The sequence below is a fragment of the Antechinus flavipes genome, chromosome 1 (genome assembly GCF_016432865.1).
Source record: "Antechinus flavipes isolate AdamAnt ecotype Samford, QLD, Australia chromosome 1, AdamAnt_v2, whole genome shotgun sequence".
NCBI classification, from domain to species: domain Eukaryota; kingdom Metazoa; phylum Chordata; class Mammalia; order Dasyuromorphia; family Dasyuridae; genus Antechinus; species Antechinus flavipes.
Window position 1 is genome coordinate 539,456,910 of NC_067398.1, and position 72,089 is coordinate 539,528,998.

Genomic DNA, 72,089 nt, shown 5'->3' on the forward strand with positions numbered 1-72,089 from the left:
GTTTAGTAGAGTGAAAATGGAGTTAATTCTCTGCATGCACATGATAGGCTTAAAATATCTCACTTAAAAGTGCCATATTTTATGTCAATAGTTTTTGACATGACGATATTGGTGGCCTAGAATTATCTAGTGTTTTTACTATAACTTAGGGACACTATATATTTCTATAACACAAATAAGCCTGGAGTTCAGAACACATTCAAAGGCTTTGGAATAAACAACAAAGATCAGTATAAATATTACAATACTTTTGGGTAAATTCTTCAATAATCACTGAATTAGTAATAATGTCTTCATTGCACTCCTATGAATTCTGGGAATATTCTATTCCTCAGCCAATATGTTGTTGTTTATTAGTGTGTTATAAATTTTGTTTTTAATACTATAAACTATCATGCTTTTAATAAACATTCAATTAGCTTACATTTGAAGCCACTAGTAGTATTTTTGTTAGTTAATAGATATATAGTACTCTTTTTTAGGAATCAAATTTATGCCTGAGAAGAAGCTGGTAAAGTGCATTGCTAGTATTTCATGTTACTCTGGGAAACATTTGTTCCAAAAGATATGAATATTATTTGGTCCTATCACTTTCCAGTTTTGTAGAGAAACTATCATTTCAGTAATCTTTCTTTAAGTAACTGTTTTATAATTTTTTTTATATTCATGGTGCAAAGTTTCTGTTTTTTTATTCAACTTCAGTTTTGATTTATCTTGTAACTATATAAATGCCATGACTATTTCTAACCTCTTATCATATCATCCTTGGGTATTCTCTCTCTCTCTCTCTCTCTCTCTCTCTCTCTTATTTCTGTGTTTTGCATTCCTCTGAAGTAAAGAGTTCGAGTGATGTTAAGTGTTTTATTTCATTCTTTGTGTTGTCATAACTTGTTTGATGTCATCATTGTTGACATTATCATCATTGTCATCATCTTCATCATCATCATCATTGTCACTTCTGGACCACAAACTCCTGAAAAGATGGGGCCATTTCTTATAGCACTTGTAATTCCCAATTCTATGCACACAGTAGGATCTTCATTAATTATTGCTGATGAACACTGATGCTAAGAATCTTTGAAAGATAATTTATTTGCCTAAAACTGGTAGACTGGAATAATAATGTGTCACTTATGATTGGAAGATACTGAAAAGCAAAAATCTTTGCCTTCCTTCCCCCTTTTTGTTAGGGATAATGAAGAAAGATGTTGTGAGCCATTATGTTTATTTTCTGTGGCAGTACAGGCAAATCAACAAAGGAATGTAAGTTTTGGGCTGGAGGGCAGGAATTGTGATGGAGGTGCAGCAAACAGAATAGCATTTTCTGGGAAAACTATATACTACATTTCTAGGAGCATCTGTCCACCAGGGAGAGGGTCAAAAATAGGGGCATTGAAATCATTCAAGCAAGCCCAAAGAGAATGAGAGAAGGGGGAGGCGGGAGTTGAAAGCATGGAGAGGGTCAGAGATGAATGTGTCTGGGGGCAGTAAGGCAGTGAGACAGATGGGTTCAATCCATGACTGATGTAAAGTGTCAACAGGAGAGCCTACTGATGTGAGCGGATGTTACAATGTTACACTGACATGCATCCTAGCTTGCTCCCAGAGGTCCTGAAGAAGCTCTTTGAGGATCCTGCCATGCTGCAGAGTTGCCTAAGATGCCATGATGTCTTCAAAGCTGGATACACCCATCCTCAGCATTATTTCTCTTCCCCGATATGTTACCTCCCCAACCCCATGTTGAACTGGGGAAAGAAAGGATTTAATGCTGAATCCTTACCTCCTTTTCTAGAAAGATCTCTTAGTTCATCTCTTCCCACCTTCCACTGGAAATCATCCCCCCTTTCACTCCAGCAGTATATTATAAATTATTGCCTAGATCAGCTGTACCTGTCCCAGACATCTTCTGTGTCAAAGAGTCTCTCTCCTCCTGATTCTTGAAAAAGGAAAACAAAGCAGCTTTTGTACACAGTTTCTTTCACCATCTCTCATCACACTCAACCCATTTCCAAGTCCTTGCTTTTCATAGTTTGGAGAGATGAAGAGTATAGGAAAAGGGGAGATGGTTGTTATAGAAAGGACTGCTTTTGTCCATTTGTTTCTTTGGGAGGATGGGAATAATACTCTTAAGAGAGAATGCTTTGTTAAAACTCTTTTTCCCTTTCTGTGTTAAAATTGTTTAATAAAAAGACCTATGCTTCTTCTGAGTGTATAGTGTGTAGCCACCTCCCCCTCTCTAGCAGCAGCCAATCTGGGCTGAGTCCACCTGGAGGCTTCACATGGGTTCATTGATCACAGGTTTTGAAAGAGGCTCTCAGACCTGAGCAGAGTCAATAGACTTCAGCTGGTGCTGGCAAGTAGAACTCAGGCTGACCTAACATTGTGGGATGAAAACAGTAGTAAAACTGTGGGACTTGGCTCAGGCTTTTATTAGGAGAAGGGTGCCATTGGAAAAAGGACAATGAATCCAGTGTTCTTGGGAGCCTCTTTAGAACTTGCTCTGAAACAAACCACTGTGCAAATTTCTGCAAGGAGCTAAGAAATGGGGAGTGATGGTGTTTAGAGATAGCTGGAGGCTGCTGGGGCTTTCAAGCAAGCAACTCCTTGGGAAGAATAATTAGCCTGTCATCTTCAATCCCCTGAAGAAGGGCAATGGGGGAAATCTGGGAAAGGAGGAAGCAAGCAATAAGAGAGTGAGAAATAATAGTTACTGGGCCTGGGATGAAGCCTTCCAATTATGATTCTGGCTTCTGTTAAAATGATGCCTATGCTTCAGTAATGTATAGTCCAGAATGGCAGGCAGGAGCCTCCCAGGAGACTGAAGGTGATGTTAACCACTCAACTTGGACTCAGGCCACTTATGATTGATGTGACAGAGGGCTTTAGGCAAGGTTTCTGACTTTAATAGTTAATAAACTTGTTCCTTGCTTAAAGGATTGTACCATATTTTAAACCTTCTAAGTCTGAAATTTAATTTTGTACTCTTGATATTCGCTTTATGAAGTAGAGGTTTTGATAGGTTAGTATTTTTGCATTTTAATTTGACTTTTATAGTGCATGCATTTATTTTGTTAGTAATCAGCTTTAAGATAAACATTCTTCACCTGGTTTGTGTGTGAACATTAAAAAATGATAACTGTATTTAAATACAGTTGGTTTCCTTTGTAATCCTGTTTTATTTTTTGCCTTTAAAATATTATTTAGAAAAGGAGTCTACACACTCCACCAGACTTCCAAAGAGTCCACGATACAAAAATGATTAAGAAGTCATGCTCTATACCTTGTCCAGCAATGGACAATTCTTAGAGCCACTGGTCAAAGAAAATGATCAACATACTTGGAAAATGAGGGTGAGAGAAGAAAATCAATGGAAAGGACATGACCATTCCTTGTTCTATGAAAAGGATAAAGACTTAGGGGAAATAAAACCTTCATAATTATTTTTGTTGTAATTTATGCTTTATTGGCAACTCCAGTTTCTGTAATGAATAATGCTAGACAAAAGTGGGAATATAAGTTCAAGTTAAGTGAAGAACAGAATATTCTTAGAATCTTAATGTAGCAAATTCTGCCCATGGGACAACCCAGTTGAAATGCTGTCAAAGGATATAGGCCCAATACACTCTTTTGACCACCCTAACACTTTGTTTTTTGCATGAACCCACACATACACAAATACATATATGCATGTATACACACAGCTACCCCTACTTCCCATATATTCCAAAATGCTAATGAAAGAGCATCTCTTTCCCATACCTATTTGGTTAGCATTGTGTCCGAGAGAGGATCAGATTATTACTCAGAACAGGGTTTACTCCCAATTTTGTCACCTAGCAAAGTCACAAGTTTACTTTCTGGACTTCCGTAAAATGGAGTTGGATGATATGACTTCAAGGGTTCCTTGCAACTTTAAATAGATGATTTTTCAAATGATGCCATTTATTTGGGAGATTGATAAAAGGATGTTAACACGCTACCTGATATAAATTTTCTTTCCAATTTTCAAAAATTGTAATGTTTGAAATTGCCAAATATGCATTACTTATCTTTACATACATTCTTGTGAATTGAAAGATGTCATATTTAAAAAGTAGAGAATGCAATGAAAACTTCAATTCCAATTCTTGCTCTCCCCAACAAGAATGAAACTATTGCTAGCAAATGAATGATGATATATTGGGTAGAAAATGTTCACTACTCTTTTGTGGCAGAGGAGAGGGAAAATTAGATCTAGTCTGATATTCACTCTTGATTTGGAAACAGCAAATTTCAAAATATTCAGTGAAAAAAAAAAGATAGCATCTAATAAACTAAAATTCTACAAAGGAAAATCAACCTGGGAGGAAAGTAGTAATATCCAATAATGAAATTTTGAAGTCATAAAGAGAATTTGAGAAGGAGAGAAATGAGGATACCTCTAAAGACATTAATTTGAATGTATGGAGAAATTATTAATCAATTTAGATTTTTAAAAGATACATATAAGGCATTGAATTAAAGGGGAAAAAACAGAATGAATATAGAAACATAATTATTATAGATCATTAAGGACTAGTGCCTCTAGAATGAAATGTACATTTCTCTGTCATTTAAAAATCTCCATGATTGAATTGGTTTTTCCAAGCATTTAGGAATGTGTGTGTGTGTGTGTGTGTGTGTGTGTGTGTGTGAGAGAGAGAGAGAGAGAGAGAGAGAGAGAGAGAGAGAGAGAGAGAAAGAGAGAGAGAGAGGTGGGAGTGAGAATGAGGTGGAGGACCATGTATTTTTCTATGTTCTCTAGACTACATAAGGTAGGTTTTAAGGTAAATTAACTAATGATGAGGAAAGAGCTCTAGTACCCATTGCCCTTTTTCCAACAGCCTGGTTGGAGTGCAAGAAGAGCAGAAATGATGAGTAGGATGGGAATTAAATCCATCAAAGCCTCTTAACTCTGTTGGAGCTCTAACATACAGCTATGGAAAGATATAGTCAAACAGATTCAGTGGCCACCATTTAATTTTCCAAATTTTCTGGAATACAGAATGGAAAACTTTAATGATATCATCTTTTAGGATTTTAAATAGCTCAGATGGAATTCTATCACCTCCACTGGCCTTATTGTTGGGAATGCTTCCTAGGGCCCACTTAACTTCATTATCCACGATATTTGACTTTAGATCAATAATATCATTACAATTATTGCTGATGCTAAGATGATACATGTATAATAATTCTTCTGTGTATTCTTGCCACTTGTAGTTGTTTCCTTTTAAGATTAGCTTTACTAAATTTGCTTGTATGAAACTTTACTTAAAGTGAGCCATTTTATCTTTTATGATTCTCTTATATATAAAAAATTATTACAGTTCTTTTTATGAGGTTGCCTGAAAATTGAAGAACGACTGATTAAGCATACAATATATGAATTTGTCAAAATATTATTTTGTTATAAGAAATTATGACATAAATGGGTTGTTTTCCCCATTTAATAGGACTTTATTTTTTACAATTATATCTAGCTACTTCTTTTTTCTCTTCTACTCTGTTAAGTTGCCACCATCTTTTTTTTTTAACCTTTTGTCATGTCCATTTTTTTGGTATGAAACATTACTTTGATATCTCTAGTTTTTTTTAAATCCAACCTCAGACACCTACTAGCAAGTAATTTAACCTCTGTTGTCTCAATATACTGTAGGAAAAAAAAAGGAAAACCATTTCAGTATCTTAGCCAAGAAAACCCCATGGACAGTATGAGACATAGGGTCATAAGAGTCAGACATGATTGAACAACAAAATCCACCAGGCTTCTGAATGCCATGACTTTCTCTTCTCTTAGCAACATTGTTATGATGAATATGAAATGAAATAACATATACAAAGTCATTTGTGAATCTTAAGTGCTAAAATTACTAGATATTATTATAATAATGATGATGACAAATATTTTTAATTATATGTCTTCACCCCATACTAGACAATGAGTAAAACATAATGAGATCATGGTTTCTTAGTTTTTCTCCTCCTATGCAGACTAATTCAGATATGCTATTCAATATACAATATTCTATTTCTAGCCTCTGGGTCTTTTACACTGGCTGTCCTATGACTGGAATGTTCTTCCTCCTCACCTCTGCTTTTCAGAACACTTAATTTCTTTTAAAGCTTGACACATTACTTTCCTTAAGACATTTTTTTCTGTTTCCTTTAATTGCTAAGGGGAATATTTTGTCCATTTAGAGAGTAGTAAGTGCTTATATAAATATTTTTCCTTCCTTCCTTCCTTCCTTCTTTTTTTCCTTCCTTCCTTCTTTCCTTCCTTCCTTTTTTTCCTTCCTTCCTTTTTTTCCTTCCTTCCTTTTTTTTCCTTCCTTCCTTCCTTCCTTCCTTCCTTCCTTCCTTCCTTCCTTCCTTCCTTCCTTCCTTCCTTCCTTCCTTCCTTCCTTCTATATTAAAATTAAGGAAAGTTTATCCATTTTATTTAGGCACTTTCACTTTTTTAATCTGAAGAACATCCTATATACTCACAGGATACTAAAACAGCATAAATTGGCTTTTATAATTGATTACCTATGTTATTTTTATCGAGAAGTTTTAAGTAGTCCATCAGTCGACCAGTTACTTAATATCAAACACTTGCTAAATGCTATACACATGCTGAGGACTTCATGGTATAAAGATCACCCTGTAGAATAAAGAGAATATAAGAATTTGAGTGAGGGCACAGTGATCTGATTCTACCATTATGTGTGTCATTGGGAAAGTAATTTAACTCTCTCTTGCTCCATAGGCCTATAAGGCCCCTTACACTTTTAAATCTAGAATCCTAGGTATATTAACTTGGCTTTCAAAATCAGCTTGAAGACTCTAGAAAGAAAACTTTTGTGAGAGGAAAATGTCAATAAAATTTTACTATAACATTAAAAATTATTTTATGGTATGATTTATAAATATATATATATACACACATATATTAATGTATAATACATATATAATGTATAATACATAATGTCAATATATAACATATAGAGAGATTTAGCAAGAAGAAAGAGACAGAGATAGAAAGAGAGACAGAGTCATAATCGGAGTTGGGATTGATAGCATAGATGTAGTATGACAGCTAGGCTTCAGGGTAAGAAGCCTTAAAATCAAATATTCCTCTATTTTTACCTGTGACAACCTCTAGTCATCTCAGGCAACTTTTTGGGATATATTTACTAAATTATAGATAACTTGTAATATGCATTGGTAAAGAGAATTTCTGCAATGGGTTTTCCACACTGATAAATTCCTAGGATGATAAGATCATAGATTTAAAAACTAGAAGAAACATTAAATATCAAGCAATAAAATTTTCTCATTGTACAGATGAGGAAATAGAGCAAAAGTGTCTAAGTGGCCTATTCAAAGTCACATAGCTAGCCAAGTGTGAGAGATGGAATTTGAACCACATTATTCCTAGTTTCAAGTCCTGCTCCCTCTCCTCTATACCACACTACATGAGAGAACCTGTGTACAAATCCTGCTCTAGGTACTTATTTCCTATATGATTGTGAGTAATTAATTTAGCCTTCCTATCCTTCTTCAATCTCTCTCTTTCTTTTCTTTGTCTCTCTTCTATATTATATAAATATATGTAAAATATTATATATTAATATGTCTGAATAGTACCATATCAGATCATAAAAGAAAAATTAAGACTGATTTAAAATGAGGGGTTAGAACCAGACTTTTCTGTGGTCTCTGTTTTCCAAATATATAAATTTGACAATAGTTTCCATACAGTCAAAGCATACAATTCCAGCACACAATCAAAATGTCCTTCATGTATTTTCTATTTTTCAGTACTAGAGAGGCTGGAGAATTGATTACAAAGAAACAAGACTGATGATAGAACTATTTTTATTGCTATAGAGTTATAGCTTTGTGCACATATGTACAATAAATACACATGTATAGTATGCTTCAGCAAAATGATCACCAGCATTTGGAATTGTTTATAAATTGTTCAAGGTTGCATTTTGACTTGATTGTTTCATCATTTTCAGGGCTCCTATTGTTGTCTCATTCTTATTGGCCCCTAGAGATAGCACTGAATAGACTACCCACCCAACATTATTGCTGAACTCTATTGTTCTCACTATTAATCAATTCAAAATTGCAGTAATTATTTTCAGATGTCCTTTATATTAATCAATGTGATCCATCACTGCTGACCATTTTACAAAGACCACCATTGTTGGACTGCCCTATATCAATGGTATGTTGACTGAAGCAATATCAGAGACACTAACTAGCTATTGGACTTTTGACAAACATTTATATTTTGATAAACTTCCATCAAATTATCATCATAAACAATAATGAGCTACTGGCTTTCTTTTTCTATGGCCAATATGCCATATTAATGTGAAAATCAAATAATAAATTTGAATAAAAGTAATGTGAAGTGAAGCATTTTTTTCTGATGGTTACACTTCTTCATGATTGCAAATATAAATAATTTAATTTTAAGCAAAAAATAAATTCAGCTTTTAAAAGTGAGAAAGCAAATTTCATGAGCAGCATTATATGACTTCTTGCTTCCTTGACTCAAATAGTTTTAATTTTCTTTGGATAGAGCGAAAGAACCTCAACATTGAATTCTTTGTCACATTAAAAGGTCTTGGCTCCTTTTGCATTTACTTTCTTCTGGGACAACACACAGTTCCTCCATTATCTGCCAGCAAGAGAAGTATAGAGAAACACATACAGCCTTTTCCTCCTGTCTTTCTCTATGTGGTTTCTTGATATCTCAAGATTGTTTGTTGCTTAGTGAAAGAAATTTCCTTCCATAGTCAAAAGTCCAGAAACTTAGTGCACTCTGGATAATATCAATGTAATGCTATTCAGCCAAGTTCTGTGGTAGGGCCAAACATTAGATATAGTCTTAAAAGTTTAAATATATGTATATAATATTATATGATTGCAAATATAAATATGTAATATGTAATTTGATACTCAAAACAATTCAGTTTTTTAGATACAGGAGATATATCCCCTTTTTTGAAGTCAAGGAAAATGAATTTCACAGTTAGTAGAATAAAAAGTTGGTACTGCAATTAATTTACTTTGACAACAAATTCACTATTTCCCCAAATGTCTTATGCCTTTTCTCATTCAAAGGAAAGGATTTTATAAAGCTATAAACTGTCCTGAAGTCATCATAAGATGATAATTAGTTTCACTACTATAGAGCTTCTAGCTTTAAACAAAAGTGATTCATTTATATGACGTTGTGTGCATCCACAAATGCATCTATCATCATATGTAGAGTACCATTTCAAATTCTAGAAGCAAAACTACAGAAGGGATGTTGATATGTTGGAGTGCATCCTAACAAGGATAATCATTATGGTGAGGGACCTAAACACCATATGAAAAAAAAATTGGATATATCAGGAGATGTACTTGTATTAAACATATATGTATATAATTCTGGCTTTAAAAATAAAATAAGTATTTCCATAAAATAGTAGAATAAAAAAGAAACTGCAATATTTGAAATGTTAATAGAGGGGCTATGTGGCATAGAGGTCTGTTGTTGGAATCCAGAAGATCTAGGTTCAAGCATCACCTGCTCTGTGATCTTCGGTAAATCACTTAACATATTAGTTTTTTAGCCAACTTTCTAAAAATTATAACTAAATTGCAGAGAAGTTATCATTGATTGGAAGTTTTCCACATCATTTAAAGCATAATTGTCTTTACAAACAAACAGAGCTATGTAAAAGAAGGATTAGAGTTGTTCAGTTTGACTTGGAGGAAAGATCTTGGATCAATCGGTAGAAGTGATTTAAAAAAGCATATTTTGCCTCAACATAATAAGGAAGGGGAACCCTAAACATTAGAATTGTCTGAAAGTGGAATGGACTGTTTTGGAAAGTATTTCATTTCCTTTTCTTTCTTTCTTTTTTCCTTTGTCATGAGGGGTCTTCCATTAGGGAAGTTATGCTTTGATTGAGAACTGGGTGAGATAGTCAAATAGATGTCTGTCAACACTGGAATTATATTACTTCATTATTGTAAAAATAAGACTCTACTCTATGAGTCTCCCTTTCATTTGAGTTACCATTTCATGTGAAAGCTTAAGATGAAAATTCAATATCTCTCCCATTTGGTTTATTTCAAAAATGCTAAAATAAAAATTCTGTTGATAAAAGGAGAAAACAAATCTTGGCTTCTACTTAATTTTTATTTTCATACTTCTAAATGGTCATGGAAATGAGATCACCAAAAAGTACATTTATGTTTTTATTTTAAATCACCACTGGAAAATGTTTGTTTTTTCTCTTGATAAGAGAACTTGACAAGTTAGAAACTTATCTGGAGATGGTAAAAATAAAGATTAAAAACAAACAGACACACTTAAATGACAGAAAGATGATACTTCACTATAATCCAATAATTTTTGATGGATATAAAAAATTATCAATTGCATTCTCATAAAAAAAATAAAGAAAAAAACCCACAGAAAACCAGTTGTTATGCTGGGCTCTAATTGAGAAGCCAGATGGAGTCTGATAGTCATAGTGGCATTCCTGGGACACACAAAACCACATGAGGCGATCTGCAATAGGTTCATATTTCTATTTGCATATAGACAGAATTGCACTTCACAGAGAAAAACAGATTTCCCAAACCAAACATATTCTACTCAATGTATTTTTCCACTGGAATACCACAGACAGCAGCTTCACATATAACAGACATTTCCTGGGTTTTTATGGATACTGTTAAGTGTTTTTAAGCTAGGCAAAGGGGTGGGCAGAATGACATGGAAAAGAGAGATTTCATTCTTTTCCCTTATATTTCTGCAAAATTTTCATAAACATAGCTCTTTTAGGGAGATGTCAAGATATTTTCCATGACTAACTTAATATATACTTTTCTTTGTCTCTATTTAGGGATTAGGGAACAAAGAAAGGCCATTGGAAGCACAAAACATTTCTTTACTATTATTTTATTTATCTATTTACTTCTTCAGCACAGTCTGCTAAATTGGATACCTGTTATGAAGTTGAGGTAAGAGATAACAGTGAATATTGCTTGTGAAACATTTAAAGATTCCACTTGAAGTAAATTTTGAAGAAAATTGGTGAATTCTGCAGAAATGTGACAGCAAGTATGTACAAATCATCCTAGAATAATTTTTTTGGCAGAAAACAAAAAAAAAGTCATACATTATGCTAGATAATAGAATATCTAAATATGTCCAAAGAGGGCTGCTGACTAATTTTTTTTCAATCTCCTCATTGATTACTCTCTAATTATCCAGTTGTATTCTTTCCTAGTTCTCCAAATAGGTAAACTAGGCTTGTAACACTAAGAATAGGAAGTGACATTTGAGATCATGTGTACCATTTTGGAGCAGCTGAGTAGTGGATAGAATGCCAGGGCTAGAGTTGGGAAAACACGAGTTCAAATTTAGCCTTAATCACTAGATCTGTGACTCAGGACAAATCATTTAGCCCTGTTCACTTCAGTTTCTTCATTGGTAAAATGAGTTGGAGAAGGAAATCGTAAACCATTCCAGTATCTTTGCCAAGAAAATCCCAAATGAGGTCATGAAGAGTGGGACACAACAGAAAAATCACTAAAAAAACAAGAACAAAGTCCATTTCATGGATGAGAAAAGGAATCCAAATGTGGAGTGATTCTTCCACATTAACTTTTAAGTAACAGAACCTGTTAAAGTAAGATTTTCTATGCATAGCACAGTGACAAATGTGGGATCAATAGAAAATCTTGGTTCAACAAATTCCAGCTTTGATATATATATATATTGCCTGAGTAACTTTAATAAGTTAAAAAATCAATTCATCAAAAATATTAACTGGGTGTGAACATAGGAATTGTATTAGGAAAGTTAATATAATTATAGAAACCTCTAGACCTATGTATGACAGAAGGAATTCCAAAAGAAGGGATTTCAATTTTGGTACCACTTTGAGGATTCAGGCCTTTGCATCCATAACCAAAAGACAGAAATCAGAAGAGTAAGCTCAAATAGTGTGTTTAATTCTCCATCAACACATTCCTGCACCTTCACATTAAGATATAAAATCAGAAGATCTAAACTCATAACACATAATTGATCTACCTGGGAACTGAAAGAAGACAAACTAGATAGATCAAGAAAGACAGCTTCAGGGAGTTTGACCTCTTTGAAGTGGAGAGAAGGGAAGTTTCAGAACATTTCAGCAGCCCAGAGTATCAGATGCCAGAAGAAATCCAAAAATACTTAACAGGGACTTTGTGATGACTATTTAAGAGAGAAATCAATAACTTATATGCAGGAGTCTTGAGTTTACTCTTCACCCACATGAACTTACTAAATTTGAGCTCACTCTTCTCAGAAAAATTATGTATGTAAGAGAATAATGTACCCATAATTTTGGGAGATATTTCTGCAAATATCTCTTTCTAAAAGCTAATTGAATTGAATGGTTAGTTGATAATCAATGATGGAATAGAGTAGAATTAGAATATTGTGGATGGGGCATCTCTTTGTCAATAACTTTTTCATTCTGAAAATACCTCTTGTCATAGCCTGTGTTACAACCTTAGGAGGGATCCTCTTCATGCTTATTTTAAGTTTCCTTCACTTTTTGAATTTCTCTTTTTGTTATAATCTTGTCATCTTGTGGATATTTTCCTCCTTTCCTCTTCTACTTTCTAATTCCTCTTTATGTTTTTTCTTCTCCCATTAGAATATAATTTCCTTAAGAATAGGACTGTTTTTTGCCTATATTTATATTTTTGCAGCACTACAAGTCTAGAACCTAATAAATATAAATGCTTATTTCTGTCTCTTTTAGTGTCTCTTTATCTCTCTGTGTTTTTATCTGTCTCTCTCTGTCTGTCTCTGTCTCTATCTCTATCTGACTCACTTTCCGTTACCTATCTTTAATAACAGCTCCAGAACCATTGGGGCTTCTTATCTCCTTATTTACCATAAGATCATCTCTAATATCCTAAAGAGAGAGGTGATTGATTTCTAAGGTTCCAGTTTATCTATGATAATGGGATTTATCAGAGAGAACTAAAAAGGGAATGCTGCATCTCTAGCTGTGATTCTTATATACAAAAATGATGCTCTTTAAATTAGCCATATATATATACTTGTCTTCTCTAGTAATGTGAAAACTCTTTTTACTAAACAAAAGAATTGTTTAATTATTTGTATTTATAATGCCAGAATTCATTGTAGCATCTGGTACATGATAGATCCTTAATAAATTTTTATTGATTGATTTATTAATTCAGAGATATAGAAAGAAAATAACCAGGATAGCTCGAGTATCCTGAGATTTCACTCAGATTTCACTGATATTTCATTATGAAAAGAGAAGTCTATAACCAAAAATTACCCTCTGTTTCCTATTCTCTGCACTGTCAGCAGTGCAGCTGGATTTTATTGGCTCATATTTAATGTCAAACATCTCCCTACTCTTAGTTTTTTTCCTAGATTTTTTTTTTCACAAGGGCTTTTGGGTCAAAAGGTTCAGGTCATATTCTACAAGGTGACATATTTTTCTTGTCAAGAGAAACCAAGAAACTAAAACTACAAACTGATAATCTACTTATGGGATGAACAACTCAGCTTTCTCCCATTTGTAATCACATGTAGTATAAAATACCAAGCAAAAATAAGCCCTTAGGAAGAAATAATTAAATAAGCATTTATTAAGCACCTACTAGACTTTATGCCTAGGCATTATGAGAATATAGACTGAAACACTCGCAGTTCATGAGGACCTTAGGTATTTTGTGTTAGTAATAATAAAAAAGTTCAATATTCCACACTCTTACCCAAAGATTACCATTGCCACTTAAATTCCAACCAAAACAACTAAATGGGGCAGAGAAGAATGGGTCCAAAATCTAGCTCTGCTAATTGTTTAAGTAAGTTAAATACAAATTATTTTCTTCCTCTGCATCTTAATGCATTCATCTATAAAGTGAAAGGTTAGATTTTTTTTTGGGGGGGGGGATAAGTGATCTGGGAATATGCAAAAGTAAATTATTCAAATGCATAAATAATAAACGTGTTCCATAAATTTAAAAAATTGTGGTTTCCTTATGGATTCTGATTTTTCAGATGTATATTGATTTTTTGAGTAACAAAATATATTACTAAATTTATACTGGTAATTTATTATTATTCTGTGTTCTCAATTGAGGGCAATATAGTTTTATTTATCTAAATTGTTGAAAACAACACTCATTACAGTCTACTTTGTCACTGTATCCTAAGGATCACTGGTGGACCTTTTCATTTGACTGAATCTAAATTTATCATGTGTATTGTTTTTTCCCTGTTAGAATGAGAACTCCTTGACAGCAGGGAGTGTCTTGTTTTGTTGTATTCTTCCTTAGCACTTAGCATAATACTTGGACATAATAAGCATTTAACTATTTCTTACTCAATCCTTTGTAATAATGTGAATTATTACATGATAAAATAGTGTTTTTTTCCCATTTAACTATTAAGAAGGGTAACATATTCAAAAATGATGAGAAACAGTGGGTTGAATTATCTCTGTGAACTTCCTTTGACCTTACATGGCAATCTGGTGCTCAGCTCAGTTAGTATGGTGCTCTTTGCTATTAAGGATCACTCTGAAGAGATTGCTGATTTAATTCTCCCCTGGCATTAGATACTCCCATAAAATTTCTTGGCTACTGTTCTATCATTAGAGCTATAGGGTTCATCAGCAAAAGATTTCTTGAAACTAATAGAAAATGAGTTCTTGTCTTTTCTTTCCAAGGGATGAAATTCAACAATGATCATTAATGATAAAAGATATCCAGAGTTTAAAAATAAAAGAGAAAAGAAAGCAAACATACAAAAAACTAAGAGATTTAAGATGGGCAAATTGACTTAAGGGAATTTGATTTTACATTCTATTTTATTAATAGTTATCTGACCTTATAAAAATGACTCATATTTTTAGAATTTTGTATTCTTATTTGTAAGCTAAAGGGGTAGGATTGCATGGACAAAAACTGAAAATCTAGAAAAAGTAATGGTGATAGCAAAACAAAATGAAATACAATATGACTTCTCATGACTAGGTCATAGGTAATGTAAAATTTCATTTTCTTTTATGATAGGGTTACTATGTATTTAGACTTACTATATGCTGGGAACTGTGCTTAAAGTTGGGGATTAAGAAAGCTCTGGGGGAGGGGGGGAGGAACTCCTCTTTGAATCTGGCAATTCTGCCAACCAGCACTTATATTAAGTGCTTACTATATGTTAGGCATTGTGATTTCCTGTTGTTTTTCTGGAAAAGGACCATAAAAGTAGGAAGGTGACATCATGACATGAAAGTGAATTGTATTTTTTTCTTTTGTTTTGTTTTATTACACATTGCTTTATTAATCATGTTGGGAGAGAAAAATCAGAGCAAAAGGGAAAAAAAAACACATGGGAGAGATAAAAAAAATACATAGAAAAAAAGAAGTAAACATAGCATATGTTGATTTACAATCAATTTTTATAGTTCTTTTTCTGTGTGCAGATAGCATTTTCTGTCCAATGTCTATTGGGGTTGCTTTGGATCACTAAACCAATGAGAAGAACCAAGTCTTTCATACTTGTTCATTGCACATTCTTGGTGGTATTATATACAATGACTGGTGCTACTTATTTTACTCAGCATTAATCCATGTAAATCTTTCCAGGTCTTCTTCTAATCAGCATGCTCATAATTTATAATATCCCATTATCTTCATATAGCACAACTTGTTTAGTCATTCCCCAATTGATGGGCATCTACACATTTTTTAATTCTTTGCTATCTAGTTTGTAGAGCTGCTACAAACATTTTTGCACATGTGAGTCCTTTTCTCTACTTTATGGTTCCTCATTATATAGACCCAATAATGGCACTGCTGGGTCAAGGGGTACGGTATGCCCAGTTTTATAGCTCTTTGGACATAGTTCCAGACTGCTCTCCAGAATGGTTGATTCATTCCATAACTTTACTAACAATGCATTAGTGTCCCAATTTTCCAACATCCTCCCCGACATTTATCATTATCTTTTCCTGTCATGTTGGCCAATGTGAGGTGGTACCTCAGAATTGTTTTAATTTGAATTTTTCTAATCGAGTTTTTAGAGAACTTTTTCATATGACTATAGATAGCTTTAGTTTTGTCATATTAAAATTGTCCATTCATATACTTTGACCATTTACAAATTGGGGAATTATTTGTATTCTTATAATTTTGAGACAGTTTTAAATATATTACAAAAATGAGATCTTTATCAGAAACACTGGCTGCAAAGATTTTTTCCCTAGCTTTGCACTCCCCTTTTAATCTTGTTTCCCTTGATTTTGTTTTTGCAAAACCTTTTTAATTTAATGTAATCAAAGTTACCTTTATAATATTCTTTAGTTCTTCTTTAATCATAAATTTTTCCCTTCTTCAACAAACTAATAGGTAAATTTTCCCCTTGCTCTCCTAATTTTTTTGTATGTTATTATCCTTTATGGACAAATCATCTACACATTTTAAAAAAATTTAATAGCTTTTTACTTACAAGTTATATATATGGGTAATTTTACAGCTTGACAATTGCCAAATCTTTTGTTCCAATTTTTCTCCTCCTTCCCCCCGACCTCTCCCCTAGATGGCAGGATGACCAGTAGATGTTAAATATATTAAAGTATAAATTAGATACACAATAAGTATATGTGACCAAACCATAATTTTGCTGTACAAATAGAATCGGACTCTGAAATATTGTACAATTAGCCGGTGAAAGAAATCCAAAATGCAGGCAGGCAAAAATATAGGAATTGGAAATTCAATGTAATGGTTTTTAGTCATCTCCCAGAGTTCTTTCACTGGGCATAGCTGGTTCAGTTCATTATTGCTCCATTGGAACTGATTTGGTTCATCTCATTGCTGAAGATGGCCAGGTCCATCAGAATTGATCATCATATAGTATTGTTGTTGAAGTATATAGTGATCTCCTGGCCCTGCTCTTTTCACTCAGCATCAATTCATGTACGTCTCTGCAGGCCTTTCTGAAATCTTTTTAGATCTGGCTGTAACTACTCAAACCCGGAAGTGACTCAGGCAGACTGTAAGTAGCCCTGCAGCCACATCCTGCAGTTCTAGGCTTTTGCTGGGGCAGTTATAAATCTGCACAACAGTGGGGCACAGCCTGGGCAGCCTCTAATCTGCACAGTGGGGGACTTAGCCCCAGAACTTGCCCAGCAGACTGTGCTTCCCTGGGCAGAAACACTTCCAGTCCCTGCAAGTCCATTGACTGCTCAATTGCTAATATCCACAGCCCCAGAGTGGGATTTGACTTGGGGGTAGTGAAACTCTCACTGTTCAGTGTCTAGCCCCAGGGCAGTTGTTATCTCACACAGTGGGGGTTCTTTGCAGGGCACTTTCCCAGCTCTGCCCTGCAGGCCTGAATTATTTCCTGGTGGGGAACTCTTTCCCAGAGCACTCTAATACCTCTTGGTATTGGGCTGCTTTTTGTAGCCAGCTGGCAGGACAGCTACCTGTCCATACACCTTTCACAGCTCTGCAGAGGAAGCTGGTAACCTCCTGCCCCTGAAGGCAGACCCTAAAGGTTTTAAAAAATGAGTAAAAAAAATCAAAAGGATGATTGATAGTTTCTATACAGAAAGAGAATAGCTTTTCAACCCTGAAGAGATTAATAGCAGACAATTTCCAGACACTTGTTGGTCCCCATTACAAAAGGCTCTCCTAGAAGAGACTATTAAAAACTTTAAAAGAGAACTAGAAGAAAAATGGGGAAAGGAAAGAGAAGCTATGCAAGAGAGTACAGAAGACATATAACTCACTAAAAGAAAAATTTGATAAAGTGGAAAAAGAAAACAACTTCCTGAAATATGAATTAGAAAAGGTAAAAATCTCCCAAGAAGTGCAGGGAAAGAGAATTTGTGAATTAGAAAAAGAAAATAACTCAATAAAAAAAATAGTGAAATGGAAAAAAATTCCATAGAGCAAAACAACTCATTTAAAAACTCATCTGAACATATACAAAAAGAAGATAAAAAAAGCTAATGAAGAAAATAACTCACTAAAAATCAGAACTGAACAAATAGAAATGACTGATTCACTGAGACAAGAAGAATCAGTCAAGCAAAATCAAAAAAAAAAAAAAAAATGAAAGATTGGAAAAAAACGTCAAATATTTACTTGGAAAAACAACCGACCTGGAAAATAGATCTAGGAGAGATAACCTGAGGGTCATTGGGCTACCCAAAAAATATTATGAAAAAAAGGGACTAGATACTCTTTTACAAGAAATCATCAAAGAGAACTGCCCAGAAGTAATAGAACTGGAAGGGAAAATAGGCATTGAAAGAATCCATCAAACACCTTCTGAAAAAGACCTCAAAATAAAGACTCTGAGGAATATTGTGGCCAAACTTCAGAATTTTCAGACTAAAGAAAAAAAATTTACAAGCAGCCAGGAAAAAAAAAACAGTTTAAATACTGAGGTGCCACAATAAGGGTCACACAAGATCTGGCTGCCTCAATATTAAAGGATTGAAGGGCCTGGAATCTGAAATTCTGAAAGGCAAAAGAACTTGGAATGCAGCCAAGAATAAACTACCCAACTAAGCTGAGCATGTTTTTCCATGGAAGAAGATGGACATTTAATGAAACAGAGGAATTCCATTTGTTTCTAAGGAAAAAATCAGACTTAAACAAAAAATTTGATCTCCAACAACAGGACTCAAGAGAAATAGAAAAAGGTAAATGGAATCCTTGAGAACTGTATTTCTGTTGTGGATGTACATAAAAACCACATGTATAATTTGATTTTACTGATATAACATAAAAAGGGAAGTAGAAATGGAAAGGGGATAGTGTCAGAAAAAGGGAAAAGGGAAGATGAAAAGAGGGAAACTACATGCAACGATGAGACAAAGGAAACCTATCATATTTGAGGGAACTTAGAGAAGGGGAGGAACATTGTGTGAATCCTACTCTCATCAGAGTTGGCTCAAAGAGGAAATAATTGACATATTTGTTTTACAGAGAATCTTCTCCCACCTTATTAAAAAGTGGGAGAGGAAAAGGGAAAAGGGAAAAAAAGTAATAAGGGAAGGTGACAAGAAAGGGGAAGGGATTCAAAGAGAGGAGAAAGGGATACTAAAGAGGGAGAGCTGCGTGACGCAAGTGGGACCTATAAGTTTAATACTAGGGAAGGAGGGAAGGAGGACAAGCAAAAGAAAAGTATAATCTGGGGGTATTAGGATGGCAGGAAATACAGAATTAGGAATTTTAACCATAAATGTGAATGGGATGAACTCTCCCATAAAGAGGAGGCAGATAGCAGACTGGATCAAAAGTCAGAACCCTACAATATGTTGTTTACAGGAAACACATTTAAAACAGGGAGATAGATACAGAGTAAAGGTAAAAGGCTGGAGCAGAATCTATTATGCTTCAGGTGAAGTCAAAAAAGCAGGGGTAGCCATCCTTTTCTCAGATCAAGCAAAAGCAAAAATTGATGTAATTAAAAGAGATAAGGAAGGAAACTATATCTTGCTTAAGAGTACTATAGACAATGAAGCAATATCAATATTAAACATATAGGCACCAAGTGGTATAGCATCTAACTTCTTTAAAGAGAAGTTAAGAGAGTTGTGAGAAGAAATAGACAGCAAAACTATAATAGTGGGAGATCTCAATCTTATACTCTCAGATGTAGATAAATTAAATCACAAAACAAATAAGAAAGAAATTAAAGAGGTAAATAGAATATTAGAAAAATTAGGTATGATAGATCTTTGGAGAAAACTGAATGGTGACAGAAAGGAATATACTTTCTTCTTAGCAGTTCATGGAACCTACACAAAAAATGACCATATATGAGGACGTAAAGACCTCAAAATTAAATGCATGAAGGCAGAAATAGTAAATGCTTTTTTTTTTTTTTCAGATCACAATGCAATAAAAACTACATTCAACAAAAAGTTAGGTGTAAATAGACCAAAAAGTAATTGAAAACTAATTAATCTCCTCTTAAAGAATTGTTGGGTGAAACAGCAAATTATAGACACAATTTATAATTTCACTGAAGATAATGACAACAGTGACACATCATACAAAAATTTGTGGGATGTAGCCAAAGCGGTAATAAGGGGAAATTTTATATCGTTAGAGGCTTACTTGAATAAAATTTAAAAAGAGAAGATCAATTGTTGGAATCTTTACAAACTGCTAACTCATTAGAGTTGATGTTTTGGGTCAGAACCTGAAACAAGGTACTAAGTAGAACTAATTAATACAATGCTTCTGCTTACATCTTTACTCATTGGAATTCACAAGTATAGGAGATTCACAAAGTAAACTTTGTAACTTTGTGAATTCACACCTCCCTTGAAGCTCTTAGGGCCAGAGAGCACTATGGGAGAAAACCCATAATCCCATTCTCTCAGAAGAGTTATATATAAGCCCAGTGAAGAGAGATTCATTCCAATATTTTCCACTTGGCTAGCTGGTGGCGGAAGAGAGTTCAGCTGGATTGGAGAGGAGCACTCTGGTGCAGACACAGAGCATTTTGGGAGATTCAGAGCCAGAAGCCCTCTCTTAGAGGCAAGACAGATTCAACTTGGAGCTGCATTGGAGGCTGAAGAAAGCAAAGGCAGAAGCAAAAGACAAAGCCTTCTCTCCGAGGCAAGAGAGATCAATTTCATTTTCCACTTGGTTGATTGGAGGACTAAAGGACAAACCTTTGGATTTGGAGACATTTGGAAGGAGCTCTTGGAACCAAGCAGAGAGATAGGCCTCTCAGCTAACCGGGCTATATTGGAGACAATAAAAGATCTGAACTTTTATCACCTGGCTGTGTTTTGAGGTGATTATTACTTTCAACTGCAACTAAGGCTGCCTCCAGAAAACCTCCCCAAGAAACCTGCTTTCTCTCCCAGAGAAAACCATCCTTTATACTATTTTAAAGAAGAACAAGAACACCACAATCAATGAATTGGGCTTGCAACTTAAAAAAACTAGAAAAAGACCAAATTAAAAAACCCCAATCAATTACTAACTTGAAATTCTAAAATTAAAAGGAGAAATTAATTATATTGAAAGGAAAAAAAAAACTATTGAACTAATAAATAAAAACAAAAGTTGGTTTTATGAAAAAAACAATAAAATTGATAAACCTTTGGCAAATCTGATTAGAAAAAGGGATAGAGGAAAATCAAATTAGTAGTCTTAAAAATGAAAAGGGAGAACTTTCCGCCAATGAAGAGGAAATTAAAGAAATAATAAAGGATTACTTTGCCCAACGTTTTGCCAATAAATTTGATAACCTAAGCGAAATGGATGACTACCTCCAAAAATATAGGCTTCTCAGATTATCGGAGGAGGAAGTAAATTGCTTAAATAGTCCCATTTCAGAAAAATAAATAGAACAAGCTATTAATCAACTCCCTAAAAAAACACCCAGAACAATATGGATTTACATGTGAATTCTACCAAACATTCAAAGAAAAATTAGGCCCAATGCTTTATAAACTATTTGAAAAAATAGGGAATGAGAGAGTCCTACCAAACTCCTTTTATGACACAGACATAGTACTGATACCTAAACCAGGTAGGTTGAAAACAAAGAAAGAAAGTTATAGACCAATCTACCTAATGAATATTTATGCTAAAATTTTAAATAAGATATTAGCAAAAAGACTGCAGAAAATCATCGCCAGGATAATACACCATGATCAAGTAGGATTTATACCAGGAATGCAGGGGTGGTTCAATAGTAGGAAAACTATCATTATAATTGGCCATATTAATAACCAAATTAATAAAAACCATATGATTATCTTAATAGATGCATAAAAAGCATTTAATAAAATCTAATACCCATTCCTATTAAAAACTCTTGAGAGTATAGGAATAAATGGACTTTTCCTTAAAATAATCAGTAGCATCTATTTAAAACCAGCAGTAAGCATCATATGTAATGGGGACAAACTCCCAATAAGATCAGGAATGAAACAAAGTTGCCCACTATCACTGTTACTATTTAATATTGTATTAGAAATGCTAGCTTTGGCAATAAGATTTGAGAGAGATTAAAGGAATGAGAATAGGCAATGAGGAAACCAAATTATCACTCTTTGCTGATGATATGATGGTATATTTAGAGAACCCCAGAGATTCTACTAAAAATGTATTAGAAACAATCCATACCTTTAGCAAAGTTGCAGGATACAAAATAAACCCACATAAGTCTTCAGCATTCTTATACATCACTAACAAAACCCAATAGTTAGAATTACAAAGAGAAATTCCATTTAAAGTAACTACTGATTCTATAAAATATTTAGGAATCTATCTGCCAAGGGAAAATCAGAAACTTTATGAGCAAAACTACAAAACATTTCCACACAAATTAAGTCTGATCTAACCAACTGGAAAAACATTAAATGCTCTTGGATCAGGAGAACAAATATAATAAAGATGACAATACTACCTAAACTAATCTATTTATTTAGCACTATACCAATCAGACTCCCCCAAAAACTATTTTGATGACCTAGAAAAAATAACAACAAAATTCATATGGAAAAACAAAAGGTCAAGAATTTCAAGGGAATTAATGAAAAAAAACAATCAGATGAAGGTGGCCTCACTGTACCAGATCTAAAATTATATTAAAAAGTAGTGGTTACTAAAACCATCTGGTAATGACTAAGAAATAGACTAGATGATCAATGGAATAGGCTTGGTTCAAAGGACAAAACAGCCAATAACTTTAATAATCTAGTGTTTGACAAACCCAGAGACCCCAGTTTTTGGGATAAGAATGCATTATTTGACAAAAATTGCTGGGAAAATTGGAAATTAATATGGCAGAAACTAGGCATTGACCCACATTTAACACCGTACACCAAAATAAAGCCAAAATGGATTCATGACATAGGCATAAAGAATGAGATTATAAATAAATTGGAAGAATATAGGATAATTTACCTCTCAGACCTATGGAAGAGGGAGGAATTTATGACCAAAGAAGAACTAGAGATCACTATTGACCACAAAATAGAAAATTTTGATTATATCAAATTGAAAAGTTTTTGTACAAACAAAACTAATGTGGACAAAATTAGAAGGGAAACAATAAACTGGGAAAATATTTTTATAGTCAAAGGTTCTGATAAAGGCCTCATTTCCAAAATATATAGAGAATCGACTCTAATTTATAAGAAATCAAGCCATTCTCCAATTGATAAATGGTCAAAGAATATGAACAGACAATTTTCAGATGATGAAATTGAAACTATTTCCACTCATATGAAATAATGTTCCAAGTCACTATTGATCAGAGAAATGCAAATTAAGACAACTCTGAGATACCACTACACACCTGTCATATTGGCTAGAATGACAGGGAAAGATAATGCGGAATGTTGCAGGGGATGTGGGAAAATAGGGATACTGATACATTGTTGGTGGAATTGTGAACACATCCAGCCATTCTGAAGAGCAATTTGGAACTATGCTCAAAAAGTTATCAAACTGTGCATACCCTTTGATCCAGCAGTGTTTCTACTGGGCTTATACCCCAAAGAGATACTAAAGAAGGGAAAGGGACCTGTATGTGCCAAAATGTTTGTGGCAGCCCTGTTTGTGGTGGCTAGAAGCTGGAAAATGAATGGATGCCCATCAATTGGAGAATGGTTGGGTAAATTGTAGTATATGAATGTTATGGAATATTATTGTTCTGTAAGAAATGACCAGCAGGATGAATACAGAGAGGCTTGGAGAGACTTACATGAACTGATGCTAAGTGAAATGAGCAGGAGCTCATTATATACTTCAACAACAATACTCTATGAAGATGTATTCTGATGGAAGTGGATTTCTTTGACAAAGAGACCTAATTCAGCTTCAATTGATCAATGATGGACAGAAGCAGCTACACCCAAAGAAAGAAAGCAGCTAACCCAAAGAAAGAATACTGGAAAATGAATGTAAACTATTTGCATTTTTGTTTTTCTTCCCGGGTTATTTTTACCTTCTGAATCCAATTCTCCCTATGCAACAAGAGAACTGTTCAGTTCTGCATACATCTATTGTATTTAGAATATACTGCAACATATTTAACATATATAGGACTGCTTGCTATCTGGGGGAGGAGTTGGAGGGAGGGAGGGAAAAATCAAAACAGAAGTGAGTGCAAGGGATAATGTTGTAAAAAATTACCCTGGAATGGGTTCTGTCAATAAAAACTTATTATTAAAAAAAAGGAAAGGAAAAGAAAAAAAAAACATATTGGATTCAATATGTACTTTAACATATTTAACATGTATTGGATTACCTTCCATCTAGGGGAGGGGGTGGGAGGAAAGAGGGGAAAAGTTGGAACACAAGGTTTTGCAAGGATCAATGTTGAAAAATTACCCATGCATATGTTTTGTAAATAAAAAGCTATAAATAAATAAAAAGAAATGTTTTTGAAAAAAAAGAAATGACCAGCAGTATTGGAGAGACTTACATGAACTGATGCTAAGTGAAATGAGCAGAACCAGGAGACTATTATGTACCTCAACAACGAAACTGTATGAGGATGTATTCTGATGGAAGTAGATTTCTTTGACAAAGTGAAGATCTAACTCAGTTTCAATTGATCAAGGACAGACAGAAGCAGCTAACACCCAAAGAAAGAACACTGGGAAATGAATGTAAACTGCTTGCATTTTTGTTTTTCTTCCTGGGTTATTTATACCTTCTGAATCCAATTCTCCCTGTGCAACAAGAGAACTGTTTGGTTCTGCAAACATATATTTTATCTAGGATATACTGTAACCTATTTAACATATATAGGACTGCTTGCCATCTGGGAGATGGGGTGGGAGAAAGGGAAAAAAAATCAGAACACAAGTGAGTGCAAAGGATAATGTTGCAAAAAATTACCCTGGCATGGGTTCTGTCAACAAAAAACTTATTAAAATAAAAAAAAAATAAAAATTAAAAAAGAAAAAAAAGAAAAAAAAAATATTTTTCTGGTTCTATAAATTGATTTTTTTTGGCAATTTGGTTGGTATGGTAGTAAAAAAGTTGACTTATTTAGGCAGAATTGTCATTTTTAATATATTAGCTCAGCCTACCCCTGAGTAATTGAAATTTTTCCAATTGAATAGATCTGACTTTATTTCTGTGAGAAGTGTTTTGTAATTATGTTCATATAGTTCTTGGGTTTGTCTTATCAGATAGATCCCCAAATATTTTATTTTATCTCCAGTTATTTTAAGTGGAATTTCCTGTCCTAGCTCTTGCTGATGGGCTTTCTCATTAATATACAGAAATGTCAGTGATTCATGTGGATTTATTTTATATCCTGCAACTTTGCTAAAGCTTTTTGGTGTTTCCAGTGTTTTTTTTTTTTTTTTTTTTGGATGATTTTCTAGAATTCTCTATCATTATATCATCTGAAAACAATGATAGTTTTATTTCCTCGTTGTCTATTCTAATTCTATTTTTTTCTTTTCTTATTGTTAAAATCAACATTTCTATTATAATGTTGAATAACAGTGGTGATAATAGACACCCTTGTTTCACTTGATTTTATTGGGAATGCATCCAACTTCTCTCCATTACAAATAATGCTTGGTGTTGGGTTTTAGATATGTATTACTTATTATTTTTAAGAAAGCTCAATTTATTGCTGTGTTCTCTAGTGATTTTAATAGGAATAAATGCTATATTTTTTCAAAAGCTTTTTTTTTTTGCTTTTATTGAAATTATCATATGATTTCTGTTGGTTTTATTACTGATATGATCGATTATGGTAAAAATTTTCCTAATATTGAACCAGTCTATATTCCTGTTATAAATCCCACTTGGTCACAGTGTATTATGCTCCAGATAAGTTGCTGTAATTGTTCTGTTAATATTTTACTTAAATTTTTTGCATCAGTAATCATTAGGATGATTGTTTTGCAATTTTCTTTCTCTGCTTTGGTTCTTTCTGCTTTAGGTATCAGAACCATATTGTGTCTTAGGACAAATTTGACAGGACTCCTTCTTTACCTATTTTTCCAAATAGTTTAGATAGTATTGCAATTAATTGTTCTTTAAATGTTAGGTAGAATTTACTTGTGAATCTAACACCCCTTCTTCCTTTCTCTTATCTTTTCCTCTAGTGTTTTTATTGCCCTCCCTTTTTTCCTCTTTTTCTTCCTATTTCTTTATAGAGTTAGATAAATTTATTTACTGAATGATTAAGTTATTCCCTTTTGGAACCAAAAGTGATGAGATCAAGCTTCATAAAATGCTCATCCCCCTCTCTTCTTTCCCTCAATTATAATAGATCTTTTGCTCCTCTTCATGTGAACTAATAGTCCCATTATACCTCCCCTTTCCTGTTTTTCCAGAACAAACCTTTTTCTATCTCTTCATGTCTTTTTCTTTGATGTCATTACATCAGAGTCCATTCACAGCCACATCTTCAGTTCATGTGATGACCTCCTCTGTCTGTCCCAGTGACAAATACAGTTCTCAAGTGTTACAGATATCATTTTCCCATTTAGGGATGAAATAGTTAATCTTTACATAAAATACATTTCCCCACTATTACCTTTCTATGTTTCTTCTAAGCCCAGTGTTTGTAGATGAAATTTTCTGTTTAGTTCTGTTTTTTTTTTTTTTTCAATAGAAATGATTGAAAACCTCTCATTTCATTGAAGCTCTATCACCTCACCTGAATGACAATGCTGGGTCTTGCTAGGTAGTTAGTTACTCCTTGGTTGTAACCCCAGGTCCTTTGCCATGCAAAATATGGTATTCCAGGCCCTCCTATCCTTTATTATAGAAGCTGTCATGTCCAGGTTAATCCTGATTGTTGCTCCTTGATATTTGATTTTTTTTTTCGTCTGGCATCTTGCAGTATTTTTCCTTGAGATTGTAGTTTTGGAGTTTTACAACAATTTTCACTGGGGTTTCCTTTATGAGATATTTTTTCCAAAAGTGATTGATAAATCCTTTAAATAACTATTTCCCCCTCTTTTTCTAAAATATTGGAGCAGTTTTCCTTAAAGATGTCTTGAAGAATACTACCTCGGTACTTTTGTTTTGGTCATGGCCTTCAGGTCGGCCAATAATTTTTAAATTGTCTCTTCTGGGTCTATTTTCCAGGTCAATTGTTTTTACATTGAAGTATTTCAGTATTTTACATTTTCTTATTTTTTTTTCTTTCTTTGGGTGTAGCTGCTTCTGTCCATCATTTATCAATTGAAACTGAGTCTTTGTCAAAGAAATCCACTTCCATCAGAATACATCCTCATACAATATCGTTGTCGAAGTGTAAAGTGATCTCCTGGTTCTGCTCATTTCACTTAGCATCAGTTCATGTAAGTCTCTCCAAGACTCTCTGTATTCATCCTGCTGGTCATTTCTTACAGAACAATAATATTCCATAACATTCATATATCACAATTGACCCAGCCATTCTCCAATTGATGGGCATCCATTCAATTTCCAGTTTCTAGCCACTACAAACAGGGCTGCCACAAACATTTTGGCACATCCAGGTCCCTTTCCCTTCTTTAGTATTTCTTTGGGATATAAGCCCAATAGAAACACTGCTAGATCAAAGGGTATGCACAATTTGATAACTTTTTGTGCATAATTCCAGATTGCTCTCCAGAATGGTTGGATTCATTCACAGTTCCACCAACAATGCATCAGTGTCCCAGTTTTCCCGCATCCCCTCCAACATTCATCATTATTTTTTCCTGTCATCTTAGCCAATCTGACAGGTCATGTAGTGGTATCTCAGAGTTGTCTTAATTTGCATTTCTCTGATCAATAATGATTTGGAACACTCTTTCATATAAGTGGTAATAGTTTCAATTTCATCATCTGAAAATTGTCTGTTCCTATCCTTTGACCATTTATCAATTGGGGAATGGCTTGATTTCTTATAAATTTGAGTCAGTTCTCTATATATTTTGGAAATGAGGCCTTTATCAGAACCTTTAACTGTGAAGATGTTTTCCCAGTTTGTTGCTTCCCTTCTAATCTTGTTTGCATTGGTTTTGTTTGTACAAAGGCTTTTCAATTTGATATAATCAAAATTTTCTATTTTGTGATCAGTAATGGTCTCTAGTTCATCTTTGGTCACAAATTTCTTTCGCCTCCACAAGTCTGGGAGATAGACTATCCTATGTTCCTCTAATTTATTTATAATCTCGTTCTTTATGCCTAGGTCATGGACCCATTTTGATCTTATCTTGGTATATGGTATTAAGTGTGGGTCCATGCCTAATTTATGCCATCCTAATTTCCAGTTATCCCAGCAGTTTTTATCAAATAATGAATTCTTATCCCAGAAGTTAGGATCTTTGGGTTTGTCAAACACTAGATGGCTATAGTTGACTATTCTGTCTTGTGAACCTAACCTTTTCCACTGATCAACTAATCTGTTTCTTAGCCAATACCAAATGGTTTTGGTGACTGCTGCTTTATAATATAATTTTAGATCAGGTACAGCTAGGCCACCTTCATTTGATTTTTTTTTTCATTAATTCCCTTGAGATTCACGACTTTTTATTGTTCCATATGAATTTTGTTGTTATTTTTTCTAGATCATTAAAATATTTTCATGGAAGTCTGATTGGTATAGCACTAAATAAATAGATTAGTTTAGGGAGTATTGTCATCTTTATTATATTCACTTGGTCTATCCAAGAGCACTTAATATTTTTCCAATTATTTAAGTCTGACTTTATTTGTGTGGAGACTTTTTTATAATTTTGCTCATATAATTCCTGACTTTCCTTTGGTAGATAGATTCCCAAATATTTTATGTTATCAACAGTTATTCTGAATGGAATTTCTCTTTGTATCTCTTGCTGTTGGATTTTGTTGGTGATGTATAAAAATGCTGAGGATTTATGGGGATTTATTTTGTATCCAGCTACTTTGCTAAAATGATGAATTATTTCTAATAGCTTTTTAGTAGACTCTCTGGGGTTCTCTAGGTATACCATCATATCATCTGCAAAGAGTGATAGTTTGGTTTCCTCATTGTCTACTCTAATTCCTTTAATATCTTTCTTGACTATTATTGCAAAGGCTAGTGTTTCTAATACGATATTGAATAATAATGGTGATAGTGGGCAACCTTGCTTCACTCCAAATCTTACTGGGAAAGATTCCAGTTTTTCCCCATTGCATATGATGCTTACTGATGGTTTTCAATATATGCTCCTGACTATTTTAAGGAAAAGTCCATTTATTTCTATGCTCTCAAGTGTTTTTATTAGGAATGGATGTTGGATTTTATCAAATGCTTTTTCTGCATCTATTGAGATGATCACATGGTTTTTGTTTGGTTGGTTATTGATATAGTCAATTATGCTAATCGTTTTCCTAAAATTGAACCAGCCCTGCATTGCTGGTATAAATCCTACTTGGTCATAGTGTATTATCCTGGGGATGATTTTCTGTAATCTTTTTGCTAATATTTTATTTAAGATTTTAGCATCAATATTCATTAGGGAGATTGGTCTATAATTTTCTTTCTCTGTTTTCAACCTACCTGGTTTACGTATCAGTACCATGTCTGTGTCATAAAAGGAATTTGGTAGGACTCCTTCAATCCCTATTTTTTCAAATAGTTTATTTAGCATTGGTGTTAATTGTTCTTTAAATGTTTGGTAGAATTCACATGTAAATCCATCTGGTCCTGGGGATTTTTTCTTAGGGAGTTGATTGATAGTTTGTTCTATTTCTTTTTCTGAGATGGGACTGTTTAGGATATTTACTTCTTCCTCTGTTAGTTTGGGCAAGCTATATTTTTCTATTTCATTTAAGTTGTCGAATTTATTGGCATAAAGTTGGGCAAAGTAACTCCTAATTATTGCTCTAATTTCCTCTTCGTTAGTGGCGAGTTCTCCCTTTTCATTTTTAAGACTAACAATTTGATTTTCCTCTTTCCTTTTTTTAATAAGATTTACTAAGGGTTTGTCTATTTTGTTGTTTTTTTCATAGAACCAACTCTTAGTTTTATTAATTAATTCAATAGTTTTTTTACTTTCAATTTTATTGATCTCTCCTTTTATTTTTAGAATTTCAAGTTTAGTATTTGACTGGGGTTTTTCATTTGTTCCTTTTCTAGCATTTTTAGTTGCAAGCCCAATTCACTGACCTTCTCTTTCTCTATTTTATGCAAATAGGTCTCTAGAGATATGAAATTTCCCCTTATTACTGCTTTGGCTGCATCCCATACATTTTGGTATGATGTCTCATTATTATCGTTTTCTTCGGTGAAATTATTAATTATGTCTATGTTTTGCTGTTTCACCCAATCATTCTTTAGTGTAAGATAATTTAGTTTCCAATTATTTTTTGGTCTACTTTCCCCTGCCTTTTTGTTGAATGTAATTTTCATTGCATCATGGTCTGAAAAGGATGCATTTACTATTTCTGCCTTACTGCATTTGAATTTGAGATTTTTATGTCCTAATATATGGTCAATTTTTGTATAGGTTCCATGAACTGCTGAAAAGAAAGTGTACTCCTTTCTGTCTCCATTACATTTTCTCCAGAGATCTATCATATCTAACTTTTCTAGTATTCTATTTACCTCTTTGACTTCTTTCTTATTTATTTTGTGGTTTGATTTATCTAATTTTGAGAGTGCAAGGTTGAGATCTCCCACTATTATAGCTTTGCTGTTTATTTCTTCTTGCAGCTCTCTTAATTTTTCTTTTAAGAAATTAGATGCTACACCACTTGGCACATATATGTTTAATAGTGATATTGCTTCATTATCCATGCTACCCTTTAACAAGATATAGTGTCCTTCCTTATCTCTTTTAATTAGATCAATTTTTGCTTTAGCTTGATCTGAGATCATGATGGCTACCCCTGCTTTTTTGACTTCACCTGAAGCATAGTAGATTTTGCTCCAACCTTTTACCTTTAACCTGCATGTATCTCCCTGCTTCAGGTGTGTTTCCTGTAAACAACATATTGTAAGATTCTGGCTTTTAATCCATTCTGCTAACTGCTTCCTCTTTGTGGAGGAGTTTACCCCGTTCACATTTATGGTTAAAATGACCAATTCTGTATTACTTGCCATCTTGTTAACCCCGGTTTATGCTTTTCTCCCTTCTTTCCCCCTTCTCCCCCTTGCCAGTATTAAGCTTGTGAGCACCACTTGCTTCTCACACCTCTCCCTTTTTAGTATCTCTCCTCTCCCCCACCTTAGATTTCCTCCCCCATCTTACCCCTTTCCCTCCCCATTTCCGTATTCCCTTCCACTTAGCTTATTCCTTCCCTTTTCACTTTTCACTTCTCACTTTTCAATGAGGTGGGAGAAGTTTCACCATAAATTGAATATGTCTAAAATTTTTCTCTTAAAGCCAATTCTGAAGGCAGTAAGATACCCACTATATTCATCCCCCTCCATTCTTTCTCTCAGATATAATAGATTTCCTTTGCCTCTTCATGAGATGTAGTACCCCCACTTTACCCTTTTTCTGGTACAATGTCCTTTCCACATCTACTTTCTAGAATAAGGTATACATGTATTCTTTATTCATCTTTATAGCCGAAATATAGTTCCTGAGATTAATCTTTACCTTTTTAGATTTCTCTTGAGTTCTATATTTGTAGATCAAACTTTTTGTTAAGTTCTGGCTTTTTCATCAAAAATAGGTGACATTCGCTTACTTCATTGAATGTCCATCTTCTTCCCTGGAAAAAGATGCTCATTCTAGCTGGGTAAGTTATTTTTGGTTGCATACCAAGTTCCTTAGCCTTTCGGAATATCATATTCCAGGCCCTTTGATCCTTTAATGTGGATGCTGCCAGATCCTGGGTGATCCTTATTGTGGCTCCTTGATACTTGAATTAGGTTTTTCTAGCCGCTTGCAATATTTTTTCCTTCGTCTGAGGGTTCTGGCATTTGGCCACTATATTCCTTGGTGTTTTGATTTTAGGATCCCTTTCAGTGGGTGATCGATGAATTCTTTCAATGTCTATTTTATCCTCTGTTCCTATGACTTCTGGGCAGTTCTCTTTGATAATTTCCTGGAAAATAGTGTCCAGGCTCTTTTTTTATCATACTTTTCTGGGAGTCCAATGATGCTCAGATTGTCTCTCCTGGATCTGTTTTTCCAGGTCTGTTATTTTCCCCAGAAGGTATTTCACATTTTTGTCCATTGTTTGATTTTTTTGGATTTGCTTGACTGATTCTTCTTGTCTCTTCGAGTCATTCAATTCCAATTGTTCAATTCTGATTTTCAATGAAGTATTTTCTTCATTCACTTTTAAAAAATCTTTTTCTAATTGTCCCATTGAGTTCTTTTGTTCTATGGAATTTTTTTCCATTTCACCAATTTTGTTTTTTAGAAAGCTATTTTCTGTTTCCAGTTCACTAATCCTAAGTTTCAACGATTTTATTTCCTTATCCACTCTCTCTTTAAATGTGTGGGATGACTTCTTCAGACTCTTTTGCCAAGCCTCCCTCTCCTTTTCCCATTTTTCTTCTAGCTCCCTTGTGAGAGCCTTTTTAATTACTTCTATGAGGTTCATCTGTGCTGAGGAACAGATGATCTCCTCCTTTGGGGAATTCACCTGGGGACTGTCTGTTTTTAGTCTCCTCAGGATTTAGAGTCTGCTCTCTATCTGTATAGAAGCTGTAAAGGGTTAAAGTCCTCTTCAATTTTTTGCTCATTATGTCAAAGAATCAAAGACAAACTAGCAATAAAAAAAAAAAAGAAATCACCCATAATTGAAGTCTGCTTTTTGGGGGGAGGGACTGGGTGGTGTTACCGAGCTTCCTCTACAGACTGCGGGGGCAGCAGCGAGGCACTAGCCCGACTGTGCTGTGCCTGTGCTCTGAGATCCCAGAGCATGCTGAGTAGTAGCCAGGTCCCGAGAGACTCCAGCTATTTGGGGTTGTATTCTTCACCCAGTATTTTTATCTTCTCTGCTGGGCTTCTGGCTTGCTGCCAGGGCAAAGTATCCAATCCTGTAGCAAAGCTCTCTCCAGAGAGATGGCTGTGATCACACCCCGCCCCCCCCCCCCCCCCAGTCTGCTAGGCTGTGAGCTGCCTGCCCGCACCCTGTGCCGATCTAAAACCGTCCCAGCCCTCGCGCAAAAACAGACCTTTCTTGGCGAATCTCAAGGATGGCTTCTCTTGGTAACTATTTGTGTTTTTTTTTTTTCAGTCAAGCATCAATTCAGAGGCTTGTAATGAAATGGATAGTGAGAGAAAAACGCGGAGCTATACAGCTATGTGCCTCCTCTCTGCCATCTTGGCCGGAAGTCTCAGTATTTCACATTTTCTTCCATTTTTTTTCATTTTTTTTATTTTGATTGATTCTTGCTGTTTCACAAAGGCATTAGCCTCTGTTTGTCTTGTTCTAGTTTTTACTGTGTGATTTTCTTCTGTTAATTTTTATATCTCTTTTTTCATTTGGTTAATTCTAATTTTGAAAGTGTTGTTTTCTTCAAATAATGTTTTCCTTTCTTTTCCAACCTCTCCCTTGCATATCTCTCATTTCCTTTGTCATTTTCTCTTCTACCTCTCTTATTTGCCTTTTAAAGTCTTTCATGAACACTTCCATGAAGCCTCTTTGGGCTTGAGAACAATTGATATCACTCTTTGGGGTTTCTTCTATGGACATTTTGTCCTCATCCGAGTTGATATCTTTATAGTAGCCTTTTATGGTCAAGATTCTTGTCTGTTTCTTGCTCTTTTTCTTTCCTTTTCTTTTGGTATTTCCTCTTTTTTATTTTTATGATTGAACTCTGTTTCTGGAGTAAAGGGATGCTTTCCTGATCTTCTTGTGAAGCTCTGAGCCTTGGCTTTGAGCCCAGAGGTCCCTTGTTTTTGCAGGGGTTAGCTTTGCCTGATCTCTTAAGGAAACAGCCTGTGTTCCCGGAGTTTGCCTTCTTAGCTGATACCTGAAGCTGCCCCACTAATTTGCTTCTCTACTGAAGGTCTTAGTTGCTGATTAAGATCCTCTCACTGGTTTTCCTAGAGTCTGTCTGATCTGGGCTAAACACCTGTAGAGGGCTGAAACTCCAAAAGGGTATGCTTGAATCAGACAACCTAGCACTTAAGGCTAATTACCCATATGATGTGAGACAAAGATTATTAGCATATGTTTGGATAAATGGCTCTGCTTACTATTAGTACTTGCTGAATGTTTGGTTTTACTATAATCATAGGTAAGGATTGGAGAGCAGAGAGAGAGGGGCGAGAGAGGGACTTGGTGGCAGGACAAGGAGGAGAGAGGCTGGTGACTCTGGACTTCAGGATCCAGGAGACATCAGCTTGCCTGCCTTCTTTGCTTCCTCCCCTAAAGACCAAGAATTATGATTTATCCTGACTTTGGCTGTCCCTGAAGCCCTCCAGGGAGCTAGCCCATACTCTACAAACACCCTTTTCACTCCAGTGATACTGCCCTTTCTTGAAGTCCTTACAGTCTATCTTGAGCTGGAGAGAGATTTCATTCCATCTATTTAGAGGCTTGGTTTCATATGGTTTTTGAGGAAAACTGGGAGAGCTCTGTCAGCATCCTGTCTTTACTCCCCATCTTGGCCCCACCCCTGTAAGTGTGTGAATTGGATTTAAATGAGGGTAAATTTGCAAAGTTATCAGCCTAACTTTCTTTATAGAATCATCTGGATCCAAAAGCAAGATTTTTTTCAAGATTACAGGACATAGTCGTGTATGTAGTGGGGGAACTTGGCTTTTTAAAATTAAGGTCTTTAAAGGTATCAATTTGACTGAGGCAAGATCTATTCAGTGATTAAGGATATGTACAAAAAAATGAGGCAAAGAATGATCTTTTTTTTTTTTTTTAACCTAGTCAAAACCCAAACGAAAACTAAACAATTACTGATCTGGTAGGGAAAGATCCTTAGCTTTTCTGGCCAAGACAGAAGCAAATGCTAGTTACATTCCCTTAAAGTAATTTAGGAGCCAAACAATGATTAGTTGGGATTGGCCTGGAACCTATTGTTAATTAATCAATGAGAGTGTTTAAAATAGGTCTCAGGTCAAGACTGAATTTGTTTGACTCAGAGTGAATGTAAAAAGCAATTGTTTTTTTTTTTTTTTTTTTGGTCAGAAATGAGGAGAGTCTTTCCTTGTTGGTAGATTTTTTTTTATCTTTTTGACTCTGTAAAAGAGACCATTCTCTGCCTCAATGCTTATCTAACTTTAATCACTGAATGGGCCTTGCTCATTCAAATTAGGACCTGTTAAAGATATTAGCTAAGCACTAATAGTATAATGAAAACCTTTTGAGTTCCTTCCTCATTCTAGGAGATGAGCAATGTGGTCTTTATGAAAGATTGCTCAAATACCCAAGTGCTTGTCAAATCCTACTGCTGCTTCAGTCTAGTGAAAAAACAACCCAAAGTTATCAAGCTTGTTTCTTCTTCCAAAGTCATCATATTCCAGTGACAAGATAAAAGTCAAGATGACTAGTAACGGCTTGGGGTACATTGGATGAACTTGGAATTTTTGTGTCTAACCACTGTCTTCACTGTCTATTTGAACAGATTGTTCAAAGGTTTCCTTCAGGGAAGACTATACATGCTTTGGATGGATACCTGCCTAATTCAAATGAGGCCCTTCAGTTACCCTTAACATAATTTAGCCCTTCTGCTAAAATGGTTTTACTGAAGGATGGCTTTTGTGCATGCTATAGTTTCTTGGAACTACAGATGAGAGTTGAGTGGCAAGTAGGCACTAAAGGTGGAAAATGTAAGAAAACTCCTGTGGGTTTTGAGAGATGAAGATAAAAGTCTTTAATTATACAACTTCAAAGGTAGGTATTGTATTTTTTTTAATTATTTTATTTATTTAAATTTATTTATTTAAAATTTATTCATCCATTTATTTATTTAAAAGTTTTCCTTGAAACCTTTCCTTGAAATCTTCAGCTTCAGAAAAACTTTTCTGTGTACAGGTTTGTCAATGCCCCAGCCCTGCAAATAATGTGTTTATTTTCAATGTTTTCTATTTATTTATCTGTGTGCATACTGTGTTGTCCAGGTAGAAGCAGCCTATTTCAGGCACTGATTATGTTAATCTATACTATCTTAATCTTAATACACTCCTAACTAGTTTTCTTCTATGAAGTTTGTTTTTTCTCCAGTTGAAGTGTATGGATTATTTTTTAATGAGTTTATTTATTTTTAATACACATTGCTTTATGAATCATGTTGGGAGAGAAAAAATCAGAGCAAAAGGGGAAAAAAACATGAGAGATTAAAAAAAAATAGAAAGAAGTGAATGTAGCATGTGTTAATTTATATTCGGGCTCCGCAGATCTTTTTTTGAATGCATAGGTCAGTTTCTGTCCAAAGTCTATTGGAATTGCTTTAAATCATTGAACCACCTAGAAGAACCAAGCTTTTCATAGTTGATCAGCACACATTCTTGCTATTATTATATACAATATATTCTGGGTTCCAGTTGTTTCACCCAGCATCAGTTCATGTAAATCTTTGTAGCCTTTATCTAATCAGTTTGTTCACCATTTTTTAATAGAACAATAATATTCCATTACCTTCGTGTACTATTGATTGAACAATCATTCCCCATTGATCAGCATCAACTTCTTTTCTAATTCTTTGCTACCACAAAAAAAAAAAAAAAGCTGCTACAAACATTTTTGTACATGTGGGTCCTTTTCCCTTCATGATTTCCTTGGTATTCAGACCCAGTAATGGCACTTCTAAGTCAAAGGGTATGCCCAGTTTTATAGTCCTTTGGGCATAGCTCCAAATTGCTCTCCAGAAATGTTGGATCATTTCACAACTCCACCAAAAATGCATTAGTGTACCAGTTTTCCTAACACCCTCCAAGATTTTTATTGTCTTTCTTGTCATCTTAGCCAATCTGAGAAATGTGAAGTGATATCTCAGAGTTGTCTTACTTGGCATTTCTCTAATCAAAAGTGATTTAGAGCATTTTTTCATATACCTATATTCATGGTTTTAATTTCTTCATCTGAAAATTATCTCTTCATATCCTTTGACTATTTATCAATTGAGGACTGACTTGCATTGTAATAAATTTGTCACAGTTTTTCATATATTTTAGAAATGAGACTATTATCAGAAATACTGTCACGAATTTTTCCCAGCTTTGTACTTCCATTTTAATCTTAGTTTTATTTGTGCAAAACTTTTTTAATTGAATGTAATCAAAGCTGTACATTTTGTTTTTCATACTGTTTTCTAGTTGAAATGTATGGATTGTTAAGGAAGACCATTATTTCTGGCACTAAGGGAAGCCCTTTTAAAGGGTGATTTTAAAAGAATTAAATGGGGGTTTAGTTCTCAAATTAGAAAAACTGAATTAGAAAAACACAGAAAAATATAACTTAAATTAGAAAAATAAAATTAAAATCTAAGAAATGTAGAAATATATGACACACAATAAGGAAATAAAAGAATAATAAAAGAAAAATGTAATCAAGGCTGCAGATTTAGAATAAGAAACACTGTTGTGACATGTAATTAGAGATGGAGGAGCAGGTGTGATGATGTCATTAGAAGAGCAGATTTAGAATTAGTCTCTTCAGATAGGATATTGCTCAGCCAATAGGGAATCAGAGAAAAGATTGAACTACATCCAAATAAGAAATGATGATCAAATCAGGGGTGGAAATTCACACTCACATGGGGGATTATGTACTTCTGATAGTTTGTGACCTTTGACACTTGGTCAATGGGGCCTCAAGGGAGGCACTTGAGTTTCAGGCATAAAAAAGAGCAAGTATTGATTCCAAGCTTTCCGATTTGATGCTATAACCATCTCTATAAAAAACACATGGAGAGAAAAAAAATAAAGCACAAGTTTTAGTCACATTTCCCTTTTAATCTTTGGCAAAGTAATCTCCAGGTTTCACTTACTTGGCCTAGAGGGATTATAGTGAGTTACAGGGTATATTTCAGGAACATTACTTCATGAATTAGGCACATCATGAATTATGCAATCTATATTTCAAGCACATTATCTCATGGAGGAAATAGCTTTATTATAGGACACCCCTGTTTCTGAAATCCAGTCAAAGTATGTGAGTACATTTGGTGGTCTAATAATGCATATTAAAAATACCCTCCATCATTTACATGCTTTCTCTCAAACAAAATAATTCTTCATGGAGGGGTCAATAAACTCAAAAATTTTTTTCTTCTATTATTTCATGAAAAGTGAAGTGTTTTTCTTTTCAAGATGCTATTTGCTTAGGGATGTTTTGCCATTAGGAAAAGCCACAGCATTTTTGCATCTCTGTTGCTTGTTAAAAAAAATAGCATTCATCCAAAATAACACCCAGCGTATACTGGGTTTTATTTTGTATGAATGCTAATTCCTGAGCATCTCCTGAGCATACCTAAGTTGATGCTTTATGATATTGGGCTTGGAAAAATTGAGCAGATATCTCCAGACTGCTGTAAGGGCATTCATCATCTTTAATCATAATGCACTGTTCATTTTCAATTTCTAAACGCTTAGAGCCTAACATGAACACATTTATTTTTATATAATATGAGTCATAGAGTCAGGAAGAGTTGGCTTTGATAGGTACTGACTGTATTGTTGGTGTTCATTCATTTCTGCTGTGTCTGACTCTTCATAATATCATTTTGGATTTGGGGTTTTCTTGGTAAAGATATTGAAGTTGTTTGCCATTTCCTTCTCCAGCTCTTCTTTTTTTCTTACATAAACAAGATAAAATTACATAAAGCTAGTAAGTATCCGAGGCCAAATTTGAATCTGATTCCAGGTCCTGCACTCTATCCACTGTACTGCCTAGCTGCCTAAAAACCAATTAAAGTTGGCTTAGTCAACTTTCTAAAACTCTATATTGCAGAAAGTTGCATATCTTTATTGATACGGGTAGACTTGTCACAACTTGAATTCCATATAGTAATGAAATAAGTAAGTCAGAGCAAGAAAGCAGATTTATGAATTAAAAACTCTCTAGAGCAGAGATTCTTGACTTGCATGTGTCAAGAACCTCTCAGGCAGTTTGGTGAATTCCTCCTCAGAATGTTTTTAAATGCATAAGATAAAATACAAAGATTACAAAAGAAACCATCTATACAGATCTAAAGAAACATAAATAGTCTTTTAAAAAATTCACTGATCCAAGGTTTAAAACATTCTGATAAAGGGTTTTACTTGTTTTTGTGCAGCCTTTTTTAAGAGGTTAGGAGGCCAATGCATAGTACTTGAATGATGTCACTGTATAAAAATATCCAATTGGCCTATGGGTTTGTTACTACAATTACTTCTTCTCTTGAACTGTTCCCTGAGGGCTGACTCTTTTAATTTTTTATTTCATAAAGTAAGAATTTCATATCAGTGACCATTTACCTAACTAAAGAGAAAGAGCAATGTACTATTCAACTCAGAAGCCTCTGCTTTGGAATCCTGAATACATTGTCTTCCTTGATGGCCCAAGACAAACTCTGGAAGGCTTTTATAAATTTTTACCTCCTCTTCCTCTTTTTCTTTTTTAAAACAATTATACACACCAAGTATTTTAAAGTAGCTACAAGAAAACTAAAACATTTCTCATCTGTCAAAACCTTTACCAGTTTGTCTTTCCAATAAGACAAGAGGATTGTATTTTACCAATTTGTTCTGAAGTCTACAATCAGGAAACATTGGCAATATTTGAGGCAAGCAAACCCATAAAATACATTCTCTATAGAAAACTACATTTTTGAATTGACTTCATATCTCCTGCATATACACAGAGGACTTTTATACATAGTATATAAAACCTTGAGCCAAACCCATCTGGTTCAGCCCACCTCACCAACATGTGTTACAAATTATTATCTTCCAATATTATCATGTTAGTGATTTTCCCATATAAACATTAGTTTTCAATAAAGCAAAGTGAAAGTCTCTAATGATTACAAATTTCATCTCCTTAGCTTGTTGGTAGAATGAAATGGAAGATTTCCCTCTCCCTAATATTCTTAATAGTACTGCTAAAGAAATTCTGTATAGGTCTTCTGGTGTGAGCTCTGGTCTCTCAACTAACTACAATGTTCTATAGTTAGTTAAAGTAGAACAAAATAAAATTACACCAAACCCAAAACATCAAAGAAATTCTCTCTGAAAAGAGAATGTCAATTCTTTTAACCTCTGCTATAGTTATTTCCACTCTGTCATTTTCCTGTGGTTTTTGTATGTATGTAGTATAGTTTTATGTGCTTTGTTTTTATATTCCTTATATTTTTCCTTGAATTCTTTTCTTCTCATAATCAATATTCCTTATGCTACACACAGCATATTAACAATTAGTTTCCTCTCTATGGATTCGAGAAGCAGGTAATGAAAGGATTGCTTTTCCCCATACTTTGTCAGTGATATTTCCCTTGAACAAACTCCCTAGAAGGATAGGACTCAACATGAAGTTAATGTTGCTGCTAGGAATTTACATATTCTTCCTATATCTTTTATCAATTTTCTTTACATAAATTCTGTTTCCTTTTCCAAACTCTCCTGTCTCATTTCCTTTCCACATTTTTCTTCTAACTTTTTTAAAAGATCTTTTTCGAATTCTTTCAAAAGAACCTTGTGATATGGAGACCAACTCATATCATACTTTGGGGCTTCATATGGAGATGTTTTGCCTTTAGTGTCATAAGGGTTTGAATTCTGTTCTCTTGCTCACTAAAAGCTGTCTATGGTCAGAGCTCTTTTTAATATTTTGCTCAGTTTTAAAGGTTGAAGTTGCTTTTATGGTAAAGAGGAGATTGTCTCAAGCTTCCTCTATAGGGGACAATGACTTCATACTGCCCTGGTCTAGTTGCTGCTGGTTTCCTTCCTGTGCTGGGTGGGCATGAACCAAGCCCGGCATTAATCATGAATTCAGTGGCTTACTATTTGCCTTTTGTAGCTGTGTTGGATGTCTCACAGCTAATCTGCTTATCCACAGGTTTTTGAACCAGGATAGAGTAGCCAACACTGCTGTATTTTAGCTAAGAGCCTTCTAGTAGTTTACCTTGGCATGAACAGGCCATACTACTCTGGATCCCTGCACCTGCACTTGTCTGTCTCACCCCTTTTATAGATTTTTATGATGTTCTTCCAAAATATATTCTGCTGGAAATTTGTTAAACTCCAAATAATTGTGGGTTCTATCACTCCAAAACTAGTTCAGAGGCTTGATCTGGAGCCAGGAAGAGCTCAGAAAAAGACCTCTCTGCTATCATTCATCTTGACTTTGTTCCATCTTTCCTATATCTTTCCTATATATTTTCATGTGGATTTGTATTTCAATTTTTTTTCAACTGTCATTTCCCTTATCATTGAAATTGAGCCATCTTTGGAGGAAAAAGTGTCAGTCATTAATAATGTGCATTGGGTTCTGAAGGCCCAATTATTAGCTCATCTCAATCCTAACTTAACCAGTATAAGAGAATTGTTGGAGTAGTGTGACATCAAATGTCCTCCCAGGAATAACCATATTTGTACTCAGAAGGATTTTCCTTGCACTATGACAATCTTACAACAAGAGAAAAAGACTTTTCCCATGAAAAACATTTTAGCTTGCTTGATTCTTTCTTAGAAATGATAGTCGTAAATTCCATGATTGTAGCAACCGATTGAAAATTAGAGGAAACAAACTTACATGAAGGGTGTGTTAGATAAGAAATTGTGTCCCTATATTAGCCAACAAACACTGCCACTGATGATATCTTCAATATGGATCTTCCTTCAGTGAAATGGTTTCAGGATCAGGTGTTATCCTTTTTGTCTAGTCATTATTTGTGATGCAGGGCACCTTCTTTCATTTGACCTCAATGAGAAAGTAAGGCAATTCATTTGAAAATAATGAAAGAGGTAGGGATCTCTAGGGTAAAAAATGAGATACCTGGAACCTATTAAGAATAGTTTACAAATGGGCCTTGCTATATTGTTTTTAAAACACTTTCCCCTATTCTAAAAAGTGGTCTTTTGCAATGCTTGGAATATAATTATTTTTCATCATTGTCTTCAAACTTATTTCTCTTATTTTTAGGAGCTGCTGAAAAGCCACCCATGATACAAAGTCTTTTTGATTCTTTCAGCTGCTAATACCCTCTCTTACTCTCATATTACCTTATATTTTGCTTTTTCACATTTAGTTCCTTCTATTTTATTTATTAGGTATATATTTATTTATGTACTTATTGTTTTGCTTATTAGAATGTAAGCTGTTAGAATGTAGGGGTTGGTCCATTCTTTGTCCTGCTTTTTCCCCAGCATAAAACAAATGCTGGACACATAGGCATCTGCATAGCATCTAATAATCAATTGTTAATTGCTTATTAGATTACTAAATAATTTATGGTGCCCAAAACACAATATTCCTAGGTAATTCCATTGCATTGATAACCACTGTGTCATCTGTTCCTTATTGTCTCAAGAAGTGATGCTGACCAACAGTTAGAGAAGTAACTCACATAAAAAAATGGAAACTGAGTATTTTTTAACCAGTGTTCTTTTAATCTATGACTAATATGTAAATGTTTTGAAATAGTATTTTATTTTTCCCAATTACATATCAAGACAATTTTTACCATTCATTTGAAAAAAATTTTGAGTTCAGATGCAGCGTCAAGATTGCTGAGTAGAGGTTGTGGCTCAGCAAACTCTCTCCTAAACCACTCCAAATTTCTTTAAATAATGACTCTAAACAAATTTTAGAGTATCAGAACACAGAAAAAAATAGAATGCAACATTTTTCAATTGAAAAAAACTTGGAAGGTTAACATGAAAGGTCTGTGGCACCAGGTTTGTAGTTCTGCACCCAATCGTGGTGCAGGCCATTCCAGCACAGCTTTGGTCAAGTTCCAACCCAAGCCCCAGTGCCATAAAAGAAAACTGTACTGATATTATAGAATCAGAGGTTAAAATACGAAATGAAAGAATCTACTTGAATCTTCTTGAAAATGATCCCAAAATGAAAACTCCCAGGAATATTATAGCCAAATTCTGGAACTCTTCAACTATAGTTTTAGACACTTGCTAAATACCTGATGTTGAGCACTTCTCTTTGCCCTAATCCATTGGAGAAGGAAATGGCAAACCATCCTAGTATCTTTGCCAAGAAAAACCCATGAACATCATTGGTTATATTTTCTATGGGGTCATAAAGTGTCAGATGTGGTTGTATATTTCAGTAACAAAGGCGTAAAAAAACTGGAAAGGTAAATAGAAATTAGGTAATAAAATGCTTTAAATTCATTGAAAATGTAAGCAAAACAAAACAATACAAAACAAATTCTGGAACTTCAAAATCAATGAGAAAATATTGCAGAACTTTAGAAAGAAACAATTTAAGTACAGTGAAGTCACAGTTACAATAACACAAGATTTAGCAGCTTCTACATTTCCAGATTGGAGGACTTGGAATATGATATTCTGGAGATCAGGGAATTATAATTACAGCCAAAAATTACCTACAAAAAAACTGAGAATCTTCCTTTAGGGGAAATGGTAGCTATTCAATGAAATTAAGGACTTTCAAGCACTCATAATAAAATACCAGAACTGAATAGAAAATTTGATTTTCGAAAACAGGATTCAGGAAAAGCATAAGGTAGTAATCAGGAAAAGAAAATCATAAAGGACTTAATAATATTTATGTTTTTGTTTTCCTACGTAGGAGGATGATACTGATAAGAACTTTCTCATTATTGGTCTCATTATTATGGCAGTTAGATTGATAATTATATATAAAAATAAGGCATAAAAGAGGAATGTACTGGTGGAAAAGGAAAGGGAGAAGTGGAATGGTGTAAAAAGAGCTACACAAAGAGCCAAAACAAAAGTTCCTACAGTGGAAGGGAGATGAGGAAGAGAAAATGGAGTAAGTGAACCTTATTCTCATTAGAATTGGCTCAAAGAAGAAATAATATACACACTATGGGTATAGAAATCTATCTTATCTTGCAGGAAAATAGGTGGAGAAGGAACTAAGACAAGGGAGGAGAGTGATCGAAAACAGGGGATATTGGGGGAAGATGTACTCAGTAGCAAAACAATTTTGAAGAAGCTCAGGGTGAAAGGAGAGAAAGAACAGAATAAACAAGGAGAAAATACAGTTAACAATAGTAATTGGGAAAATAATTTTGAAGCAAGTTTCTCTGATGAAGGTGTTATTTTTCAAATGCATAGGGAACTGAGTCGAATTTTTTTCATGCTTTAAGATTTTCTTTTCTTTTTTTATTATAGCTTTTTATTGACAAAACACATGCATGAGTAATTTTTCAACACTGATCCTTGCAAAAACTTCTGTTCCAAATTTTCCCCTAGATGGCAGGTAGTCCAATGCATGTTACATATCTTAAAATATATGTTAAATCCAATATATGTATGCATATTTATATAGTTATCTTGCTGCACAAGAAAAATTGGATCTAGATAGAAAACCAAAAAAAAAAAAAAATCTGAGAAGGAAAACAAACATGCAAGCAAATAATAATAGAAAGAGTGAAAATGCTATGTTGTGGTCCACACTCAGTTCTCAGTGTTCTTTCACTGGGTGTAGCTGGTTCTGTTCATTATTGATCAATTGGACCTGATTTGAATCTCTCATTGTTGAAGATAGCTACTTCTATCAGAGTTGATCCATATACTATTGTTGTTGAAGTGTATAATGATCTCCTGGTTCTACTCATTTCAATTAGCATTGGTTCATGTAAGTCTCCCCAAACCTCCCTATATATTCATCCTGCTGGTCATTTCCTATAGAACAATAATATTCCATAACATTCATAATTCACAATTTACTCAGCCATTCTCCAATTGATGGGCATCTTCAATTTCCAGTTTCTCTAATCACTATGAAAAGGGAGGCCACAAACATTTTTGCACATACAGATCCCTTTCCCTTCTTTAATATCTTTTTGGGATATAAGCCCAATAGTAACACTGCTGGATCAAAGGGTATGCACAGTTTGATAACTTTTTGAGCATAGTTCCAAATTGCTCTCCAGAATATTTGGATCCATTCATTAATCCACCAACAATAAATCAAATTCCGAACTGAGTAAAATTTAATAATTTTTTTTTAAAAAGAGTCATTCCCCAATTGATAAATGATTAAAAGATATGAACTATACTTACAGAGTTATAAATTCATTAATGTCATTTGACCTAAAAATACCACTACTAGGCATTAATGCCAAGAAAGATCTTTAAAAAGGGATAACAATCTATATGCACAAAAATATTTGTAGCAGCTCTTCTCAAAATATAGAATTAGAAATTGAGAGCATGCCTATCAATTGGGAAGTGGCTAAATAAATTATCATATGTCATTATGATAGAATATAATTGTTCTATAAAAAATGATGAGCAGGATACTCTCAGAATAATTCAAAAGTTCTCCATAAACTCAAGCAAAGTGAAATATACTATGTACAAAGAAATAATGGTGTTCTAGGATGGTTTTACCATTCTTAGCAATGTGTTGATCCAGGACTAATTTGAAAGACTTATAATGAAAAATGCTAACCATACACAAGAAAAGGACTGATTGTGTCTAAAGATAGATTGAAGCATACTCATTTTTTAACTTTATTTTTATTGAGCATTTTTTGTCGGGAAGATCTATGCTTTCTTTCACAACATGTCTTTTATGAAAGTATTTTGCATAACTTTACGTGTGCCTTCTTAAAGAATAGTGAGTATGGGGAAGAAGAAAGAAAAGCTAGAATTCAAAGTTTCAGTTCTCTATATATCCTCATATCACGGACTTTTTCTGCCATACTTTTAAGTTGCCTTAGGCTGAAAAGTATTGTACTGTATCTTTTTGGATGTTCTGATGCTCTAAAATTGGTTTAGAGTCATTTTGAAAGGAATTTGGAGTGATTAGGGGAGAGGTCCTGTGAGTTCCTGCTCCACTATATTGTCTTTGATAATTTCATTTTTTTTTTGTTTTTATTATAGCATTTTATTTACATGATATATGCATGGTTAATTTTTCAGCATTGACAATTGCAAAACCTTTTGTTCCAGTTTTTCCCCTCTTACTCCCCACTCCTTCCCCCAGATGGCAGGCAGACCAATACATGTTAAATATATTAAAGTGTATGTTAAATGCAATATATGTATATATATCCATACAGATTTTTGGCTGCACAAGAAGAATTGGACTTTGAAATAACATATAATTAAACTGTGAAGGAAATCAAAAATGCAGGTGGACAAAAATAGAGGGATTGGGAATCCTATGTAGTATTTTTTTTTCACTCATTTTTCAGAGTTCTTTTGCTGGGTGTAGCTGGTTCAATTCATTACTGCTCTATTAGAACAGATTTGGTTCATCTCATTGTTGAAGGGGGCCATCATCATTATTAGAATTAATCATCATATGCTTTTGTTATTGAAGTATATAATGATCTTCTGGTCCTGCTCATTTCACTCAGTATCAGTTCATGTAAGTCTCTCCAGGCTTTTCTGAAATCATCCTCCTGATCATTTCTTACAGAACAATAATATTCCAAAGCATTCATATACTACAATTTATTCAGCCATTCTCCACTTGATGGGCATCCACTCAGTTTCCAGTTTCTGGCCAATACAAAGAAGGCTGCCACAAACATTCTTGCACATTTTGTAAAATCTTTCCCTTTTGTAAGATCTCCTTGTGATATAAGCCCAGTAGTAACATTGCTGGATCAAAGATTATGCACAGTTTGATAACTTTTTGAGCAGAGTTCCAAATCACTCTTCAGAATGGCTGGATGTATTTACAATTCCACCAAAAATGTATCAGTGTCCCAGTTTTCCCACATCCCCTCTAACATTCCACATTATCTTTTGCTGTCATCCTAGCCAATCTGAGATGTGTAGGGCATCTCAGAGTTGTCTTAATTTATATTTCTCTGATTAATAATGACTTGAAGCATCTTTTCATGTGGCTAGAAATAGATTCAATTTCTTCACCTGAAAAGAACCTTTTTTCATATCCTTTGTACATTTATCAATTGGAGAATGGCTTGGTTTCTTATAGAGTCAATTCTCTATATGTGATGACCATGTATTTAAAATCAGCTGGAGTCAGGAATTCAGGTTAAGGGAAAAATCTTCAATCTTTATTGAAGTGAAGAGGTGAAAAAGGATTGCGATAGCAATATGGACAAGAAGGATTGCGATAGCAATATGGGCAGCTGCAACAGGAAGCCAGCTAGCAGAGGGAGATCTGAGCTGAACAGCTGTCGCAATGGCAATGAGAGCAGCTGAGAAAAAATGCCAGCCAGCAGTCTCTCCTTCCCCTTCCTTTTCCACTCCCCTGCCTTCATCCACCAAAATTGTCATTTCCTTTACAACACATCAGGACTTGCACAAAGAGTGGGCAGGGGCCATTTTTTCTCCAAGCTTATATATTAATAGAGTATGGTCCAATTACTATTTAGCCTCACGTGCTTGGGACCTCAGTGCATCAACTTGAGCCTCAGCCCATTACATCTCCCGCTTTCTTTTGTTTTAGAACACAGGTGGTCATGCCATCCCTGACTCCTCAGGGAGGTCAGAGCCCCCAAGGGGAGGTAATCATACCCTCCCTGACTTCTCAGGAAAGGCGGTGAAAGCACCGAAAAGGAGGTGATCACGACCCTTCTGACTTCTCAGGAAGGGAGGTGAAAGCACTAAAAAGGAGATAATCATGCCCTCCCTGACATCTCAGGAGGGAAGATGAAAAGCACCAAAGGGAAGTGGGGGTTGCTAGTGAGTTTCTGGGCTGAAGGATCTTATTATGCACAAACCCATCAACATGGGAGGTATTACACTGGGGCTGTTTTTCATTCCCTGTGGCAAAACTGTCCATTCATATCTTTTATAAGGCTCAGGTAAGTTAATGCTGGGCACTGAAAAGGCAAATCTTTTCATATCCTCCTTATCCAGAGGGATAGAATAGAAACAATCCTTAATATCTATGACCCAAAGAGGCCACTCTCTAGGCAATTGAGTAGGAGATGGAAGTCCAGGCTGAAGAGTTCCCATAGTTTCCATCTGTTTATTCACTTTTCTTAAATCAGTGAGCATCCTCCATTTTCCCGATTTCTTTTTTACAACGAACACTGGGGAATTCCAAGGACTTAGAGAAGGTTGTAAATGCCCTTATTCAAGTTGCTCCTATAGTATATCTAATAAGGCCTGAATTTTATTGTTACCTAAGGGCCACTGTTCTATCCACACTGGTGTATCAGTTTTCCTTTGGATAGGAACAGGTGAAAGTGTTGGCAGGCTTTCAACAGCAGCCCTACTTAAAAAACCGAAATACTCATTTTTAACCCTAATTGTTGTAAAACATCTCTTCCCCACAGATTGATGGGGATTTTTTCAACTGTAAAAGGAGTAAAAATTCCTCTTTTGCTTTCAAAAGTTCATCTCATAGGGGCAGCACTAACTTCAACTGCTATTAATCCTCCTACTCCAGACATGTAGGTGTCCCCTTTAATCTTTGGTCAGTGACTGGGCCAATTGGCACCTCTAATAACTGTACGATCCACACCTGTGTCTACCAATCTTTCCAATGGTAGGCCATTTATATAGATCGTGAGCATAGGTTGGTCAGCTGTTACAGCTGCTGTCCAGCATATTCCTGGATTTTGTGGTGTGGAGTCAGAAGATGGGTGACTATCACCAGGGTTGCTTATTAGGATTCTGTATGAGTAAACCTGATGCTACTTCTCCTGGGTGATGTCACATATTGTCTACCTGTATTAGTGACTGGGATATTATCTACACATTCCCCAGTTTCCCACATCAGTGTGTGGATGGACACTGTTTTGTACATATAAAAAGGAGGTGAAATGGTCAAGCCTACTGTGCCTGGAGGTAAGGGATCCATAGGCTGGCAAGGAACACATTTCACCTCTCCAGGGGGTATCTCAGTTGTCCCAGCTTCATACAGCTCTATTCTCCCCAATTGTAATTTCCTTTCTGCCATCAGGTTGCTTCCTGGCTGGTTGACTGTGTAATCCCTTTCTCCCATCATATGGCTTTCTGGCTGGTTGGTCATGTCTAGGTACTGAACTTGTAGGCACTCTCTGGGTGCACCATTGGCTGCCATCAAGCCCCAAGTGTTTTTTGCCTTGGGCCCTGGGGCTGGGCCCCTCATCCCATTTCCCTGAATCTGTCTACATTCTGAGGCCCAATGGAAGCCTCTGTTGCATTTTGGACATGGGGTATTGGATCTTGTTCTACCACCTTGTTTTCCCATTCTATGTCTATACCAACATTGAGCTTTCAGATGTCCTACTTTTCCACACTGAAAGCATCTACGAGTCTCTCTGGAAGTCCCTTGCCAGGAGGGACTCTGTCTTCCCATGTTTGGATTTTGGCAAGTCTGCATCATAGCCTGGCTATAAAAGGCATCTATGCCCACTGTGGCACAGCGTCTTATGAGCTCCTCTAAAGGAGCATCCTTGCGCAATCCTAGTATAATTCTTCTGCAAACCTCATTAGCATTTTCCTTAGCAAGTTGCCTTATCAAAATGTCTGTTATTGCATTTTCTCAATTTGTTCTTGTGATAGCTGTCTACAAACATCTCACAAAGTCAGCAAAGGGTTCATTTGGCCCTTGTGTTATTTTTGTGAAGGCCCCACTCTTGTCCTCTTTTTTGTGGAGAGAAGCCCACGCTTTGATAGCATTAGCAGCAATTTGCTTATATGCTGCTATAGAATAATTAATCTGTACTGCGACATCTGCATAAGGACCTACACCTGTTAGTAGATCACAGGTGATTCCAGCATGAAATCCACTTTGACTATTTTGTTGGGCTTGTATCCTACAGTGCTCACTATATTCAGAAAGCCACAAGTAGTTTTGTCCAGGTTCTAGGCATATCCTTGCTATAGATTTCCAATCATTAGGGGTCAAGATTTCAAAAGCCAAATTCTGTAATAACATTTTAACATAAGCTGATGTAGCCCCATAAAGAGTGCAAGCTTTTTTCAGGTCTTTGAGGATATATCTATATCTTCTACTTTCTTGACCTGAAGAATTAAACTTGAATAATGGGAAAAATGTGGTGTTGAAATTCTGATACATGTTTCCCTTATTCTTTGGCCTTAATTAGTTCCTTTTGCAATCTACTCAAAGGAGTGGCTGGATGCAGGGGGAGAGGTGCTCGTGCTGTCATTGCCCGTTCCCCCCCCCACCCCAATACCCCTCCTCACTCCATCCCAGAGAGTCAATTACCTACTCCTTAGGTGGGGCTGAAGCTGCCTCAGATTCATCACACCCTTGAGCCTTACTTAAGTCTCCATGCCCTGTGGGGATATGGTCATTAATCTGTTCTTTGTCTTCCTCCTTTATCTCAGGCTTCCCCATTTGGCTATTCCTTGAGTTTTTCCCTTTTCTTCTACAACTTATATGGTATCTTAAGGCCAACTGTATTATATTGTATAAATAGAATGCCTCAATGGAAATTGAATGAGGAACGTTTTCATTGTAATATGCAGAGAGCTGTTGACCAATCAATGCCCAGTTATCTAGAGAGATTTGCTCTTCCTCTAAGAACCAAGGGGAGGTGCGTTTTAATGTACCCAGAAGTCTAGCTGTCTGTTCCCAAGTTATAAGTAGCCCTTGATCTTCTATCAACTTAAGCAGGCTTTCTATAGCACCATTCCTGGGTGGTGCTGGGGGTGGGGGAGTAGGGGTGGGGGATGGAGAATCTTTAGCTAGCATCTGTCCCATTTCAGCCAAAAAAGGTTACTAGTTTAGTCTTTAAGAAAATAAGTTCCCTGTTTGTCTTATACTCACCTAAGTTCCTGGTCACTGGAGACTTCTTCAGTGAAAGTAGGGTCCTTGGTTCCCACGCTTGGGCGCCAAATGTGATGACCGTGTATTTAAAATCAGCTGGAGTCAGGAATTCAGGTTAAGGGAAAAATCTCCAATCTTTATTGAAGTGAAGAGGTGAAAAAGGATTGCGGTAGCAATATGGGCAGCTGCGACAGGAATCCAGCTAGCAGAGGGAGATCTGAACTGAAAAGGCCATCGCAATGCAAGCAGTCTCTCCTTCCCCTTCCTTTTCCACTCCCCTACATCCACCCACCAAAATCATCATTTCCTATACAGCACATCAGGACTTGCACAAAGAGTGGGAGGGGGCCATTCTTTCTCCAAGCTTATAGAGTATGGTCCAATTACTATTTAGCCTCATGTGCTTGGGACCTCAGTGCATCAACTTGAGCCTCAGCCCATTACATCTATATATTTTGGAAATGAGGCCTTTTTTAATAGCTTTTTATTTACAAGATATATGCATAGATAAATTTTCAGCATTGATAGTTGAAAATCCTTTTGTTCCAACTTTTTCCCTCCTTCCCCCTGCCATCTCTCCCAGATGGCAAGCTGACCAATACATGTTAAACATGTTAAAGTATAAGTTAAACACAATATATGTATACATGTCCAAACAGTTAATTTGCTGTATAAAAAGAGTCAGACTTTGAAATAGTGTACAATTAGCCTGTGAAGGAAATAAAAAAATGCAGACAGAGGAAATAGAGGGATTGGGAATTCTATGTAGTGGTTCATAGGCATCTCCCAGAGTTCTTTCACTGGGTGTAGCTGGTTCAGTTCATTACTGCTCTATTGGAACTGATTTAGTTCATCTTCATTGTTGAAGAGGCCACATCCATCAGAATTGATCATCATATAGTATTGTTGTTGAAGTATATAATGATCTTTTGGTCCTACTCATTTCACTCAGCCTCAGTTCATGTAAGTCTCTCCAGATCTTTCTGAAATCATCCTTATTGGTCATTTCTTACAGAACAATAATATTCCATAATATTCATATACCACAATTTATTCAGCTATTCTCCAACTGATGGGCATCCTCTCAGTCTCCAGTTTTGGGCCACTACAAAGAGGGCTTGCATGTACAAGCTCCTTTCCCTTCTTTAAAATCTCTTTAAAACCTACTGGGCTTATATCCCAAAGAGATATTAAAGAAGGGAAAGGGACCTGTATGTGAAAAAATGTTTATGGCCCCTTTTCATAGTGGTTAGAGAAACTGGAAATTGAATGGATGCCCATCAATTGGAGAATGGCTGAGTAAATTGTGAAAGAAAATCTTATATACTGGGATATAAGCCCAGTAGTAACACTCCTGGATCATAGGGTATGCACAGTTTGATAGCTTTTTGAGCATAGTTCCAAATTGCTCTCCAGAATGGCTGGATGTGTTCACGATTCCACCAATAATGTATTAGTGTCCAAGTTTTTCCACGTCCCCTCCAGCATTCCACATTATCTTTCCCTGTCATTCTAACCAATCTGACAGGTGTGTGGTGATATCTCAGAGTTGTCTTAATTTGCATTTCTCTGATTAATAATGACTTGGAGCATCTTTTCATATGGCTAGAAATAGTTTCAATTTTTTCATCTGAGAATTGTCTGTTCATATCCTTTGATCATTTATCAACTGGAGAATGGTTTGATTTGTTATAAATTGACTCTAATTTATATATTTTTTATTTTTAATTATTATTATTATTATTATTATTTATATATTTTGGAGATGAGGCCTTTTTCAGAACCTTTGACTGTAAAAATGTTTTCCCAGCTGATTGCTTCCCTTCTAATCTTGTCTGCATTAGTTTGAACAAAAACTTTTCAATTTGATATAATCAAATTTTTCTATTTTGTGATCAATAATGATCTCTAGTTCTTCTTTAATCATAAATTCCTTCCTCTTCCACAGGTCTGAGAGGTAAACTATCCTATGCTCTTCCAATTAATTTATAATCTTATTCTTTATGCCTAGGTCATGAACCCAATTTAATGTTGTCTTGGTGTATGGTGTTAAGTGTGGGTGAATGCCTAGTTTCTGCCATACTAATTTCCAATTTTCCCAGCAATTTTTGTGAAATAGTGAGTTCTTATCCCCAAAGCTGCAGTCTTTGGATTTGTCAAACACTAGATTATTAAAGTTATTGGCTGTTTTGTCCTTTGAACCTAATCTATTCCACTGATCAAGTAGTCTATTTCTTAGCCAATACCAAATGGTTTTGGTAACTGCTGCTTTATAATATAATTTTAGCTCTAGTACAGCTAGGATACCTTCATTTGATTTTTTTCATTAATTCTCTTGAAATTCTTGGCCTTTTGTTTTTCCATATGAATTTTGTTGTTATTTTTTCTAGGTTATTAAAATAGTTTTTTGGGAGTCTGATTGGTATAGTATTAAATAAATAGATTAGTTTAGGTAGCATTGTCATCTTTATTATATTTGCTCACCCAATCCAAGAACATTTAATATTTTTCCAATTGGTTAGATCTGACTTTATTTGTGTGGAAAGAGTTTTGTCGTTTTGCTCATATAGTTTCTGATTTTCCTTTGGCAGATAGATTCCTAAATATTTTATACTGTCATTAGTTACTTTAAATGGAATTTTTCTTTGTAACTCTAACTGTTGTATTTTGTTAGTGATATATAAGAATGCTAATGACTTATGTGGGTTTATTTTTTTATCCTGCAACTTTGCTAAAGGTGTGCATTATTTCTAATAGCTGTTTAGAATCTCTGGGGTTCTCTAAGTATACCATCATATCATCACCAAAGAGTCATAATATGGTTTCCTCATTACTTACTCTAATTCTTTTAATTTCTTTCTCAGCTCTCATTACCAAAGCTAACATTTCTAATACAATATTGAATAGTAATGGTGATAGAGGGCAACCTTGTTTCACTCCTGATCTTATTGGGAATGGTGGTGCTTACTGATGGTTTTAAATAGATGTTACTGATTATTTTAAGGAAAAGTTCGTTTATTCCTATACTCTCAAGTGTTTTTAATATGAATGGATGTTGGATTTTATCAAATGCTTTTTCTGCATCTATTGAGAAGATCATATGTTTTTTTGTTAATTTGGTTATTGATATAGTCAATTATGCTAATAGTTTTCCTAACATTGAACCAACCCTGCATTCCTGGTATAAATCCTACTTAGCTATGGTGTATTATCCTGGGGATGATTTTCTGTTGTCTTTTTGTTAATATTTTATTTAAGATTTTAGCATCAATATTTATTAGGGATATTGGTCTATAATTTTCTTTCTCTGTTTTCAACCTACCTGGTTTAAGTATCAGTACCATGTCTGTTTCATAAAAGGAATTTGCCACTAGTCCTTCATTCCCTATTTTTTTCAAATAGTTTATATAACAATGGAATTAATTGTTCTTTAAATGTTAGATAGCACTCACATGTAAATCCATCTGGTCCTGGGGATTCTTTCTTAGGGAGTTGATTAATAGCTTGTTCTATTTCTTATTCTAAAATATTTAGGCAATTTACTTCCTCTCTGTTAATCTGGGCAGCCTATATTTTTGAAGGTAGTCATCCATTTCACTAGGTTATCAAATTTACTGGCATAAAGTTGGGCAAAATAACTCCATATTATTGCTCTAATTTTTTCTTCGTTGGTGGAAAGCTCTCCCTTTTCATTTTTAAGACAAACAATTTGATTTTCCTCTTTCCTTTTTCTAATTAGATTTGCAATGGTTTATCTATTTTGTGTTTTTTTTTTTAAAACCAATTCTTAGTTTTATTTATTAGTTCAATAATTTTTTTTTTACTTTTAATATTATAATTTCTCCATTTAATTTTAGAATTTCAAGTTTAGTATTTGATTGGGGGAGGTTTAATTTGGTCTTTTTCTAGCTTTTTAAATTGCAAGTCCAATTCATTGATCTTCTCTTTCTCTATTTTATTGAAGTTAGCATCAAAGGATAGAAAATTTTCCATTATTACCACGTTAGATGCATAACACAAATTTTGGTATGTCTCATTATTGTCATTTTCTTGGGTGAAATTATTAACTGTGTCTATGATTTGCTGTTCCACCCAATCATTCTTTAGGATGGGATTATTTAGTTTCCAATTACTTTTTGATTTATTTACCCTTAACTTTTTGTTGAATGTAGTTTTTATTGCATCATGATCTGAAAAGAATGCATTTACTATTTCTGCCTTTCTGCATTTGATTTTGAGGTCTTTATGTCCTAATATATGGTCATTTTTTTGGTGGGTTCCATGAACTGCTGAGAAGGTGGACTCCTTTCTCTCTCCATTCACTTTTCTCCAAAGATCTATCATACCTAAATTTTCTTATATTCTATTTACCTCTTTAACTTCTTTCTTATTTGTTTTGTGGTTTGATCTATCTAACTTTGAGAATGCAAGTTTGGGATCTCCCACTATTATTGTTTTGCTATTTATTTCTTCTTGTAATTCTCTTAATTTCTTCTTAAGGAGGTAAGATGTTGTACCACTTGGTGCATATATGTTTAGTAGTGATATTGCTTCATTGTCTATTCTACCTTTTAGGAAGATATAGTTCCCTTCCTTATCTCTTTTAATTAGATCAATTTTTGCTTGTGCTTGATCTGCATTAAAGATGGCTACCCCTGCTTTCTTGATGTCATCTGAAGCATAATAGATTCTGCTCCAGCCTTTTACCTTTACTCTGTATATATATCTCCCTGCTTTAAATGTGTTTCCTGTAAACAACATATTGTAGGGTTCTGGCTTTTGATCCAGTGTGCTAGCCACCTCTGCTTTATTGGAGAGTTCATCCCATTCACATTCATAGTTAAGATTACTAATTCTGTATTTCCTGCCATCTTATTATCCCCAGATTATGTTTTTCTTTTTCTTTCCTCTCTTACCCACCTCCCCAGTATTAAACTTATGGACACCACTTGCATCACAGAGCTCTCCCTCTCTAGAATCCCTCCCGCTTCCTTTAAATCCCTTCCCCTTTCTTATACCTTTCCCTTATTAATCTTTTCCTTTTCCCTTTTTCTCTCTCACTTTTTAATGAGGTGAGAGAAGTTTCTCTGTAAACTAAATATGTCAATTATTTTTTTCTTTGAGCCAACTCTGATGAGAGTAAGATTCACACAATGTTCTTCCTCCTCTCTAAATTCCCTCAGATATGATAGGTTTCCTTTGTCTCTTTATGGGATGTAGTTTCCCTCTTTTTATTGCCCCTTTTCCCTTTTTCTGATACTATCCCCTTTCCATTTCTACTCCTTTTTTTTATATTATATCAATAAAATCAAATTATATATGCACTCTTTACTGATGTTCATAACAGAAATACAGTTTTCAAGAGTTATTTTTATCTTTTTCTGCTTCTCTTGAATCTTATAATTGGAGGTCAACTTTTTTTGTTTAGCTCTGGTTTTTTCATTAGAAACAAATGGAATTCAATTGTTTCATTAAATGTCCATCTTCTTCCCTGGAAAAAAAATGCTCAGCTTAACTGGGTAGTATATTCTTGGCTGCATTCAAGTTTTTTGCCTTTCAGAATATCAGATTCCAGGTCCTTTGATCCTTTAATGTGGAAGGAGCTAGATCTTGAGTGATTCCTATTGTGGATCCTTGGTATTTGATTTTTTTTTTTTCTGGCTGCTTGTAATATTTTTTCCTTAGTCTGATAGTTTTGAAATTTAGCCACAATATTCCTTGGACTTTTTACTTTAAGGTCTTTTTCAGAAGGTGTTTAGTGAATTTTTTTTTTTTAACCTTCTGATTTATTATATCTGGGAAGTTCTCTTTGATGATTTCCTGTAAACTAGTATCTAGGCTCTTTTTTTCATCATAATTTTCTGGAAGTCCAATACTCCTCAGATTATCTCTGCTAGATGTATTTTCTAGGTCTGTTGTTTTTCCGAGTAGATATTTAAATTATTTTTTATTTTTTCATTTTTTTGCTTTTGCTTGACTGATTCTTGATGTCTCAATGAATCGTTTGTTTCTATTTGTTCAGTTCTGATTTTTAATGAGTTATTTTCTTCATTAAGTTTTTTTTTTTTTTTTTTTTTACTTCTTTTTGTATATGTCCAATTGAATTTTTAAATGAGTTGTTTTGCTCTATGGAAATTTTTTTTTTTTTCATTTCACTATTTTTTTTTTTACTGAGTTATTTTCTTTTTCCAATTCACAAATCCTAATTTCCTGGGATTTCTTTATCTTTTCCAATTCACAAATCCTATTTTCCTGGGAGTTATTCATATTTTCCAATTAACAAATTCTGTTTTCCTTGGAGTTTTTTACCTTTTCCAATTCACATTTCAGGAAGTTGTTTTCATTTCCCACTTATATTCCTTTTCTGTACTCCCTTACATAGCTTCTTTTTCCTTTCCCCATTTTTCTTCTAGCTCTCTTTTAAGATATTTTATAATTTCTTCTAGGAGAGCTTTGTGTGATGGGGACCAGGTTACATCCCCCTTTGGGGTTTTGTCTGGAGACTCTCTGTTATTAGTCTCCTCGGGTTGGAAAACCTGAATCCTTTCTATGTAGAGGCTATCAATGGTTAGTGTATGCTTGGCCTTTTTACTCTTTTTTTTTTTTTTTTTTTTTTTTTTTTTTTACAATGCCTTTAGGTTCTTCCTTCAGGGCAAGAGGGTTACCAGCTTCCTCTGTAGAACAGAGATAGATATATTGACAGTAGCTGTCCTGCAAAGAGGTTGCTAAGAGTGGAATAGCTGTGGAAGTGCCCTGGAAAGAGCCCCAAACTGGAAGTGTCTCTGCCCTGGGAAGCACAGCTGAGCTGCAGAGATGCCCTAGGAAGAATCCTGCTGTGTGGTTCAGGGGCTGCCCTGGGAAGAGCCCCACATCAGAAGTGTCTCTGCCTTGAGAAGCTGGGCCATGCTGTGGAAGTTCTATTGCCCCAGGCAGAGCCCCCCTGGTATGCAGAAGTGTGACTGCCCTTGGCAAAAGCCCCAAACTGCAGAAAGTGGCTGCACAATTATGCTGTGGTCCGTGTTGAATCACTTCTGGTGCTGTGTGGGTATAGCTATATCCTGTCAGATTCTGGTGTTTTTAGGAGTACACTCTACTTTCGGCCTTTTTTTAACTTCTCTGCTGAGCTGCTGCTTTGCAACCAAAGCAGAGCAGCTAAACTGTGGTAGAGTCTTCCCTGCAAAATCTCCACCCACATGGAGACTGCTCCCACCCCCATCTGCTCAGTTTGCTAGCCTCTAGATCTGCCTCCATGCCTGGCTGGCCTGTTCCTGCTGATCACAACAAACCTTTTCTGGTGATCTTCCAGATTATTTTCAGCTGGTAATTTGTTGTACTCCCAGTATTCATAGATTCTACCTGTCAACCAGTATTTCTGAGGCTGAATTTGGTAATTAATAGTGAGTGTAGAAGAGGAGGTTAGAATAAAGCATGTGTCTTCTCTGCCATCTTGCCTCCACCCTCTCTTGATAATTTCTTCTAAGATGATGTCTGGGTCTTTCCTTTGATTATGAATTTCAGGTCTTGCAGTGATGCTGACATTGTCTCTCTTGGATCAATTTATAAAGTCAATTGCATTTCTAATAAGTTACTTTATATTTTCTTCTTTTTTTTTTCTTTTAAATTTGTTTGAATGATTCTTGATGCCCAATTCTAAGTTAAGGGTTTTTTCAATTAGTTTTTATTATTATTATTATAACTTTTTATTTACAAAACATATGCATGGATGATTTTTAACACTGACACTTGCAAAATCTTCTATTCAAAAATTTCCCCCTTTTCCCCCTCTCTTGTCCCCTACATAGCAGGTATTCCAATATATGTTAAATATGTTAAAAATATATGTTAAATCCAATATATGTATACATATTTATATAGTTATCTTACTGCATAAGAAAAATCAGTTCTAGAGAGGAAAAAAAACATGAAAAGGAAAACAAAAATGCAAGCAAACAATAACAGAAAGAGTGAAAATGCTATGTTGTGGTCCATACTCAGTTCCCATAGTCCTCTCTCTGAGTGTAGATGGCTCTATTCATTACTGAGCAATTGGAACTTGTTTGAATCATCTCATTGTTGAATACAACCGTGTCCATCAGAATTGATCATTGTTTAGTTTTGTTGTTGCCATATATAATGATGTCTTGGTTCTGCTCATTTCACTTAGCATCAATTCATGTAAGTTTCCCCAGGCCTCCCTGAAATCATCCTGTTGGTCATTTTTTACAGAATAATATTATTATTATAATATTAATATAATTAATATAATAATATAATATAATATTAATATAATAATATTATTATATTCCCTAACATTCATATACCATAAATTATTCAGTCATTTTCCAATTGATGGGAATATTCAGTTTCCAGTTTCTTGCCACTACAAAAAGGACTGCCAGAAACATTTTTTGCACATGTGAATCCATTTCCCTCCTTTAAGATTTCTTTGGGATATAGGTCCAGTAGAAACACTGTTGGGTCAAAGAGTTTGATAACTTTTTGAGCATAGTTCCAAATTGTTCTCCAGAACGGTTGGAGTTGTTCACAGTTTCACCCACAATGTATCACTATTCCAGTTATCCCACATCTCCTCCAACATTCATCATTTCCTGTCATCTTTCCCAATCTGACAGGTGTGTAGTGGTATTTCAGAATTGTCTTAATTTGCATTTCTCTTATCAATAGTGACTTCTAGCACCATTTCATATGATGAGCAATAATTTCAATTTCTTCATCTAAAAATTCTCTGTTCATATCCTTTTACCATTTGTCAATTGGAGAATGGCTGGAACGATTATAAATTTAGTCAATTATATATTTTAGAAATGAGACCTTTATCAGAACCTTTGAATGTTAAAAACATTTTCCCAGTTTATTTCTTCTCTTCTAATCTTGTCTGCATTAGTTTTGTTTGTACAAAAAGTTTCTGACTTAATATAATCAAAATTATCTCTTTTGTGAGCAATAATGATCTCTAGTTCTTCTTTTGACATAAATTCCTTTCTCCTCCACAGGTCTGAGAGGTAAACTATCTTTGTTCTTTTAAGTTATTTATCATCTCATTCTTTAACTCTAGATAATGAACCCATTTTGACTTTATCTTGTTGGGTAGTGTTAAATGTGGGTCAATGCCTAGTTTCTGCCATACTAATTTCCAATTTTCCCAGCAGTTTTTGTCAAAGTGAATTCTTATCCCAAACCTGAAGTTTGGGGGTTTGTCAAACACTAGATTGCTATGGTTGTTGACTATTTTGTTCTGTGAACTTAAGCTATTTCACTGATCAGCTAGATTATTTCTTAGCCAGTACCAAATGGTTTTGATGACTCCTGGACTATTTTAAGGAAAAATTTATTTATTCCTAATATTTTCTATTGCTTTTAATAGGAATGGATGTTGGATTTTATCAAATGCTTTTTCTGTATCTATTGAGATGCTCATATTTTTTTTTAATCTGGTTATTGATATTGTCAGTTATGCTAATAGTTTTACTAATATTGAACCAGCTCTGCCTTCTTGGTATAAATCCTACTTGGTGATGGTGTGTTATCTGGGAGATGATTTTCTGTAATCTCTTTGCTAATATTTTATTTAAGATTTTTGTATCAATATTTATTATTTTATTCATTATTCATATATTGATAATTTTCTTTCTCTGTTTTTGTCCCACCTGGTTTAGGTATCAGTACCATGTCTGTGTCATAAAAGGAATTTAGTACGAGTCCTTCATTCCCTATTTTTTCAACTAGTTTATATAGCATTTGAGTTAATCTTTAAATGTTTGCTAGAATTTACATATAAATCCAACTTGTTCTGGGGATTTTTTTTTAGGGAGTTGATTAATAGCTTGTTCTATTTCTTTTTCTGAAAGGGGACTACTCAAGCAATTTACTTCCTCCTCTGTTAATCTGGGCAATCTATATTTTTGTAGGTGTTCTTCCATTTCATTTAGATTATCAAATTTATTGGCATAAAGTTGGACAAAGTAACTCCTAATTATTGCTCTAATTTTCACTTTCCTAGTGGAAAGTTCTCCCTTTTCATTTTAAAGACTAACAATTTGATTGTCCTCTTTCCTTTTTCTAATCAAATTAACTAAATGTTCATCTATTTTGTGGACTTTTTCATAAAACCAATTCTTAGTTTTGTTTATTAATTCAATAGTTTTTTTTTGTATTTTCAATTTTATTAATTTCTTCTTTTATTTTTAAAATTTCAAGTTTAGTATTTGATTAAGGGTTTAATTTGCTTTTTCTCTACCTTTTTTAGTTGCAAGCCCAATTCACTGATCTTCTCTCTCTCCATTTTATTCAAGTAAGCATCTAGTGAAATAAATTTCCCCTTATTACCGCTTTGACTGCATCCCACAAATTTTGATAGTTTGTCTCATTATTGTTATTCTCTTTGACAAAATTATTAATTGTGTCTATGATTTGCTGTTTCACCCATTCATTCTTTAGTATAGATTATTTAATTTCTAATTACTTTTTAATGTATTTTCCCCTAGCTTTTCATTGAATGTAAATTTTTATTGAATTGTGACCTGAAAAACAAATGCATTTACTATTTCTGCCTTTCTGCATTTTATTTTGGGGTCTTTATGTCCTAATATATGGTCAATTTTTGTATAGGTTCCATGAATTGCTGAGAAAAAAGTGTAGTCCTTTTTATCTTCATTCAATTTTCTCCAAATATCTGTCCTACCTAACTTTTCTAGAATTCTATTCACCTCTTTAACTTCTTTCTTGTTTATTTTATGGTTTGATATATTTAGTTCTGAGAGAACAAGGTTGAGATTTCCCACTATTACTATTTTGCTGTTTATTTCTTCTTGTAGCTCTCAACTTCTCCTTTAGGAATTTTCATTGTTGGTTCATATATATTTAGTATTGATAATACTTCATTATTTATGATTCCCATTAGCGAGATATATATATTCCTTCCTTATCTCTTTTAATTAGATCAATTTTTGCTTTTGCTTGATCTGAGATCAGGATGGCTACCCCCCTGCTTTTTTTTACTTTACCTGAAGCATAATAGATTCTGCTCCAGCCTTTCGCCTTTACTCAGTATATATCACTGTGCTTTAAAAGTATTTCTTATAAACAACATATTGTGGGATTCTGGCTTTTAATACAGTCTGCTATCTGTATATGCTTTTTGAGAGAGTTCATCCCATTCCCATTTATTGTTAAAATTACTAATTCTGTATTTCCTGCCATCTTATTATCCCCAGATTATACTTTTCTCTTTCCTTTTCTCCTTTCCCTCCTCCCCAGTATCTAACTTATGAGCATTTCTTGTCTTAAGCAGCCCTACCCCTTTAGAATCTCTCACTCTTTAGAATTCCTCCCCCTTTCTTTTACTTTTCCCTACTATTTCTGTTTTCTCCTCTATTTTGCCTACCTCCTTTCTTTTCGTCTTTCCCCTCCCACTTTTCAATAAGGTGAGAGAAGTTTCTCTGTAAACCAAATATGTCTAATATTTTCTCTTTGAGCTAAATCTGATCAAAGTAAGATTCACACAATGTTCATCCTTCTCTTCTTTCCCTCAAATATAATAGGTTTCCTTTGCCTCTTTGTGAGATGTTCAGAACAAATTCAGAGGCTGAATTTGCTAATTAGTTGAGGGTCTTTGGAGAAGGTCAGAAAGAAACATGTATCCTCTCTGCCATTTTGGTTCTGCCCTCTTTAATTAGTTTCTATACTTCATTTCTATTTGACCGATTGTGATTTTTAAGGAATTGTTTTTTGAAGTGGATTCTACAATTCTACTTTTTAAGTGGTTGATTTCTTTTTCCAAACTATTTATCAACCCTCTCCCCCCATAATTCTCTTGCTAAACTCATTCTCCTTATTTTTTCCAATTTTTCATCTACTTTTCCTATATGATTTTAAGCACCCTTTTTACCTCTTCCATGAGTTCTTTAGGATTCTGAAACTCTTTCATAGTTTTATTTTGGGTTTTGTTTGGAATTTCCATAGGTGTTTTGACATTGTTGTCCTCTACCCTCTTTTGGTTGTCTCGGTCACCATAATAATTATGGTCAGGTTATATTTGCTCATCTTTTGAAGCATTTTTTTTTCTTTCTTTTAAAACTGAACTTTCCTCCTGAAGTGGAAAGGACACTGTCTCAGGCTTCTTGTACTAGTGGCTGCAGATAATGTTTATGGGGTGTTCCATTGATATTCCCGAGGCCCACAGGGATCTTCTTTTCTGTTGTTGTGCCGAGGGGGTACATGAGGAGTGGCTAACACTGCTGAAAGCTATAGGACTATGACAGCTTTTCTAGTGCTGAGCTGGGGTCCTAGAGCTGGTGTCTGACATGTTGAGGCTAATGGGCTGTTTCTGAATTTGTCAGGGGCTACACTGACTTACATTGCAGTTTGACTGCTGTTTACTCTAGGGTTACCCTGAAGCATGTTTTGATTCTCAGAGCTGAAGTTTTCTCATTCCTCTGACTATGCTAAAGCAGATGGGAGTCCTGGTGTTGGTAATTACCCTCTTTACCATACTGGGACTCAGAAATTACTGTCAGTTCTCTGAAGTGGGACTTGCTGCCAACTCATTGGTAAGCTTCCTTTCCTGGATTTTACTGTTCCCTCTCCCTTTCTTGAGTGAGATAGACTTCTTTTGCCAATCTTCTAAGTTTCCTGGGCTAAAATATTATTTCACAATGTCTCCTTGCTGGTGCTACTGTTCTAGGATTTGTCCTAGGGCATTATTTTATGATTGTTTGGAGGTGAATATGGAAGAGTTACAGAAATTTACTGCTTACTCTGTCATCTTGGCTCTCACAAGTTCTATTTGTCATAAAATGTAAACTTAAACATGGCCTCTATTATCTCTGCCATATATACTGTAAATCTGAAAAAAAAAAAAAAGGATTTCTCACCATTAAAATCCTTGAAATTGTGCATATTCCACATCAGAAATTGATTTTTTTCCCAGTGGAAGTACCACCAAAAAAAGAATTACCATTTACTTTGATGATGTATTCTTAAGATCATGATTAATTTTCACCTGACTTGAAACTGAAATCTAGTATATATGTAGCATTACTGAAATATGTGTTCCTTGAAAGCAGAGAATTGCTTTCAAAAGAAATGGCATTTCAGTATGTCAAAGACCTTACTTTTTAACTGGTTTGGACCACATAATCATAGTACCTTACTTGGAAAACAATTCTTTTATAATTTAAAAGGTACTTAATAGTTTCTATGGTCAAAATACATCATTCTGTGGCCAATCTAATAATGAGATTATTTAAACTTAGCCAGTATTGTCCTCAGACAGAAGTCTTATTACCAATTATTATTATTATTACCAATTGTTCACAAACAAATTCTTTGATTGTTCACAAAAAGTTTTTCCTGTTAAGTAGAACTTTCCATATCACATTCTTTATGTGCATAACCTTCAAGAATTCAGGCTCAATTTCAAACCATAATGAAATATTATAGTGGCTTTAAGTAGAGTTTATGCATATCACTTTAAGAAATACATTTTGATTATCCTAAAAATATGATCTAAAAAAGGCATCTATATTTATGATCTACTCATTCTCCAGTTCTTCTAAAATATATTCATTCTGGCTTCTATTCACTTCATTCAAGGGAAATTGCTCTCTCCAAACTTACCAATAATCAAGAAATTGCCAATTCAAATAACTTCTTCTTTAAAAAAAACTGATTTCTTGGCAAATCTACTGGTGGCCTTCTTCCAAGATGATGATTAATGATTATCTTTTAGGTTCAGTTTTTCAGCCAGTTCTAAGTATATTCCACTATATCTTTATTTATCACTGTATCTCTCCTCTTGTAGAACATGAGGAACTTTGTAAATTATAACTACATTTTCCTAATTTTTAATTATCCTGGAAAAGAGAAAATAAGACTAATATATAAAAATATCTTATTAACAAAAGTTATGCTTCATTGTTGTGATTATTGCTTTCTTTATGATCTGTTAATTAAACTTTTTTATGACATAGTATATTTTTTTTTTCAGGAACTGGTCAAATTCCCTATCCTAAATATCCAAATTCTTTATCTAAATAGCACATCTAAAAAGTGAGATGACAACTTATAGGAGAGTATATGTCTATGGAAATACAGGGGGAAATTCATTCTTGTAGCTTTATTGGCATGGCATTCTATGATTTTCATTTTGAAGACAGTCCTTTCTTGATTGACAAAAGGAACAAATTTTGAGGGATTTATGAATTGTAATTCTGAGTAAATGCAAACAATGTGCCTCAAAATTAGAATAGCATTTGGACAGGGGGAATTAATTTTTATTTTATTTTTTTTGCTGAGGCATTTGGGGTTAAGTAACTTGCCCAGGGTCACACAGCTAGACAGTATTAAGTGTCTGAGGTCAGATTTGAACTCAGGTCCTCCTAACTTCAGTGCTGGTGCTCTATCTACTTGCCATCTAGCTGCACATGAACCATATTTTATGTACTTAAAAATGTGCATACTTCAATGAGGTAGCTATGAATCCATATGTGTACTTTTAAACAGCTCCCAATTTGTGATTTCTGAGAACCTTGGCTGTTTCTTCAGAACTTTGTTCTTGAGAGTTTCAAGGCTCTACTGTACTGACTTCATTGAAATCTGTCCTCATAAAATAAGGACACATATACAAATATAAAAATATGATTTCCTCTCCTTATATATCATCTATTTAAGCATGAAGTGGCCCTTTCTCCAAAGGTGCTCCTCATTTTTATTTGTTTCTGTTTCCTTTTGGTGTTAAGAATCAGATTTAAGAATAACTTCTTTTCAGTGCTCTGTCTTTGTCTCTTTCTTTGTGTCTCTTTGTGTATTTCTATCTCTGTCTCTGTCTCTTCTCTCTGCCTCTCTGTGTCTTTTTCTGTCTATCTCTCTCTTTCTCTCTGTCCCTTTTCTCTCTGTTCCTCTGCCTCTCTCTCTGTCTCTCTCCCCCTTTCTCTCCTTTTTTTGCATGATAAATTTTTTTGTGAAAATAAGTGAAGAAATAATTGCCTACTGAAGTTTTGTGCTTGTGGAGAGATATGAGACTCTTATAAAATTTAAATACTGTTATTACTATATTATACCTCTTTAGATTATGAGTTCTTATATATTAGAAACTATCTTTTGCCTTTCATTTTGTCTCTAATGTTTAATAACAATAACTAGCACACAGCAAGTGTATGATAAGTATGAAAAGATTGACTGACCTTTATAATAGATGACTTCTTTAATATTCTCAACTTTCTCTTCTCTTTTCATTTATGTCATCTGAAGGACAGCACTTTTCATTTCTGCATCCTTTGATGCACTCTACCATTCTCTTCCCTACTTTCTTGGATTTCCTCATATCAGTATATCTTTTTAATATACAGTGCTATTCTGTCATCTTTAAAAATATCCTGTTTCTTTTGAATAAAGAATATCATCCAGAGTCATATTCCAAATATGAATATCATATTTGAATAATGTTTTATAGCAAGTCTCCACAATATCAAGTAACTTCAATTTTGCTTCTTCCATTATGATATCTACATTTTCTTTATCAAACTCAATAACCATATCTTTGATGTGATAGCAAATTCCTTTGAAAGGGAGAAAAAAATTCTGTAACATGGAATTGCAATGTGGAATCATTGTGGTATTCTCTGTTCACCAGTGTCATATATGGATTTTATTTGGAACACATATGAGACAAGGAGCAGAGGAAATATTACATATACATATGCAGAGAGGGAAAACTATCTGATAGAAGACCCTAAAGTTGAACTACTCCATCAGTATGTATCAACTGGAGGCTGATTGTTTACCTTCAAGACAATTATCTCAGGAATAATATTGTATTTTCATCCGTTACCTACAGGTAACCTTGATGGTCTACTCAAGTCATCCTGATCTATATCTGGCCACTAGACATTGATGGCTCTAGAGGAGAGAGTGAGGCTGCTGACTTTGAAAAGTCTTACTTCATTTAAATCCAACTCACTTGCAAATCAAAGTATGTTCTTCCTAATTTCATGGTCCTCTTTGAGAATGAAGGACAAAGAAACTCTGTGAATAGAGTTGTTTGAACTAACTTTCAAAGGAACTAATGAAAAAAATCTCGTTGTTGCCATGTACAATAATCCTTCTTCTCCTCATTTCACTTAGCATCAGTTCATGTAAATCTTTCCAGGCCTCTCTGAAATCATCCTGTTGATCATTTCTTATAAAACAATAAAATTCTATAACATTCATATACCATAACTTCTTCAGCCACTTCCAACTTATGGACATCCTATCAGTTTCCAGTTCTTGTCACTACAAAGAGGGCTGCCACAAACATTTTTGCACATGTGAGTCCTTTTTGTCCTTTATGAGCTCTTTGGGGTACAAGCCCAGTAGAAACATTGCTGGGTAGAGTTCCAAATTGCTCTCCAGAATGGTTGAATCAGCTCACAACTCTACCAACAAAGTATTAGTGTCTCAGTTTTCCCACATTCCTTCCAACATTCATCATTATCTTTTCCTGTTATCTTAGTCAATCTGAGAGGTGTGTAGTGGTATCTCAGAATTGTCTTAATTTATATTTTTCTAATCAATAGTGATTTAGAGCACCTTTTCAAATAACTAGAAATGATTTCAATTTGTTCATCTGAAAACTGTTCATATCCTTTGACCATTTATTAATTGGAGAACCATTTCTAAAAATAGATAGTGAACTGAACCAACTTTATAAGATAATTTTGATTTTTTTTAAGTTAAAAAAGTTTTTGTACAAACAAAACCAAAGCAGACAAAATTAGAATGGAAGGAACAAAATTGGAAATGTTTTTTACATTTGAGATTTCTGATAAAAGCTTCATTTCTAAAATATATAGGTTTTTATTTAAGCATTCAAGTCATTTTCCAATTGATAAATGGTAAAAGTATATAAACAATTTTCAACTGAAAAAATTAAAGCCATTTCTAGTCATATAAAAAGGCTTTAAATCACTATTGGATTAGAGAAATGCAAATTAAAACAATGCTTAGATTTCACTTCATATCCATTAGATTGGCTAAGATGACAGCAAAAGATAATGATGAATTTTGGAGAGGATGTGGGAGAACTGGAATGCTGATATATTGTTAGTGTATTTGTGAACTGATATAGCCATTCTGGAGAACAATATGGAACTGTGACCAAAAAGCTCTAATATGGTGCATATCCTTTGATTCATTAGTGTCACTACTGGATCTGTATCCCAAAGAGATCATAAGGTAGAGAAAAGGACCTGTAGTAGTTCTTTTTGTGAGGTCAAGGAATTGGAAAATGAGTGGATACCAATTAACTGGACAATAGTTGAATAAATTATGGCAAAATTATATGGCAAAATCATCAGATCAGCTATGACAGATTTGACTCTTCTCTCTTAATCCACTGATCCAAGATAATTCCATTTGACTTGGTATGGAAAATGTAATCAAGAGAGAGAACAGTGGAAACTGAATGCAGATTAAAGCATACTATTTTCACCTTTTTTTTTGGGGGGGGGGAAGCTGCCTTTCCTTTCTCATGTATTTTCCCTTTTATTCTGATGTTTTTCTCTCACAAAATGATTAATATGGAAATATGTTTTAAATGATTGTACATGTATAACCTTTATCAGATCGCCTACTTTCTTGGGAAAGGAGTAAGTAAGGGAAAGAGGAAGAAAAAAATAGAAGTCAAAATCTTATAAAAATTAATGTTGAAAACTATCTTTACATGCAATTAGAAAAATAAAATATTGTTGAATTAAAAAGTAATTGTGTTGTGATGTTCTTAAGAATTTTGTCAATACAGAGACATGGTATACCTAAACCAGGTAGGTTGAAAACAGAGAAAGAAAATTATAGTCCAATATCCCTAATGAATATTGATGCTAAAATCTTAAATAAAATATTAGCAAAAAGATTACAGAAAATCATCCCCAGGATAATACACTATGATCAAGTAAGATTTATAACAGGAATGCAGGGCTGGTTCGATATTAGGAAAAACTATTAGATAATAGACTATATCAATAAACAAATTAACAAAAAACATATGATTATTAAAATAGATGCAGAAAAAGCATTTGATAAAATCCAACATCCATTCCTAATAAAAACATTTGAGAGTATAAGAATAAATGGACTTTTCTTTAAAATAGTCAGGAGTATCTATTTAAAACTATCAACAAGCATCATATGCAATGGGGATAAACTGGAACCATTCCCAGTAAGATCAGGAGTGAAACAAGGCTGCCCACTATCGCCATTATTATTCAATATTGTATTAGAAATGCTAGCTTCAGCAATAAGAGTTGAAAAAGAGATTAAAGGAATTAGAGTATGTAATGAGGAAACCAAATTATCACTCTTTGCAGATGATATGATGATATACTTAGAGAACCCCAGAGATTCTACTACAAAGCTATTAGAAATAATTCACAGCAATGAGCAGGACCATTATATACTTCAACAACAATGCTATATGATGATCAATTCTGATGGACATGGCCATCTTCAACAATGATATGAACCAAATCAGTTCCAATAGAGCAGTAATGAATTGAATCAATGAAACCCAGCGAAAGAACTCTGGTAGATGACTATGAACCACTACATAGAATTGCCAATCCTTCTATTTTTGTTCGCCTGCATTTTTGATTTTCTTCACAGGCTAATTGTGCACTATTAAAGTCCAATTCTTTGTGTACAGCAAAACATCTGTTTGGACATATATACTAATATTGTATTTAATTTATACTTTAACATATTTAATATGTATTGGTAAACCTGCCATCTAGGGGAGGTGGTGGGGGGAAGGAAGGGAAAATTGGAACAAAAGATTTGGAATTGTCAATGATGTAAAATTACTCATACATATAACTTGTAAATAAAAAGCTATAATAATAAAAAAAGAAATAATTCAGAAGTTTAACAAAGTTGCAGGATACAAAATAAATCCACATAAATTCTCAGCATTGTTATACATCACCAACAAAATCCAACAGCAAGAGATACAAAGAGAAATTCTGTTCAAAATAACAGTCAATAGCATAAAATATTTGGGAATCTATCTACCAAAGGAAAGTCAGGAGTTATATGAGCAAAATTACAAAACACTTCTCACAAAAATAAAGTCAGATTTAAATAACTGGAAAAATATTAAATGCTCTTGGATAGACCAAGTGAATATAATAAAGATGACAATACTACCTGGATTAATCCATTTATTTAATGCTATACCAATCAGACTCCCAAGAAATTATGACCTAGAAAAAAATGACAACAAAATTCATCTGCAAGAACAAAATGTCAAGAATTTTAAGGGAACCAATGGAAAAAACAACAACAACAACAAAACAAAACAAAACAAATGAAGGTGGCTTAGCTGTACCTGATCTAAAATGATATTATAAAACAGTGGTCACCAAAACCATTTGGTATTGGCTAAGAAATAGATTAGTTGACGAGTGGAATAGGTTAGGTTCACAGGAAAAAATAGTCAATAACTATAGCAATCTAGTGTTTGATAAACCCAAAGATCCCAACTTTTGGCATAAGAATTCACTATTTGACAAAAACTGCTGGGAAAACTGGAAATTAGTATAGCAGAAACTAAACATGGACCCACACTTAACACCATACACCAAGACAAGATCAAAATGGGTCCATGATTTAGGCATAAATGATGAGATTATAAATAAATTAAAGGAACGTAGGATAGTTTACCTCTCAGCCTTGTGGAGGAGGAAGGAATTTGTGATCAAAGAAGAATTAGAGATCATTATTGATCACAAAATAGAAAATTTTGATTATATAAAATTAAAAAGCCTTTGTACAAACAAAACTAATGCAAACAAGATTAGTAGGGAAGCAATAAAGTGGGAAAATATTTTTACAGTTAAGATTTTGATAAAGGTCTCATTTCTAAAATATAGAGAGAATTGATTCAAATTTATAAGAAATCAAGCCATTCTCCAATTGATAAATGGTCAAACTATATGAACAGATAATTTTTGGAGGATGAAATTGAAACTATTTCTACTCATAAGAAAAGGTGTTCCAAATCCTTATTGATGTGAGAAATGCAAATTAAGACAACTCTGAGATACCGCTACACACCTGTCAGATTGGCTAAAATGACATGAAAAGATAATGATGAATGTTGGAGGGGATGTGGGAAATCTGGGACACTGATTCATTGTTGGTGGATTGTGAATCAATCCAACCATTCTGGAGAGCAATCTGGAATTAAGCCCAAAAAGTTATCAAACTGTGCATACCCTTTGATCCAGCAGTGTTACTATTGGGCTTATATCCCAAAGAGATACTAAAGAAGGGAAAGGGTCCTGTATGTGCCAAAATGTTTGTAGCAGCCCTGTTTGTAGTGGCTAGAAACTGAAAAATGAATGGATACCCATAAATTGGAGAAAGATTGGTAAATTGTGGCATATGAATGTCATGAAATATTATGATTCTCTAAGAAATGACCAGCAGGATGAATACAGAGAGTCTTGGGGAGACTTACATGAATTGATGCTGAGTGAAATGAGCAGAATCGGGAGATCATTATATACTTCAACAATACTGTATGAGAATGTGTTCTGATGGAAGTGGATATCTTTGACAAAGAGAAGGTCTAATTCAGTTCCAATTGATCAATGATTGTTGGAATCCTTACTAACTGCTAACTAATTAGAGTTGATCTAATCTTACAAGAAGATTTTGGCCGGAACCTCAAACAAGGTACTAAGTAGAACTAATTAATACAAGGCTTGTGTTCACACCTTTACTCATTGGAGTTCACAAGTATGCCAGCTTCACAAAGTAAACTTTCTAACTTCAAGGGAGTTCACACCTCCTTTAAAGCTCTTTGGGCCAGAGAGCACTATGGGAGAAAACCCATAATCCCATTCTCTCAGAAGAGTCAGATAAAAGGCCAGCGATGAGGGATCTAAGACAGAATACATTTTTTCCTCTTGGCTGGCTGGTCGCAGAAGAGAGTTCAGCTGGACTCGAGAGGAGCAACTCTGGTGCAGAGAGCACTTTGACCGATTTCAGCAGAATCACGCCAGAAGTCCTCTTTCCGAGGCAAGGCAGAATATATTCCACTTGGCTGGCTGGTGGCAGACGAAGAGTTTTCAGAGGATAAAGCTACGAGTGGAGAGTTCAGTGGACAACCAGATTCATCTTCATCTCACACCACTGTAGCTGGTGGCTGGGCTCCTGCACGCCCCCCACTGAGACCAAGATGGTCTGAAAGACTCACCAGAAAGCTAGCCGAGCTCCAA